Below are 72,089 nucleotides of genomic sequence, written 5' to 3' on the forward strand. Positions count from 1 at the left end.
ACTGAATGTAGCATAGCCAGAGTGGGCTCTATAGTATAACTGAATGTAGCATAGCCAGAGTGGGTTCTATAGTGTAACTGAATGTAGCATAGCCAGAGTGGGTTCTATAGTGTAACTGAATGTAGCATAGCCAGAGTGGGTTCTATAGTGTAACTGAATGTAGCATAGCCAGAGTGGGCTCTATAGTGTAACTGAATGTAGCATAGCCAGAGTGGGCTCTATAGTGTAACTGAATGTAGCATAGCCAGAGTGGGCTCTATAGTGTAACTGAATGTAGCATAGCCAGAGTGGGCTCTATAGTATAACTGAATGTAGCATAGCCAGAGTGGGTTCTATAGTATAACTGAATGTAGCATAGCCAGAGTGGGTTCTATAGTATAACTGAATGTAGCATAGCCAGAGTGGGTTCTATAGTATAACTGAATGTAGCATAGCCAGAGTGGGTTCTATAGTATAACTGAATGTAGCATAGCCAGAGTGGGCTCTATAGTGTAACTGAATTTAACACAGCCAGAGTGGGTTCTATAGTGTAACTGAATGTAACATAGCCAGAGTGGGTTCTATAGTGTAACTGAATGTAGCATAGCCAGAGTGGGCTCTATAGTGTAACTGAATTTAACACAGCCAGAGTGGGTTCTATAGTGTAACTGAATGTAACATAGCCAGAGTGGGCTCTATAGTATAACTGAATTTAAAACAGCCAGAGTGGGTTCTATAGTGTAACTGAATGTAACATAGCCAGAGTGGGTTCTATAGTGTAACTGAATGTAACATAGCCAGAGTGGGCTCTATAGTATAACTGAATTTAAAACAGCCAGAGTGGGTTCTATAGTGTAACTGAATGTAACATAGCCAGAGTGGGCTCTATAGTATAACTGAATTTAAAACAGCCAGAGTGGGTTCTATAGTGTAACTGAATGTAACATAGCCAGAGTGGGCTCTATAGTATAACTGAATTTAAAACAGCCAGAGTGGGCTCTATAGTATAACTGAATGTAACATAGCCAGAGTGGGCTCTATAGTGTAACTGAATGTAACATAGCCAGAGTGGGCTCTATAGTGTAACTGAATGTAACATAGCCAGAGTGGGTTCTATAGTATAACTGAATGTAGCATAGCCAGAGTGGGTTCTATAGTATAACTGAATGTAGCATAGCCAGAGTGGGTTCTATAGTATAACTGAATGTAGCATAGCCAGAGTGGGTTCTATAGTATAACTGAATGTAGCATAGCCAGAGTGGGTTCTATAGTATAACTGAATGTAGCATAGCCAGAGTGGGCTCTATAGTGTAACTGAATTTAACACAGCCAGAGTGGGTTCTATAGTGTAACTGAATGTAACATAGCCAGAGTGGGTTCTATAGTGTAACTGAATGTAGCATAGCCAGAGTGGGCTCTATAGTATAACTGAATTTAAAACAGCCAGAGTGGGTTCTATAGTGTAACTGAATGTAACATAGCCAGAGTGGGCTCTATAGTATAACTGAATTTAAAACAGCCAGAGTGGGTTCTATAGTATAACTGAATGTAACATAGCCAGAGTGGGCTCTATAGTGTAACTGAATGTAGCATAGCCAGAGTGGGCTCTATAGTGTAACTGAATGTAACATAGCCAGAGTGGGCTCTATAGTATAACTGAATTTAAAACTGCCAGAGTGGGTTCTATAGTATAACTGAATGTAAGATAGCCAGAGTGGGCTCTATAGTGTAACTGAATGTAACATAGCCAGAGTGGGCTCTATAGTATAACTGAATGTAGCATAGCCAGAGTGGGCTCTATAGTGTAACTGAATGTAACATAGCCAGAGTGGGCTCTATAGTGTAACTGAATGTAACAAAGCCAGAGTGGGCTCTATAGTGTAACTGAATGTAACATAGCCAGAGTGGGCTCTATAGTGTAACTGAATGTAACATAGCCAGAGTGGGCTCTATAGTGTAACTGAATGTAACATAGCCAGAGTGGGTTCTATAGTGTAACTGAATGTAACATAGCCAGAGTGGGCTCTATAGTGTAACTGAATGTAACATAGCCAGAGTGGGCTCTATAGTATAACTGAATGTAGCATAGCCAGAGTGGGTTCTATAGTGTAACTGAATGTAGCATAGCCAGAGTGGGCTCTATAGTATAACTGAATGTAGCATAGCCAGAGTGGGTTCTATAGTGTAACTGAATGTAGCATAGCCAGAGTGGGTTCTATAGTGTAACTGAATGTAGCATAGCCAGAGTGGGTTCTATAGTGTAACTGAATGTAGCATAGCCAGAGTGGGCTCTATAGTGTAACTGAATGTAGCATAGCCAGAGTGGGCTCTATAGTGTAACTGAATGTAGCATAGCCAGAGTGGGCTCTATAGTGTAACTGAATGTAGCATAGCCAGAGTGGGCTCTATAGTATAACTGAATGTAGCATAGCCAGAGTGGGTTCTATAGTATAACTGAATGTAGCATAGCCAGAGTGGGTTCTATAGTATAACTGAATGTAGCATAGCCAGAGTGGGTTCTATAGTATAACTGAATGTAGCATAGCCAGAGTGGGTTCTATAGTATAACTGAATGTAGCATAGCCAGAGTGGGCTCTATAGTGTAACTGAATTTAACACAGCCAGAGTGGGTTCTATAGTGTAACTGAATGTAACATAGCCAGAGTGGGTTCTATAGTGTAACTGAATGTAGCATAGCCAGAGTGGGCTCTATAGTGTAACTGAATTTAACACAGCCAGAGTGGGCTCTATAGTATAACTGAATGTAGCATAGCCAGAGTGTGCTCTATAGTGTAACTGAATGTAACATAGCCAGAGTGGGCTCTATAGTTTAACTGAATGTAACATGTAGCCAGAGTGGGCTCTATAGTATAACTGAATGTAGCATAGCCAGAGTGGGCTCTATAGTGTAACTGAATGTAACATAGCCAGAGTGGGCTCTATAGTATAACTGAATGTAACATAGCCAGAGTGGGCTCTATAGTGTAACTGAATGTAACATAGCCAGAGTGGGCTCTATAGTGTAACTGAATGTAACATAGCCAGAGTGGGCTCTATAGTATAACTGAATGTAGCATAGCCAGAGTGGGCTCTATAGTGTAACTGAATGTAACATAGCCAGAGTGGGCTCTATAGTATAACTGAATTTAAAACAGCCAGAGTGGGTTCTATAGTGTAACTGAATGTAGCATAGCCAGAGTGGGCTCTATAGTATAACTGAATGTAGCATAGCCAGAGTGGGTTCTATAGTGTAACTGAATGTAATATAGTATAACTGAATTTAAAACAGAGTGGGCTCTATAGTATAACTGAATGTAACATAGCCAGAGTGGGCTCTATAGTATAACTGAATTTAAAACAGCCAGAGTGGGTTCTATAGTGTAACTGAATGTAACATAGCCAGAGTGGGTTCTATGGTGTAACTGAATGTAACATAGCCAGAGTGGGCTCTATAGTATAACTGAATTTAAAACAGCCAGAGTGGGTTCTATAGTGTAACTGAATGTAACATAGCCAGAGTGGGCTCTATAGTATAACTGAATTTAAAACAGCCAGAGTGGGTTCTATAGTGTAACTGAATGTAACTGAATGGGCTAAGTATAACTGAATTTAAAACAGCCAGAGTGGGCTCTATAGTATAACTGAATGTAACATAGCCAGAGTGGGCTCTATAGTGTAACTGAATGTAACATAGCCAGAGTGGGCTCTATAGTATAACTGAATAACTGAATGGGTAACATGTAGCCAGAGTGGGTTCTATAGTATAACTGAATGTAGCATAGCCAGAGTGGGTTCTATAGTATAACTGAATGTAGCATAGCCAGAGTGGGTTCTATAGTATAACTGAATGTAGCATAGCCAGAGTGGGTTCTATAGTATAACTGAATGTAGCATAGCCAGAGTGGGTTCTATAGTATAACTGAATGTAGCATAGCCAGAGTGGGCTCTATAGTGTAACTGAATTTAACACAGCCAGAGTGGGTTCTATAGTGTAACTGAATGTAACATAGCCAGAGTGGGTTCTATAGTGTAACTGAATGTAGCATAGCCAGAGTGGGCTCTATAGTATAACTGAATAAAACAGCCAGAGTGGGTTCTATAGTGTAACTGAATGTAACATAGCCAGAGTGGGCTCTATAGTATAACTGAATTTAAAACAGCCAGAGTGGGTTCTATAGTATAACTGAATGTAACATAGCCAGAGTGGGCTCTATAGTGTAACTGAATGTAGCATAGCCAGAGTGGGCTCTATAGTGTAACTGAATGTAACATAGCCAGAGTGGGCTCTATAGTATAACTGAATTTAAAACTGCCAGAGTGGGTTCTATAGTATAACTGAATGTAAGATAGCCAGAGTGGGCTCTATAGTGTAACTGAATGTAACATAGCCAGAGTGGGCTCTATAGTGGGCTCTATAACTGAATGTAACATAGCCAGAGTGGGCTCTATAGTGTAACTGAATGTAACATAGCCAGAGTGGGCTCTATAGTGTAACTGAATGTAACATAGCCAGAGTGGGCTCTATAGTGTAACTGAATGTAACATAGCCAGAGTGGGCTCTATAGTGTAACTGAATGTAACATAGCCAGAGTGGGTTCTATAGTGTAACTGAATGTAACATAGCCAGAGTGGGCTCTATAGTGTAACTGAATGTAACATAGCCAGAGTGGGCTCTATAGTATAACTGAATGTAGCATAGCCAGAGTGGGTTCTATAGTGTAACTGAATGTAGCATAGCCAGAGTGGGCTCTATAGTATAACTGAATGTAGCATAGCCAGAGTGGGTTCTATAGTGTAACTGAATGTAGCATAGCCAGAGTGGGTTCTATAGTGTAACTGAATGTAGCATAGCCAGAGTGGGTTCTATAGTGTAACTGAATGTAGCATAGCCAGAGTGGGCTCTATAGTGTAACTGAATGTAGCATAGCCAGAGTGGGCTCTATAGTGTAACTGAATGTAGCATAGCCAGAGTGGGCTCTATAGTGTAACTGAATGTACCATAGCCAGAGTGGGCTCTATAGTATAACTGAATGTAGCATAGCCAGAGTGGGTTCTATAGTATAACTGAATGTAGCATAGCCAGAGTGGGTTCTATAGTATAACTGAATGTAGCATAGCCAGAGTGGGTTCTATAGTATAACTGAATGTAGCATAGCCAGAGTGGGTTCTATAGTATAACTGAATGTAGCATAGCCAGAGTGGGCTCTATAGTGTAACTGAATTTAACACAGCCAGAGTGGGTTCTATAGTGTAACTGAATGTAACATAGCCAGAGTGGGTTCTATAGTGTAACTGAATGTAGCATAGCCAGAGTGGGCTCTATAGTGTAACTGAATTTAACACAGCCAGAGTGGGCTCTATAGTATAACTGAATGTAGCATAGCCAGAGTGTGCTCTATAGTGTAACTGAATGTAACATAGCCAGAGTGGGCTCTATAGTGTAACTGAATGTAACATAGCCAGAGTGGGCTCTATAGTATAACTGAATGTAGCATAGCCAGAGTGGGCTCTATAGTGTAACTGAATGTAACATAGCCAGAGTGGGCTCTATAGTATAACTGAATGTAACATAGCCAGAGTGGGCTCTATAGTGTAACTGAATGTAACATAGCCAGAGTGGGCTCTATAGTGTAACTGAATGTAACATAGCCAGAGTGGGCTCTATAGTATAACTGAATGTAGCATAGCCAGAGTGGGCTCTATAGTGTAACTGAATGTAACATAGCCAGAGTGGGCTCTATAGTATAACTGAATTTAAAACAGCCAGAGTGGGTTCTATAGTGTAACTGAATGTAGCATAGCCAGAGTGGGCTCTATAGTATAACTGAATGTAGCATAGCCAGAGTGGGTTCTATAGTGTAACTGAATGTAGCATAGCCAGAGTGGGCTCTATAGTATAACTGAATGTAGCATAGCCAGAGTGGGTTCTATAGTGTAACTGAATGTAGCATAGCCAGAGTGGGTTCTATAGTGTAACTGAATGTAGCATAGCCAGAGTGGGTTCTATAGTGTAACTGAATGTAGCATAGCCAGAGTGGGCTCTATAGTGTAACTGAATGTAGCATAGCCAGAGTGGGCTCTATAGTGTAACTGAATGTAGCATAGCCAGAGTGGGCTCTATAGTGTAACTGAATGTAGCATAGCCAGAGTGGGCTCTATAGTATAACTGAATGTAGCATAGCCAGAGTGGGTTCTATAGTATAACTGAATGTAGCATAGCCAGAGTGGGTTCTATAGTATAACTGAATGTAGCATAGCCAGAGTGGGTTCTATAGTATAACTGAATGTAGCATAGCCAGAGTGGGTTCTATAGTATAACTGAATGTAGCATAGCCAGAGTGGGCTCTATAGTGTAACTGAATTTAACACAGCCAGAGTGGGTTCTATAGTGTAACTGAATGTAACATAGCCAGAGTGGGTTCTATAGTGTAACTGAATGTAGCATAGCCAGAGTGGGCTCTATAGTGTAACTGAATTTAACACAGCCAGAGTGGGTTCTATAGTGTAACTGAATGTAACATAGCCAGAGTGGGCTCTATAGTATAACTGAATTTAAAACAGCCAGAGTGGGTTCTATAGTGTAACTGAATGTAACATAGCCAGAGTGGGCTCTATAGTATAACTGAATTTAAAACAGCCAGAGTGGGTTCTATAGTGTAACTGAATGTAACATAGCCAGAGTGGGTTCTATAGTGTAACTGAATGTAACATAGCCAGAGTGGGCTCTATAGTATAACTGAATTTAAAACAGCCAGAGTGGGTTCTATAGTGTAACTGAATGTAACATAGCCAGAGTGGGCTCTATAGTATAACTGAATTTAAAACAGCCAGAGTGGGTTCTATAGTGTAACTGAATGTAACATAGCCAGAGTGGGCTCTATAGTATAACTGAATTTAAAACAGCCAGAGTGGGCTCTATAGTATAACTGAATGTAACATAGCCAGAGTGGGCTCTATAGTGTAACTGAATGTAACATAGCCAGAGTGGGCTCTATAGTGTAACTGAATGTAACATAGCCAGAGTGGGTTCTATAGTATAACTGAATGTAGCATAGCCAGAGTGGGTTCTATAGTATAACTGAATGTAGCATAGCCAGAGTGGGTTCTATAGTATAACTGAATGTAGCATAGCCAGAGTGGGTTCTATAGTATAACTGAATGTAGCATAGCCAGAGTGGGTTCTATAGTATAACTGAATGTAGCATAGCCAGAGTGGGCTCTATAGTGTAACTGAATTTAACACAGCCAGAGTGGGTTCTATAGTGTAACTGAATGTAACATAGCCAGAGTGGGTTCTATAGTGTAACTGAATGTAGCATAGCCAGAGTGGGCTCTATAGTATAACTGAATTTAAAACAGCCAGAGTGGGTTCTATAGTGTAACTGAATGTAACATAGCCAGAGTGGGCTCTATAGTATAACTGAATTTAAAACAGCCAGAGTGGGTTCTATAGTATAACTGAATGTAACATAGCCAGAGTGGGCTCTATAGTGTAACTGAATGTAGCATAGCCAGAGTGGGCTCTATAGTGTAACTGAATGTAACATAGCCAGAGTGGGCTCTATAGTATAACTGAATTTAAAACTGCCAGAGTGGGTTCTATAGTATAACTGAATGTAAGATAGCCAGAGTGGGCTCTATAGTGTAACTGAATGTAACATAGCCAGAGTGGGCTCTATAGTATAACTGAATGTAGCATAGCCAGAGTGGGCTCTATAGTGTAACTGAATGTAACATAGCCAGAGTGGGCTCTATAGTGTAACTGAATGTAACATAGCCAGAGTGGGCTCTATAGTGTAACTGAATGTAACATAGCCAGAGTGGGCTCTATAGTGTAACTGAATGTAACATAGCCAGAGTGGGCTCTATAGTGTAACTGAATGTAACATAGCCAGAGTGGGTTCTATAGTGTAACTGAATGTAACATAGCCAGAGTGGGCTCTATAGTGTAACTGAATGTAACATAGCCAGAGTGGGCTCTATAGTGTAACTGAATGTAACATAGCCAGAGTGGGCTCTATAGTATAACTGAATGTAGCATAGCCAGAGTGGGTTCTATAGTATAACTGAATGTAACATAGCCAGAGTGGGCTCTATAGTGTAACTGAATGTAACATAGCCAGAGTGGGCTCTATAGTATAACTGAATGTAACATAGCCAGAGTGGGCTCTATAGTGTAACTGAATGTAACATAGCCAGAGTGGGCTCTATAGTGTAACTGAATGTAACATAGCCAGAGTGGGCTCTATAGTATAACTGAATGTAGCATAGCCAGAGTGGGCTCTATAGTGTAACTGAATGTAACATAGCCAGAGTGGGCTCTATAGTATAACTGAATTTAAAACAGCCAGAGTGGGTTCTATAGTGTAACTGAATGTAGCATAGCCAGAGTGGGCTCTATAGTATAACTGAATGTAGCATAGCCAGAGTGGGTTCTATAGTGTAACTGAATGTAGCATAGCCAGAGTGGGCTCTATAGTATAACTGAATGTAGCATAGCCAGAGTGGGTTCTATAGTGTAACTGAATGTAGCATAGCCAGAGTGGGTTCTATAGTGTAACTGAATGTAGCATAGCCAGAGTGGGTTCTATAGTGTAACTGAATGTAGCATAGCCAGAGTGGGCTCTATAGTGTAACTGAATGTAGCATAGCCAGAGTGGGCTCTATAGTGTAACTGAATGTAGCATAGCCAGAGTGGGCTCTATAGTGTAACTGAATGTAGCATAGCCAGAGTGGGCTCTATAGTATAACTGAATGTAGCATAGCCAGAGTGGGTTCTATAGTATAACTGAATGTAGCATAGCCAGAGTGGGTTCTATAGTATAACTGAATGTAGCATAGCCAGAGTGGGTTCTATAGTGTAACTGAATGTAGCATAGCCAGAGTGGGTTCTATAGTGTAACTGAATGTAGCATAGCCAGAGTGGGTTCTATAGTGTAACTGAATGTAGCATAGCCAGAGTGGGTTCTATAGTGTAACTGAATGTAGCATAGCCAGAGTGGGCTCTATAGTGTAACTGAATGTAGCATAGCCAGAGTGGGTTCTATAGTGTAACTGAATGTAGCATAGCCAGAGTGGGTTCTATAGTGTAACTGAATGTAGCATAGCCAGAGTGGGCTCTATAGTGTAACTGAATGTAGCATAGCCAGAGTGGGCTCTATAGTATAACTGAATGTAGCATAGCCAGAGTGGGTTCTATAGTGTAACTGAATGTAGCATAGCCAGAGTGGGCTCTATAGTATAACTGAATGTAGCATAGCCAGAGTGGGCTCTATAGTATAACTGAATGTAGCATAGCCAGAGTGGGTTCTATAGTATAACTGAATGTAGCATAGCCAGAGTGGGCTCTATAGTATAACTGAATGTAGCATAGCCAGAGTGGGCTCTATAGTATAACTGAATGTAGCATAGCCAGAGTGGGTTCTATAGTATAACTGAATGTAGCATAGCCAGAGTGGGCTCTATAGTATAACTGAATGTAGCATAGCCAGAGTGGGCTCTATAGTATAACTGAATGTAGCATAGCCAGAGTGGGTTCTATAGTATAACTGAATGTAGCATAGCCAGAGTGGGCTCTATAGTATAACTGAATGTAGCATAGCCAGAGTGGGTTCTATAGTGTAACTGAATGTAGCATAGCCAGAGTGGGTTCTATAGTGTAACTGAATGTAGCATAGCCAGAGTGGGCTCTATAGTATAACTGAATTTAAAACAGCCAGAGTGGGTTCTATAGTGTAACTGAATGTAGCATAGCCAGAGTGGGTTCTATAGTGTAACTGAATGTAGCATAGCCAGAGTGGGTTCTATAGTGTAACTGAATGTAGCATAGCCAGAGTGGGCTCTATAGTATAACTGAATGTAGCATAGCCAGAGTGGGTTCTATAGTATAACTGAATGTAACATAGCCAGAGTGGGCTCTATAGTGTAACTGAATGTAGCATAGCCAGAGTGGGCTCTATAGTATAACTGAATGTAGCATAGCCAGAGTGGGTTCTATAGTATAACTGAATGTAGCATAGCCAGAGTGGGTTCTATAGTGTAACTGAATGTAGCATAGCCAGAGTGGGTTCTATAGTGTAACTGAATGTAGCATAGCCAGAGTGGGCTCTATAGTATAACTGAATTTAAAACAGCCAGAGTGGGTTCTATAGTGTAACTGAATGTAGCATAGCCAGAGTGGGTTCTATAGTGTAACTGAATGTAGCATAGCCAGAGTGGGTTCTATAGTGTAACTGAATGTAGCATAGCCAGAGTGGGCTCTATAGTATAACTGAATGTAGCATAGCCAGAGTGGGCTCTATAGTATAACTGAATGTAGCATAGCCAGAGTGGGCTCTATAGTGTAACTGAATGTAGCATAGCCAGAGTGGGCTCTATAGTATAACTGAATGTAGCATAGCCAGAGTGGGTTCTATAGTGTAACTGAATGTAGCATAGCCAGAGTGGGCTCTATAGTATAACTGAATGAAGCATAGCCAGAGTGGGCTCTATAGTATAACTGAATGTAGCATAGCCAGAGTGGGTTCTATAGTGTAACTGAATGTAGCATAGCCAGAGTGGGCTCTATAGTGTAACTGAATGTAACATAGCCAGAGTGGGCTCTATAGTATAACTGAATTTAAAACAGCCAGAGTGGGTTCTATAGTGTAACTGAATGTAGCATAGCCAGAGTGGGCTCTATAGTATAACTGAATTTAACATAGCCAGAGTGGGCTCTATAGTGTAACTGAATTTAACACAGCCAGAGTGGGCTCTATAGTGTAACTGAATGTAGCATAGCCAGAGTGATTGTACAGACATTTAGGTAGGTCTATACAGTAGAGGTGAGAGTTGCAAAATACTGTAATCCTACTGCTACACTCTGGGTTTATGGAGTGCTCACAGCTGGAGTGTTTTGTGTGTGTTAGAGCTGGACTGTTGTGTGTGTGTGTGTATGTGTTAGCACTGGACTGCATTGGGTTGTGTGTGTGTGTCTGCATTTGTGTTTGTGTCAGTGGTGGATTGCAGTGTGGTGTGTGTGTGTATGAGTGTGTCGGTGCTGGACTGCATTGTGTTGTGTAACGTGATCCTGAGCGCCAGGCGGGCTGAACTGACCTCCAGCTCTGGGGTTCTGCAACAGAGTGTTCACAGTGTTTGCCTGTGGAACTGTGACAGTGGGATACAAACACACAGTGTGCAGAATGCCGGCAGAAATGAATGACTTTGTCAGCTGTGTGCCGGTCGTTAACCAGGCCGTTTTACATTGATCCTGTTCTGGCCCAAAACTACATCCCCACATCCCTACATTCACTCCTCTATACTCCTTCCATCCCTTCAATCCTACCCTGGCTCAGAACAGAGTAAATCCCCCTAGACTCCTCGCTACCACTTTCTGGGCCTATAGTCTTACTAGCACTGATGACAGTGCCCTCCAGGAAACAAAAAAACACTGGAAATACGTGGATGACGTGAATCTGGATCAGACGTAGACACCTCAACTACCCTGTACCCACCAACAGACCCTAAATGGTCTTGGCATCTGGGTAGAGGAGCACAGAATGAAACTAAACCCAAAGAAAAAAAGAAAACAAAGTTCTGCATGTCACCCACAGTAAGAATCCACCCAACCTACTGACACTCTCCATTGACCAGAACACCCTTGAAGTCTGTGACACGGTAAGAATCCTTGGTGTCCTAGACCCAGAACTGGTTTCCATCTACAAAGGTGTCCCGTACTTCAATATGCAGCCCCGGTCTGGCGCAGTTCTGTGACCAAAAACCAGGCTGAAAGGCTGGAACGCACACAGAAACAGGCCTGTAAGATCATCCTTGCCAGAGGTACTCAGGCTACCCAGATTTACATCTGAAACTAAATCCAAGTAGTGTTTTATTGCCCTCTGTATGTCGATATGAGATGTTATTTTTGTAAAATGTTGGTGATAACCCTGAAGGATTCTGCCTACGGGACGAGCAGAGGATTGAATTCTGATTCAGATGGGACTTGTTTGAAATTGCTTAGCTTGTTCATAATGCCTGGAGAAAAAATGTGAAATTGACTGTTTATGAAGTGTGGCTAGATAGTAGTTGTACTTGCCATGGTTATTGTATGCGTGTAATTTGTAACATTTTATTTTGTAGTGTCTTGTAAGCCCATGTGGGCTGAACACCGGTAGGCGTATGACACTTCAACCAAATCAACCAATACCTTATTTGAGCAGCCTCCTAAACAAAAACGGATTTTCAATTTTCGCTTAGAGATATTTTGCACTTGACATTTATTGTATTTATTTAACATTTATGTTTTTTTTTTATTGTAACAGAAAAGTAATTCAGTGTTTTTAATGACAACTTGTAATAATGCTTGTAATAATGCTGAAAGACCAATAAACGAATAAACTACCCTTCAATCCTCTCCCTCCTCTCAGGTGTCTCCCCCCGGCAGGAAGCAGCGCTGTTTGTTCCTGGATAGTGTCCATTTACCATTTAGATGACTGTGTAGGGATGTATACAGTATATGCATAATGTCTATAGGGCAGAGAATAGTCAGCCTCAGAGATCTTGCAGAGAACCTGCTGAGTAAGACCGGGGCTGGTGGAACGGAAGAGTCCCAAATATACATTTGACTGCAAAAATATACATCATCAATATTGACGTTGACAGCTTTCAATATTACCCAGAGTGCTGCTGACAAGGCTTTCCAGGATGAGACCGGAAATAAGGAAGTAAACACTGAAAAATAGAGCTAAAGTTTTTGTCTTGAAAATGGGCAACACTTTATTTGAATAGTCCATCTGTAGATGCTCTATAGACTATCTACAAGCTATCAGTAACATTTCAACTAACTATCTATTAAACCCTTATCCTAACCCTAAACTTAACTCTAACCATTTCCCTATTCTTAACCATTTCCCTAACCTTCATTCTAAACCTAACCCTAACCATAAACTTAGCAAGCAGTTGCTTATCAACATATAGTTTATTGATAGAATGACCATCTGAAGAGCATCTACAGATGGACTATCCGGACCATCCAAATAAAGTGTGACCTGAAAAGGTTTTGAAAGATGCTCTCAGAGCTGTGTCTGTAGGTGAGAGGACACACAGAGTGGCACAGAATCCGTGACTTGTCTTGTATAAAGGTTGAGTGGCAGCTTTGTGACAGGGGTGTTTGACCTGTGTGTGTTGTAAGGGCTTTTGATAGTTCCTGTGGCTCCCCCACAACACTCTAAACATCTCTCTCTCCACACTGTGATACTGTCAGCCTTGTGAGGCTTTTTATGACTTAACCCCTGCATTCCCCTCCTCTATTTTCCTCTTTTTCCCTCTCTTGCCCATCACATGCTCTTTCACCTCCCCTCTCACTCCCTCCCTGTCTCATTTATCTCCTTCTCTCACTCCCTCCCTGTTTCCCCTTTTCTCCCTCACTCCCTCCCTGTCTCATTTATCTCCTTCTCTCACTCCCTCCCTGTTTCCCCTTTTCTCCCTCTCTCCCTCCCTGTCTCCCCTTTTCTCCCTCTCGCCCCTTTTCTCTCTGTCTCCCCTTTTCTCCCTCTCTCCCTCCCTGTCTCCCCTTTTCTCCCTCTCTCCCCTTTTCTCCCTGTCTCCCCTTTTCTCCCTCTCTCCCTCCCTGTCTCCCCTTTTCTCCCTGTCTCCCCTTTTCTCCCTCTCTCCCTCCCTGTCTCCCCTTTTCTCCCTCTCTCCCCTTTTCTCCCTCTCTCCCCTTTTCTCCCTCTCTCCCTCCCTGTCTCCCCTTTTCTCCCTCTCTCCCTCCCTGTCTCCCCTTTTCTCCCTGTCTCCCCTTTTCTCCCTCTCTCCCTCCCTGTCTCCCCTTTTCTCCCTCTTTCCCTTTTTCTCCCTGTCTCCCCTTTTCTCCCTCTCTCCCTCCCTGTCTCCCCTTTTCTCCCTCTCTCCCCTTTTCTCCCTCTCTCCCCTTTTCTCCCTCTCTCCCTCCCTGTCTCCCCTTTTCTCCCTCTCTCCCCTTTTCTCCCTCTCTCCCCTTTTCTCCCTCTCTCCCTCCCTGTCTCCCCTTTTCTCCCTCTCTCCCCTTTTCTCCCTCTCTCCCCTTTTCTCCCTCTCTCCCTCCGTGTCTCCCCTTTTCTCCCTGTCTCCCCTTTTCTCCCTGTCTCCCCTTTTCTCCCCTTTTCTCCCTCTCTCCCCTTTTCTCCCTCTCTCCCCTTTTCTCCCTCTCTCCCTCCCTGTCTCCCCTTTTCTCCCTCTCTCCCTCCCTGTCTCCCCTTTTCTACCTCTCTCCCTCCCTGTCTCCCCTTTTCTCCCTCTCTCCCCTTTTCTCCCTCTCTCCCTCCCTGTCTCCCCTTTTCTCCCTCTCTCCCCTTTTCTCCCTGTCTCCCCTTTTCTCCCTCTCTCCCTTCCTGTCTCCCCTTTTCTCCCTCTCTCCCCTTTTCTCCCTGTCTCCCCTTTTCTCCCTCTCTCCCTCCCTGTCTCCCCTTTTCTCCCTCCCTCCCCCTTTCTCCCTGTCTCCCCTTTTCTCCCTCTCTCCCCTTTTCTCCCTCTCTCCCTCCCTGTATCCCCTTTTCTCCCTCTCTCCCTCCCTCTCTCCCCTTTTCTCCCTGTCTCCCCTTTTCTCCCTCTCTCCCTCCCTGTCTCCCCTTTTCTCCCTCTCTCCCTCCCTGTCTCCCCTTTTCTCCCTCTCTCCCTCCCTGTCTCCCATTTTCTCCCTCTCTCCCTTCCTGTCTCCCCTTTTCTCCCTCTCTCCCCTTTTCTCCGTCTCCCCTTTTCTCCCTCTCTCCCTCCCTGTCTCCCCTTTTCTCCCTCTCTCCCTCCCTGTCTCCCCTTTTCTCCCTCTCTCCCCTTTTCTCCCTGTCTCCCCTTTTCTCCCTCTCTCCCTCCCTGTCTCCCCTTTTCTCCCTCTCTCCCCTTTTCTCCCCCTCTCCCCTTTTCTCCCTCTCTCCCTCCCTGTCTCCCCTTTTCTCCCTCTCTCCCCTTTTCTCCCTCTCTCCCTCCCTGTGTCCCCTTTTCTCCCTCTCTCCCTCCATGTGTCCCCTTTTCTCCCTCTCTCTCTCCCTGTGTCCCCTTTTCTCCCTCTCTCTCTCCCTGTCTCCCCTTTTCTCCCTCTCTCCCCTTTTCTCCCTCTCTCCCTCCCTGTGTCCCCTTTTCTCCCTCTCTCCCTCCCTGTCTCCCCTTTTCTCCCTCTCTCCCCTTTTCTCCCCCTCTCCCCTTTTCTCCCTCTCTCCCTCCCTGTCTCCCCTTTTCTCCCTCTCTCCCCTTTTCTCCCTCTCTCCCTCCCTGTGTCCCCTTTTCTCCCTCTCTCCCTCCCTGTGTCCCCTTTTCTCCCTCTCTCCCTCCCTGTGTCCCCTTTTCTCCCTCTCTCCCTCCCTGTGTCCCCTTTTCTCCCTCTCTCTCTCCCTTCCTGTCTCCCCTTTTCTCCCTCTCTCCCCTTTTCTCCCTCTCTCCCCTTTTCTCCCTCTCTCCCTCCCTGTCTCCCCTTTTCTCCCTCCCTCCCCCTTTCTCCCTGTCTCCCCTTTTCTCCCTCTCTCCCCTTTTCTCCCTCTCTCCCTCCCTGTATCCCCTTTTCTCCCTCTCTCCCTCCCTCTCTCCCCTTTTCTCCCTGTCTCCCCTTTTCTCCCTCTCTCCCTCCCTGTCTCCCCTTTTCTCCCTCTCTCCCTCCCTGTCTCCCCTTTTCTCCCTCTCTCCCTCCCTGTCTCCCATTTTCTCCCTCTCTCCCTTCCTGTCTCCCCTTTTCTCCCTCTCTCCCCTTTTCTCCGTCTCCCCTTTTCTCCCTCTCTCCCTCCCTGTCTCCCCTTTTATCCCTCTCTCCCTCCCTGTCTCCCCTTTTCTCCCTCTCTCCCCTTTTCTCCCTGTCTCCCCTTTTCTCCCTCTCTCCCTCCCTGTCTCCCCTTTTCTCCCTCTCTCCCCTTTTCTCCCCCTCTCCCCTTTTCTCCCTCTCTCCCTCCCTGTCTCCCCTTTTCTCCCTCTCTCCCCTTTTCTCCCTCTCTCCCTCCCTGTGTCCCCTTTTCTCCCTCTCTCCCTCCCTGTGTCCCCTTTTCTCCCCCTCTCCCCTTTTCTCCCTCTCTCCCTCCCTGTCTCCCCTTTTCTCCCTCTCTCCCCTTTTCTCCCTCTCTCCCTCCCTGTGTCCCCTTTTCTCCCTCTCTCCCTCCCTGTGTCCCCTTTTCTCCCTCTCTCCCCTTTTCTCCATCTCTCCCTCCCTGTGTCCCCTTTTCTCCCTCTCTCCCCTTTTCTCCCTGTCTCCCTCCCTGTGTCCCCTTTTCTCCCTCTCTCCCCTTTTCTCCCTCTCTCCCTCCCTGTGTCCCCTTTTCTCCCTCTCTCTCTCCCTGTGTCCCCTTTTCTCCCTCTCTCTCTCCCTGTGTCCCCTTTTCTCCCTCTCTCTCTCCCTGTGTCCCCTTTTCTCCCTCTCTCTCTCCCTGTGTCCCCTTTTCTCCCCCTCTCCCCTTTTCTCCCTGTCTCCCTCCCTGTGTCCCCTTTTCTCCCTCTCTCCCCTTTTCTCCCTCTCTCCCTCCCTGTGTCCCCTTTTCTCCCTCTCTCTCTCCCTGTGTCCCCTTTTCGCCCTCTCTCCCTCCCTGTGTCCCCTTTTCTCCCTCTCTCTCTCCCTGTGTCCCCTTTTCTCCCTCTCTCTCTCCCTCACTCCCTCTGTCTTTCCTCTCCCTCATTTTTTCTCTTTCTTGCACACACTCTCCCCTTTTCTTCCCTTCTCTCTTTTTCTATCTGTCTCTCTCTCCCATTCTCCTTCTCTCTCTCTCTCCCTCTATCAAGGCTCTGCTCATAGACTCATATGGAACAGTGCCTGAGGGAGAGCAAATGAGAGATTCAGCCTGATGATGCCACTTAGCTATTAACTATCTGCAGCAAACATGTATCCCCCATCCTGAACAGAACCCTCCCCTGCCTCCCTCTACCATTCATGTCCAGCCCCCTCCTGCTCTCTTTCTCTCTGTTTCCCATCCTCCCTCCCTCCCATCTCTCCCCCTCTTTCTGTGTCTGTGTCTCTCACGCTCTCCCTCACACACACACTCTCGGCTTGCAGAGAATGAGAGGATAAACGTACAGACAGGAAGGACTGACCCAAGAGCGTTAGAGAGAGAGAGAGCCAGAGAGAGAGAGAGAGAGAACAAGAGAGCAAGAGAGAGAGGGACTATCCAGCACTCAGTCATTACGCTTCCAGGGATAGCAGAGAGAGAGACTACAGAGCCATACTACTACAATATCTGTGTCCTATAATTTTGGAACTTTTTCACTTTAATTTGTTAACTTTTTTTCACAACCTTATGTTTTTGATCTAACAATATATTGTTCATTTTCATTCTGAAGCAGAGGACTTGGCTGTTACTTCTTCTTGTGTTCTCTGGGATATTTTTAATGGTACTCTGCCCTCTGGTCTCCAGTGATCAGCACACTGTGGACCAGGGACCTCTCTGCCCCTGACAAGGCATCGTGGAGAGGCTGCTTGGCTGCTTGTCGTCAGGGCCGGGTTGCTGCTGCTTCTTCTTTGCAGGGAATGCAAAGGGACGCTCCTGAAAGGCCTACGGAGGGGACTCAAGGTGAAGGAAGGGAAGGGAAGGAAGGAGCTGTGGCCCCACAGAACTGAGAGAACTGCCCCCCCTCCCCAACCATCCCACTGCAGCATGGATCTCCCCCCATTCAGAGGTAGGTACAAACAGCCCCCCCCCCCGTACCAACCCATCTCTATTTTATGAGGAAAAACACTAAAAGCGGATATCCAAAGAGCTTTACACTTTTACTAGACTCTCACATGTATTCTTTATATTCAACTTAACCGTGTGTAGAAGTGGTCTGCTTTCTGTAGGTCCTTCTCTGGCCTTACTGTTTAAAGCTTTATGCCACTGGGATAGTGGTGTGTCTACCTGGGAGAGTGGTGTGGTGTGTCTACCTGGGAGAGTGGTGTGGTGTGTCTACCTGGGAGAGTGGTGTGGTGTGTCTACCTGGGAGAGTGGTGTGGTGTGTCTACCTGGGAGAGTGCTGTGGTGTGTCTACCTGGGAGAGTGGTGTGGTGTGTCTACCTGGGAGAGTGGTGTGGTGTGTCTACCTGGGAGAGTGGTGTGGTGTGTCTACCTGGGAGAGTGGTGTGGTGTGTCTACCTGGGAGAGTGCTGTGTGGGGAGAGTGGTGTGGTGTGTCTACCTGGGAGAGTGATGTGGTGTGTCTACCTGGGAGAGTGGTGTGGTCTACCTGGGAGAGTGATGTCTACCTGGGAGAGTGCTGGGAGAGTGCTGTGTGTCTACCTGGGAGAGTGCTGTGGTGTGTCTACCTGGGAGAGTGGTGTGGTGTGGTGTGTCTACCTGGGAGAGTGGTGTGGTGTGTCTACCTGGGAGAGTGGTGTGGTGTGTCTACCTGGGAGAGTGCTGTGGTGTGTCTACCTGGGAGAGTGGTGTGGTGTGTCTACATGGGAGAGTGGTGTGGTGTGTCTACCTGGGAGAGTGGTGTGGTGTGTCTACCTGGGAGAGTGGTGTGGTGTGTCTACCTGGGAGAGTGGTGTGGTGTGTCTACCTGGGAGAGTGCTGTGGTGTGTCTACCTGGGAGAGTGGTGTGGTGTGTCAACCTGGGAGAGTGTGGTGTGTCTACCTGGGAGAGTGGTGTGGTATGGTGTGTAACTGGTTTGATGTGGTTTGGTGTGTTATGGTGTGTAACTGGTTTGATGTGGTGTGGTGTGGTATGGTGTGTAGCTGGTTTGATGTGATGTGGTATGGTGTGTAACTGGTTTGATGTGGTTTGGTGAGTAACTGGTTTGGTGTGGTGTGTGTACTGTAACTGGGATAGTTTGGTGTGGTGAGTCTAACTGGGGGAGAGGTGTGGTATTGTTTGGTATGGTGTATAACCGGTTTGCATAACTGGAAGAGTGGTGTGATGTTGTGTGGTATGTTGTGATGTGTGTATTGTAACTGGGATAGTTTTGTGTGGTAAGAGTAACTGATTTGGTATGGTGTGGTGTGAGTAAATGGTTTGGTGAGGTGTGAGTAAATGGTTTGGTGTGGTGTGAGTAAATGGTTTGGTGCGGTGTGAGTAAATGGTTTGGTGTGGTGTGAGTAAATGGTTTGGTGTGGTGTGAGTAAATGGTTTGGTGCGGTTTTGAGTAAATGATTTGGTGTGGTGTGAGTAAATGGTTTGGTGTGGTGTGAGTAAATGGTTTGGTGAGGTTTTGAGTAAATGGATTGGTGTGGTTTTGAGTAAATGGTTTGGTGCGGTGTGAGTAAATGGTTTGGTGCGGTGTGAGTAAATGGTTTGGTGCAGTGTGAGTGAATGGTTTGGTGCGGTTTTGAGTAAATGGTTTGGTGCGGTTTTGAGTAAATGGTTTGGTGTGGTGTGAGTAAATGGTTTGGTGTGGTGTGAGTAAATGGTTTGTTGCGGTGTGAGTAAATGGTTTGTTATGGTGTGAGTAAACGGTTTGGTGTGGTGTTAGTAGATGGTTTGGTGTGGTGTGAGTAAATGGTTTGGTGTGGTGTGAGTAAATGGTTTGGTGTGGTGTGAGTAAATGGTTTGGTGTGGCGTGAGTAAATGGTTTGGTGCGGTGCACTATGGTGTGTGTACTGTAACTGGGATAGTTTGGTGTGGTGTGTGTAAGTGGGATGGGGACATGTGGGGTTATCATTGATTGTTTTCAAGGTCGGATACTATATGTCAATACCCATATCCGCTGGGCACGACTGGAGGGGTGGATGGGTGAACGAGTGATGGAGGGATGGAGGGATAGAGGGATGGAGGGATGGAAGAGGGATGGAAGGATGGAAGGATGGAGGGATGGAGAGATGGAAGGATGGAGGGATGGAAGGATGGAGGGATGAAGGGATGGAAGGATGGAGGGAAGAAGGGATAGAGGGATGGAGGGATGGTGGGATGGAGAGATGGGGGGATAGAGGGATAGACGGATGGGATGAGTGTAGTGAAGAGAGTTTTTTTTCTAACACTAGGCAAGAGGAGCTAATGCACATCAACCACAAACGGTCGGATGGGAAACCTCACTGTCCTTTACTGTTTGAAAGAGTGCTCTCCTGGAATGTATTATTTATTTATTTATTTGTTAAATATATAAAATGTCTCTATGTTCCAAGGTTTGCTGTTGGAAAAGAGAGGTGGATGTAAGCTAAATACATGCATATTAGATTAGAGTCGTCATAATTTGAAGAATCTGTTACAAATTGAATGCGCTCGATTTTTGTGTGTGTACAGTTGATCAAGTTGATAAAAGCATATTTTTTTCCAGTGGTTTTGTATTAGAGAAGTTAACGAAGTTCCACAAGTGTGTGTAAGTGAGAGCGAGAGAGAGAGAGGAGGTTGCATGGCGTAACTGGTACAGCTGTTTGGGACCATTGGCCCATTGTGGAAAGGTGAAATAACTCACTGTGCCAGACAGGGTGCCGTGAGGGGTGACTTCTCTTTCTCACCCCTACTTACACAAGATGGTGGGTTACACACACACACATGCACGCATGTCAACACATGCACGCACACACTGTGATGCCTCAACTTTATCACTAACTACTTCCAGTCTCCTCCCTCTTTCCAATTGTTTTTCCTGTTCACTTTCTCCTGCTTTATCTTTATTCATGTCTCTCCCTCTCTCTCTTTATCTCTCTCTTTATCTCTCTCTTTATCTCTCTCTCTCTCTCTCTCTCTCTCTCTCTCTCTCTCTCTCTCTCTCTCTCTCTCTCTCTCTCTCTCTCTCTCTCTCTCTCTCTTTATCTCTCTCTCTCTCTCCCTCTTTATATCCCTCTCCCTCTCTCTCTTTATCTCTCTCTCTCTCTCCCTCTTTATCCCTCTCTCCCTCTCTCTCTTTATCTCTCTCTCTCTCTCTCTCTCTCTCTCTCTCTCTCTCTCTCTCTCTCTCTCTCTCTCTCTCTCTTTATCCCTCTCTCTCTCTCTTTATCTCTCTCTCTCTCCCTCTTTATCCCTCTCTCCCTCTCTCTCTTTATCTCTCTCTCTCTCCCTCTTTATCCCTCTCTCCCTCTCTCTCTTTATCTCTCTCTCTCTCTCCCTCTTTATCCCTCTCTCCCTCTCTCTCTTTATCTCTCTCTCTCTCCCTCTTTATCCCTCTCTCCCTCTCTCTCTTTATCTCTCTCTCTCTCTCTCCCTCTTTATCCCTCTCTCCCTCTCTCTCTTTATCTCTCTCTCTCTCCCTATTTATCCCTCTCTCCCTCTCTCTCTTTATCTCTCTCTCTCTCTCCCTCTTTATCCCTCTCTGCCTCTCTCTTTTTATCTCTCCCTCTCTCCCTCTCTCTCTTTATCTCTCTCTCCCTCTTTATCCCTCTCTCTCTCTCTCTCCCTCTCTCTCTCTCTCTCTCTCTCTCTCTCTCTCTCTCTCTCTCTCTCTCTCTCTCTCTCTCTCTCTCTCTCTCTCTCTCTCTCTCTCTCTCCTGCCTGGACTTGCTGGTCTGCAGTGTCTATTTCAGTCCTTCCTGGGGGTCGGATTCGACACATCCGGAATCTCATACAGTTTATTGTCATTCAATCCTGCTGCGCTCCCGGAGGGGCTAGAGGGTGGCCCATGGGTCCCATTGACAACTCACACACAAGGGAACCAGCCAGTCACACACACACACACTCAAACTCACACTCACACACACACACACACACACACACACACACACACACACACACACACACACACACACACACACACACACACACACACACACACACACACACACACACACACACACACACACACACACACACACACACACACACACACACACACACACACACACACACACACACACACACACACACACACACACACACACACACACACACACACACACAGAGAGAGGGAGAGGGAGAGGGAGAGGGAGAGAGCAGCCAGGGCCCCAATTCATATGTTAGGGTAGGTTGTTTTAGTGGGTGCCAGCCCCAAACTTAGGCCTCAACTGCCAATATGCAAATCTGGAAAGGAGGAAAGAGAGAGCAGGAGTAAGGGAAAGGGAGAAGGGGAGAGAGAGGGTGTGTGTGGGTGTGAGAGAGTGAGAGCGAGAGAGAGAGATGCTCCCTGCAGGAAACTGTGTCCTGGATGCTGAGAGGAGGAGTAGAGAAGAGAGGTTGAGAGGAGAGGGCTAGGGGAGGGCCAGGGGTAGAGGAGGAGGAAGGCTAGGGGAGGGCCAGGGGTAGAGGAGGAGGAAGGCTAGGGGAGGGCCAGGGGTATAGAAGGAGGAAGGCTAGGGGAGGGCCAGGGGTATAGAGGGAGGAAGGCTAGGGGAGGGCCAGGGGTATAGAGGGAAGAAGGCTAGGGGAGGGCCAGGGGTAGAGGAGGAGGGCTAGAGGAGGGCCAGGGGTATAGAAGGAGGAAGGCTAGGGGAGGGCCAGGGGTATAGAGGGAGGAGGGCTAGGGGAGGGCCAGAGGTATAGAGGGAGGAAGGCTAGGAGAGGGCCAGGGGTAGAGGAGGAGGAAGGCTAGGGGAGGGCCAGGGGTATAGAGGGAGGAGGGCTAGGGGAGGGCCAGGGGTAGAGGAGGAGGGCTAGTGGAGACAGGGGTAGAGGAGGAGGGCTAGGGTTAAAGAGTGAGGAGGGCTGGGGGAGGTCCAGGGTTATAGAAGGAGGAGGGCTAGGGGAGGGCCAGGGTTATAGAAGGAGGAAGGCTAGTGGAGACAGGGGTAGAGGAGGAGGGCTAGGGTTAAAGAGTGAGGAGGGCTAGTGGAGGGCCAGGGTTATAGAAGGAGGAGGGCTAGGGGAGGGCCAGGGTTATAGAAGGAGGAGGGCTAGGGGAGGGCCAGGGGTAGAGGAGGAGGGCTAGGGGAGGGCCAGGGGTAGAGGAGGAGGGCTAGTGGAGACAGGGGTAGAGGAGGAGGGCTAGTGGAGACAGGGGTAGAGGAGGAGGGCTAGGGTTAAAGAGTGAGGAGGGCTGGGGGAGGTCCAGGGTTATAGAAGGAGGAGGGCTAGTGGAGGGCCAGGGTTATAGAAGGAGGAGGGCTAGGGGAGGGCCAGGGTTATAGAAGGAGGAGGCTAGGGGAGGGCCAGGGTTATAGAAGGAGGAGGGCTAGGGGAGGGCCAGGGGTAGAGGAGGAGGGCTAGTGGAGACAGGGGTAGAGGAGGAGGGCTAGGGGAGGGCCAGGGGTAGAGGAGGAGGGCTAGTGGAGACCCAGGGGTAGGGGAGGAGGGCTAGGGGAGGGCCAGGGGTAGAGGAGGAGGGCTAATGGAGACAGCGGTAGAGGAGGAGGGCTAGTGGAGACCCAGGGGTAGAGGAGGAGGGCTAGTGGAGACAGGGGTAGAGGAGGAGGGCTAGTGGAGACCCAGGGGTAGAGGAGGAGGGCTAGTGGAGACAGGGGTAGAGGAGGAGGGCTAGGGGAGGGCCAGGGGTAGAGGAGGAGGGCTAGTGGAGACCCAGGGGTAGAGGAGAAGGGCTAGGGGAGGGGGTAGAGGAGGAGGAGGGCTAGGGGAGGGCCAGGGGTAGAGGAGGAGGAGGGCTAGGGGAGGGCCAGGATTAGAGGAGGGCCAGGGTTATAGAGGGAGGAAGGCTATACTCCTAATAAAAAAGGGTCTGTCTAAAACCTTAAAGGGTTATTTGGCTGTGACCATAGAAGAACCCTTTGAGGAACCCTTTTTGGCTGCAGGTAGCCTAACAGTTACAGTGGGGAAAAAAAGTATTTAGTCAACCACCAATTGTGCAAGTTCTCCCACTTAAAAAGATGAGAGATGCCTGTAATTTTCATCATAGGTACACTTCAACTATGGCAGACAAAAGGAGAAGGAAAAAAATCCAGAAAATCACATTGTAGAATTTTTTATGAATTTATTTGCAAATTATGGTGGAAAATAAGTATTTGGTCAATAACAAAAGTTTATCTCAATACTTTGTTATATACCCTTTGTTGGTAATGACAGAGGTTAAACGTTTTCTGTAAGTCTTCACCCCCACCTCAGAGCGGTTCCTTCTCAGATAGAACCCTTTTGGTTCCAGGTAGAACTCACTCTGTAGAAAAGGTTTTACATGGAACCCAAAAGAGTTTTACCTGGAACCAAAGAGGGTTCTCCAATGTTTGTGTGTCTGTGTGGGGGTAGTATTTGATATGCAGTAAATGAACATTAGGCCATGACTGTCCTAATTTTCCAACACATCTGTTTCCCGCTTCCTATTCATTTTTATTTCAACCCCCCTCCCCCTCCCCCACCCCTCCCCTCCCCTCCCCATCACCCTTTCTTTCTGTTTTGCACTCCAGTTGTGGGCTTGGATTTCATCCGCCTCCCTCTCTAACTCTGAGCTAAGAGGAGCAAGGTCCTATGTAGTGATTGTGTAGTGATTGTTATGAATAATATTCACTGTGTAGCTCTCTCCTGCTGCAGATAGGATTACTGTGCCAGAGAGGGCAGCGTGCAGGGGAGCAGGAGAGAGAGACCCAGGCCAGAGCTGCAGGGCTCACTCACTGCTGATACCCCCCCAGCGCACTGCCCTGTCTTCAAGTTACCTCTGACGGCAGGCTAGCCCAGTAAACACCAGCCCTGAGCTCTCTCGCCTCCCCTCTATTTCCTCCCCTCTCTCCACTTCTCTCTTTCTCACTTGTTTTCTTTCTCACTATTTCTCTCTTCCATTTGTCCTCTCCCCCTCTCTTACCTTCATCCTCTTTCTCCCTCACTCTGTTGCCTTGCTCTGTCCTTCACTCTATCCTCTCTCTAATCTTCTAACTCTTTCAATCTCCTTGTCTTTTTTACTGTCCTTTGGCTCTCTCTCTCTCTCTCTCTCTCTCTCTCTCTCTCTCTCTCTCTCTCTCTCTCTCTCTCTCTCTCTCTCTCTCATTCTCTCTTCCCTCTCTCTCTCTATCGGTGTATTCCACGGCCCATGTATCAATGTGCCTCCTACCCAGAACTGAAAAGCGCTCAGGTCTTGATTTCCTTCTCCTATTTTTTTTCTTTATCTGAGGCCCTAAAAGGTGTGTGAATGACAGTGAGGAGGAGGTGAAGGGATGAACAGATGAGTGGAAAAGCTGTTGATATGAGGGAATGATGCTGGAGTGAGCAATGGGTCCCGGTGGGTTTGCATCAAACACAGAGGATAAAAGCAGAAGCAGACACATAAAACAGACTTCCCAGAGCCAGGCAGATACAGCAGGGAGGAATAACTCAGAACAGCCGAGGAGAGAAGAGGAGAGGAGAGGAGACATGTCTCGGCTGGACATTGTATTGAAGAAACAGATCTGGTCTACCTGAAGGACCAGCAAACATGTATCTTTCCTCATGCTACTGTATCCATGCTTTCTCACCATGTGCTGACAACATGTGCCATATCCCCCAGCCCTGTACCCCCAGTCTTGTACCCCAGCCCTGTACCCCCAGTCTTTTACCCCAGCCCCAGCCCTGTACCCCCAGTCTTTTACCCCAGCCCCAGCCCTGTACCCCCAGTCTTGTACCCCAGCCCTGTACCCCCAGTCTTGTACCCCAGCCCTGTACCCCCAGTCTTGTACCTCAGCCCTGTACCCCCAGTCTTGTACCCCAGCCAGGTACCCCCAGTCTTGTACCTCAGCCCTGTACCCCCAGTCTTGTACCCCAGTCCTGTACCCCCAGTCTTGTACCTCAGCCCTGTACCCCCAGTCTTGTACCCCAGCCCTGTACCCCCAGTCTTGTACCTCAGCCCTGTACCCCCAGTCTTGTACCCCAGCCAGGTACCCCGAGTCTTGTACCTCAGCCCTGTACCCCCAGTCTTGTACCCCAGCCCTGTACCCCCAGTCTTGTACCTCAGCCCTGTACCCCCAGTCTTGTACCCCAGCCCTGTACCCCCAGTCTTGTACCTCAGCACTGTACCCCCAGTCTTGTACCCCAGCCCTGTACCCCTAGTCTTGTACCTCAGCCCTGTACCCCCAGTCTTGTACCACAACCCTGTACCCCCAGTCTTGTACCCCAGCACTGTACCCCCAAGTCTTGTACCCCAGCCAAGCCCTGTATCCCCAGTCTTGTACCCCAAGGCTTGTACCCCAGCCAAGCCCTGTATCCCCAGGTTTGTACCTCAACCCTGTACCCCCAGCCCTGTACCCCCAGCCCTGTACCCCCAAGTCTTGTACACCAGCCCCAGCCCTGTACCCCCAGCCCTGTACCCCCAAGTCTTGTACCCCAGCCAAGCCCTGTACCCCCAGTCTTGTACCTCAGCCCTGTACCCCCAGTCTTGTACCCCAGCCAGGTACCCCGAGTCTTGTACCTCAGCCCTGTACCCCCAGTCTTGTACCCCAGCCCTGTACCCCCAGTCTTGTACCCCAGCCCTGTACCCCCAGTCTTGTACCTCAGCACTGTACCCCCAGTCTTGTACCCCAGCCCTGTACCCCTAGTCTTGTACCTCAGCCCTGTACCCCCAGTCTTGTACCCCAGCCCTGTACCCCCAGTCTTGTACCCCAGCACTGTACCCCCAAGTCTTGTACCCCAGCCAAGCCCTGTATCCCCAGTCTTGTACCCCAAGGCTTGTACCCCAGCCAAGCCCTGTATCCCCAGGTTTGTACCTTAACCCTGTACCCCCAGCCCTGTACCCCCAGCCCTGTACCCCCAAGTCTTGTACACCAGCCCCAGCCCTGTACCCCCAGCCCTGTACCCCCAAGTATTGTACCCCAGCCAAGCCCTGTATCCCCAGTCTTGTACCTCCAGGCTTGTACCCCAGCCAGCCCTGTACCCCCAGTCTTGTACCTCAGCCCTGTACCCCCAGTCTTGTACCCCAGCACTGTACCCCCAGTCTTGTACCCCAGCCCTGTACCCCCAGTCTTGTACCTCAGCCATGTACCCCCAGTCTTGTACCCCAGCCCTGTACCCCCAGTCTTGTACCCCAGCCCTGTACCCCCAAGTCTTGTACCCCAGCCAAGCCCTGTATCCCCAGTCTTGTACCCCCAGGCTTGTACCTTAGCCCTGTACCCCCAGTCTTGTACCTCAGCCATGTACCCCCAGTCTTGTACCCCAGCCCTGTACCCCCAGTCTTGTACCCCAGCCCTGTACCCCCAGTCTCGTACCTCAGCTCTGTACCCCCAGTCTTGTACCCCAACCCTGCCCCAGCACTGTACCCTGGAGATAATGGGGGATAGGAGTAGGGCAGGAGCAGCTGGTGGCTAGGTGTAGGGTGGGGTGGAAACCTGTGGGTAGGTGGAGGGGGAGAGGGGAGGATTATGGGTAGTGGGAGTTGACTTCCCAAACATGGTTACCAAGGCAATAGCTCCCTCAAGGACAGACAGGGCTTCCGACCCCTTGAGTGGGGGAAAGAACAGCCAGTAATTCTAATGCTGCTGTAAATGTAACATGTAAACGTTGACTAAGTAGGAATGAGTCAACAGTATCCACTCTGCACAGCTGTCATTCTTAGAAAGCATATCTGAGGACTATTTGCTTTCTAGATCTAGATAAGTTATTTTGTTGATTAATGTTGATTATAGTGCAATGAAGAAATCAATGTATGTTTATTCATACAGTACACCACAGAAATCAACAGACAGACAGCTCCTTAAGAGAAATCAGAGCAGATGAAGTTCTGTATCCAAGAGGAAATCAAGCAGAATATCTGTTAGTTCATCAGGGCTCGTCAGTCTAGAGTTACAACAGGGATGCCCACCCTCTTCCGGGGCTACCCATCTGCAGGGTTTGGTTCCAGCCCTACTATAATACATCTGATGGTAGCCCGTTAGCTCCTCAGGACCCTAAATAGCCCTAAAGTCAGGTGAACTAGAGCAGGGTTGGAGCAAAAGCCTGCACTCTATCCTCTGACCTGGTGTACGGGATCTGTGATGAGAACAAGAACAGTTTACATGGTTTTGCAGAGATGGACGACAGTCCATCTCTGGCTCAGTGGTGAAGGGCTTGGCCACACATTTATACCCTAAGCCCTACCCTGGCCGACTCTACAGGATGAGCTTATGGAAAAAGCAGAGCAGCAGGCTTTTCTTAACAATTAAATGGTCTGATGGGTGTGTAGTGGATGGTCTGATGGGTGTGTAGTGGATGGTCTGATGGGTGTGTAGTGGATGGTCTGATGGGTGTGTAGTGGATGGTCTGATGGGTGTGTAGTGGATGGTCTGATGGGTGTGTAGTGGATGGTCTGATGGGTGTGTAGTGGATGGTCTGATGGGTGTGTAGTGGATGGTCTGATGGGTGTGTAGTGGATGGTCTGATGGGTGTGTAGTGGATGGTCTGATGGGTGTGTAGTGGATGGTCTGATGGGTGTGTAGTGGATTGTCTGATGGGTGTGTAGTGGATGGTCTGATAGCTGTGTAGTGGATGGTCTGATGGGTGTGTAGTGGATGGTCTGATGGGTGTGTAGTGGATGGTCTGATGGGTGTGTAGTGGATGGTCTGATGGGTGTGTAGTGGATTGGCTGATGGGTGTGTAGTGGATGGTCTGATGGGTGTGTAGTGGATGGTCTGATGGGTGTGTAGTGGATTGGCTGATGGGTGTGTAGTGGATGGTCTGATGGGTGTGTAGTGGATTGGCTGATGGGTGTGTAGTGGATGGTCTGATGGGTGTGTAGTGGATGGTCTGATGGGTGTGTAGTGGATTGGCTGATGGGTGTGTAGTGGATGGTCTGATGGGTGTGTAGTGGATGGTCTGATGGGTGTGTAGTGGATGGTCTGATGGGTGTGTAGTGGATTGGCTGATGGGTGTGTAGTGGATGGTCTGATAGCTGTGTAGTGGATGGTCTGATAGCTGTGTAGTGGATGGTCTGATGGGTGTGTAGTGGATGGTCTGATGGGTGTGTAGTGGATGGTCTGATGGGTGTGTAGTGGATGGTCTGATGGGTGTGTAGTGGATGGTCTGATGGGTGTGTAGTGGATGGTCTGATGGGTGTGTAGTGGATGGTCTGATGGGTGTGTAGTGGATTGTCTGATGGGTGTGTAGTGGATGGTCTGATAGCTGTGTAGTGGATGGTCTGATGGGTGTGTAGTGGATGGTCTGATGGGTGTGGATAGTGGATGGTCTGATGGGTGTGTAGTGGATGGTCTGATGGGTGTGTAGTGGATTGGGGTGTGTAGTGGATGGTCTGATGGGTGTGTAGTGGATGGTCTGATGGGTGTGTAGTGGATGGTCTGATGGGTGTGTAGTGGATTGGCTGATGGGTGTGTAGTGGATGGTCTGATGGGTGTGTGGTCTGAGTGGATTGGTCTGATGGGTGTGGATGGTCTGAGTGGATGGTCTGATGGGTGTGTAGTGGATGGTCTGATGGGTGTGTAGTGGATGGTCTGATGGGTGTGTAGTGGATGGTCTGATGGGTGTGTAGTGGATGGTCTGATGGGTGTGTAGTGGATGGTCTGATGGGTGTGTAGTGGATGGTCTGATGGGTGTGGATAGTGGATGGATGGTCTGATGGGTGTGTAGTGGATGGTCTGATGGGTGTGTAGTGGATGGTCTGATGGGTGTGATAGTGGATGGTCTGATGGGTGTGTAGTGGATGGTCTGATGGGTGTGTAGTGGATTGGTCTGATGGGTGTGTAGTGGATGGTCTGATGGGTGTGTAGTGGATTGGATGGTCTGATGGGTGTGTAGTGGATGGTCTGATGGGTGTGTAGTGGATGGTCTGATGGGTGTGTAGTGGATGGTCTGATAGCTGTGTAGTGGATGGTCTGATGGGTGTGTAGTGGATGGTCTGATGGGTGTGTAGTGGATGGTCTGATAGCTGTGTAGTGGATGGTCTGATGGGTGTGTAGTGGATGGTCTGATGGGTGTGTAGTGGATGGTCTGATGGGTGTGTAGTGGATGGTCTGATGGGTGTGTAGTGGATGGTCTAATAGCTGTGTAGTGGATGGTCTGATGGGTGTGTAGTGGATGGTCTGATGGGTGTGTAGTGGATGGTTTGATGGGTGTGTAGTGGATGGTCTGATGGGTGTGTAGTGGATGGTCTGATGGGTGTGTAGTGGATGGTCTGATGGGTGTGTAGTGGATGGTCTGATGGGTGTGTAGTGGATGGTCTGATGGGTGTGTAGTAGATGGTCTGATGGGTGTGTAGTGGAATGGTCTGATGGGTGTGTAGTGGATGGTCTGATAGCTGTGTAGTGGATGGTCTGATGGGTGTGTAGTGGATGGTCTGATAGCTGTGTAGTGGATGGTCTGATATCTGTGTTGTGGATGGTCTGATATCTGTGTAGTGGATGGTCTGATATCTGTGTAGTGGATGGTCTGATATCTGTGTAGTGGATGGTCTGATATCTGTGTAGTGGATGGTCTGATATCTGTGTAGTGGATGGGTGCCACTCTATTTTATGTGATTACTCTCCAGGAACTGACTTTCCTTCTCGGTCTAATTAAAAAATATATTTCTGACCTGGGATGCCTTATCTTCACTTTATGGCTGCTGACTGGGGCGGCAATGTGTGTGTGTTTGTGGGAGTGTGTAGATGTATGTGTGCGTGTGTGTAGCTCTGCACTTTTGTGTGCATCTGTCTCAGTCTCTGTAAATGTGTGTCTTTCTCAGTGTGTCAAAAGGTGTGTATGTGTGATCTGTGTGTTTTTATAGTGTGTCTGTGTGAGGTTGGATGGTATCAGAGCATCCGCCTGCCTGCAGCTCCCCGGAAGGCTGCCTGCCGGGGGCAGACACTCTGCAAGCTCTAATTGCTGTTCCTGACTATGGATTTCCGTTCTTGGCTACGTCTGCTGTCCCTCTGTCCATCCCTCCATCCGTCCCTCCATTCGTCTGCCTGATGCTCCAATCTTTCTCCTCCATCTAATCTTCTCATTTGGCTGTCTGTTTAAAATGCTTCTCCATTTGGCCTGATTACCCCCCCTCTTTATCTCTAACTCTCTCTCTCTCTCTCTCTCTCTCTCTCTCTCTCTCTCTCTCTCTCTCTCTCTCTCTCTCTCTCTCTCTCTCTCTCTCTCTCTCTCTCTCCTCCTCTAATCTCTCTCTTTCTCCCTCCCCCTCTCTCTCTCTCTCTCTCTCTCTCTCTCTCTCTCTCTCTCTCTCTCTCTCTCTCTCTCTCTCTCTCCCCTCTCATTCTCTCTATCTCTATCTCTATCTCCCTCCCCCAACTCTCTCTCTCTATCTCTATCTCTATCTCCCTCTCTCTCTCTCTCTCTCTCTCTCTCTCTCTCTCTCTCTCTCTCTCTCTCTCTCTCTCTCTCTCTCTCTCTCTCTCTCCCTCACCCACTCATTCTCTCTATCTCTATCTCTATCTCTGTCTCTGTCTCTGTCTCTGTCTCTGTCTCTGTCTCTGTCTCTGTCTCTGTCTCTGTTGAACACATACCAGAAGATCCTGCTGAATCTGTTGTCCTTAGATGTAGTAGTTATAACAGATATTTCAGGGGTTATTTTTGAAGGTGCAACATCTTCACTAAAACTCACATACTGTATTATTAGAATTGAATAGGGAAAAACGTTATCAACGCAGAAATGTTCCCTACTACAGTATGTCACTGTAATGAAACAAGCGGACATGTTTGTGTGTCAGTTCCAGGATACTCATGTTTTCCATCTACATTCCAACATCCACGTTGTTCCTGTTTGTGGAGGATAAGGCTGAAACAAAACAAAAGGACCATGACAACCTAGGACCTCATCGACACCCCTAGCAACTAGCACACTGCAATGTTTTCCCACAATCCATTGCTGTTTGTCTGTGTGTCAACCTCTTCGGCCGGGCAGACGGGCGAATCTGATGCCAATCTTCTCCAGCAGCTGTGTGTGTGTGTGTGTGTGTGTGTGTGTGTGTGTGTGTGTGTGTGTGTGTGTGTGTGCGTGCGTGCGTGCGTGCGTGCGTGCGTGCGTGTGTGTGTGCGTACGCGCCAGAGAGCTGTGTAAGTGAACAGATGCTAAATTACAGGCCAGGCTAATGGCTTTGTCCATTTGGTCCTGGCTGGCTAATAATAGTTATACGCTCAGCACTGGAGAATCTCAATGGTCATGATGGTGTGGATAATCATTTGGATGTGGATACTGGGACTATTTATGTCCAGTTTATATAACTCCTTCACATTGCTCAGGGCAGGTTTACCTGGTTTACCTGACTGCAGTATAGGTACATTGTATTGTATGTCCACCACCAAACAAGGGAGGGGAAATATTGAGGTTGGCTGTTAGAAAGTAGCTCATGTTGATCTCCAGCTTCCCAGATGTGTTGTGGGTGGTAAAGAGAAGGTTATAAAGAGTAATGAGCTGGTTCATGTGTTGTCTTTAAGGGGTAAAGAAGTCTATGTTTTTTTCATTTGTTGTGAGATAAAATGTAAACATTTTCTAAAATGCCCCTCTTCTTCTATTCCAGGTCTTTCTGATGTGCCGTGAGAGGTGTAAGCCCCCCGCCCCAGTCTCGACCCCCTCCCTGGTGCTCCTTCTCCCAGGACCAGGATGGACCCTCTCCCGGGTCATGGCCCTCCACCAGTCAGGATGGACGTTGATGGGCTGGACCTCCAGCAGGTGCCTGTCCTCTCCCTGGACCAGATCCGCTCCATCCGCGCCAACAACGACTACGTGGAGCGCCCCGTGACCCTGGACCATGCCTCCCAGTCCGGCTTCTTCTACGCCCACGATGACCGCTACCCCATCACCCACGGATACCCTCCTCAAGGTTACTCTCATGGTTACCCTCAGGGATACCCTCTCCCCCGGAGCCAGAGCCAGCAGCAACACGCCCACCTTGCCCATCTGAGTCGCTCCAGTACTACCAGTTCAGCCATGTCCCGGATCAGCGCTGCCTCCGACCAGAGACTCCTGGTGGGCTTGACGCCCTCCCACTCTGGCCTGGCCTCGGTGGTGCGCTCCCAGCCTAAAGGAGAACTCAAGCCTGAGGCTTCTCTGGGTAAAGGCCTGGTGGAGGGAGAGGACCTGGGCTTGCACCTGTTTATCTGTGAGCTCTGTGGGAGGTGTAAGTGTCAGGAGTGCTGCGCTCCGCGAAGCCTGCCGTCCTGCTGGGCCTGTGGGCAGCGCTGCCTTTGCTCTGCTGAGAGTGCTGTGGAGTATGGCACCTGTCTGTGCTGCGTTAAGGGCCTGTTCTACCACTGCTCCACTCAGGATGACGAGGACAACTGTGCTGACCGGCCCTGCGCCTGCACATCCGCCCACGCCTGCAGCCGCTGGGGCACCATGGGCCTTCTGGCGCTGTGCCTGCCCTGTCTCTGCTGCTACCCACCTGCCAGGCTGTGCCTCGCCCTGTGCCAGCGGGCCCACGACCGAGCCACCCGCCCCGGCTGCCGCTGCAGCAACACCAACACTGTGTGCCGTAAGATCTCCACCTCCAACCCCAACCCTGGGCACACCCCCTTCTGCAGCAAGTCCCTGGAAAAACCTGTATGACAGGGCTGCAGCGGGAGTCAGCCATCGCCTAGACAACGCAGTCTCAGTGACAACATTACCATGACAACAAACACTGTTGCCATGACAACGCCATCACCCCCTCCTACCGTGACCTTTCACCTTACGTACCTTCCATACTTCTCCTCCTGCCTGAGGAGAAATGACCAAAAGCTTTACTGTACTTCACTGTAACTGTACATGTGGAGACTTGAGCCGAAACCTGAAAACCGCCTGGTGCTTTTTGCTGAACTGACTGCCAATCTTAACCTTACTGTGTTACTGTGTGGGCACACTGCCTCTACCTTCCTCTTACTTTGTGGGCCAGTATAGCGTACATACTGTGGCTCTGCTCGGTGGGATGGACTGGGGTTCCTCACTGTGCTGTGTGATGGACTGGGGTTCCTCACTGTGCTGTGTGATGGACTGGGGTTCCTCACTGTGCTGTGTGATGGACTGGGGTTCCTCACTGTGCTATGTGATGGACTGGGGTTCCTCACTGTGCTATGTGATGGACTGGGGTTCCTCACTGTGCTGTGTGATGACTGGGGTTCCTCACTGTGCTATGTGATGGACTGGGGTTCCTCACTGTGCTGTGTGATGGACTGGGGTTCCTCACTGTGCTGTGTGATGGACTGGGGTTCCTCACTGTGCTGTGTGATGGACTGGGGTTCCTCACTGTGCTGTGTGATGGACTGGGGTTCCTCACTGTGCTATGTGATGGACTGGGGTTCCTCACTTGCTATGTGATGGACTGGGGTTCACTGTGCTGTGTGACTGTGTGCTGTGATGGACTGGGGATCCTCACTGTGCTGTGTGATGGACTGGGGATCCTCACTGTGCTGTGTGTGATGGGGTTCCTCACTGGGGATCCTCACTGTGATGGACTGTGATGTGATGGACTGGGGATCCTCACTGTGCTATGTGATGGACTGGGGTCCTCACTGTGCTATGTGATGGACTGGGGATCCTCACTGTGTTGTGTGATGGACTGGGGATCCTCACTGTGCTATGTGATGGACTGGGGTTCCTCACTGTGCTGTGTGATGGACTGGGGTTCCTCACTGTGCTATGTGATGGACTGTGTGATGGACTGGGGATCCTCACTGTGCTATGTGATGGACTGGGGTTCCTCACTGTGCTGTGTGATGGACTGGGGATCCTCACTGTGCTGTGTGATGGACTGGGGATCCTCACTGTGTTGTGTGATGGACTGGGGATCCTCACTGTGCTATGTGATGGACTGGGGTTCCTCACTGTGCTTTGTGATGGACTGGGGATCCTCACTGTGCTGTGTGATGGACTGGGGATCCTCACTGTGCTGTGTGATGGACTGGGGTTCCTCACTGTGCTGTGTGATGGACTGGGGTTCCTCACTGTGCTGTGTGATGGACTGGGGATCCTCACTGTGCTGTGTGATGGACTGGGGATCCTCACTGTGCTGTGTGATGGACTGGGGTTCCTCACTGTGCTGTGTGATGGACTGGGGTCCTCACTGTGCTGTGTGATGGACTGGGGATCCTCACTGTGCTGTGTGATGGACTGGGGTTCCTCACTGTGCTGTGTGATGGACTGGGGTTCCTCACTGTGCTGTGTGATGGACTGGGGATCCTCACTGTGCTGTGTGATGGACTGGGGTTCCTCACTGTGCTGTGTGATGGACTGGGGTTCCTCACTGTGCTGTGTGATGGACTGGGGTTCCTCACTGTGCTATGTGATGGACTGGGGTTCCTCACTGTGCTGTGTGATGGACTGGGGTTCCTCACTGTGCTGTGTGATGGACTGGGGTTCCTCACTGTGCTGTGTGATGGACTGGGGTTCCTCACTGTGCTGTGTGATGGACTGGGGTTCCTCACTGTGCTGTGTGATGGACTGGGGTTCCTCACTGTGCTGTGTGATGGACTGGGGTTCCTCACTGTGCTGTGTGATGGACTGGGGTTCCTCACTGTGCTGTGTGATGGACTGGGGTTCCTCACTGTGCTGTGTGATGGACTGGGGTTCCTCACTGTGCTGTGTGATGGACTGGGGTTCCTCACTGTGCTGTGTGATGGACTGGGGTTCCTCACTGTGCTGTGTGATGGACTGGGGTTCCTCACTGTGCTGTGTGATGGACTGGGGTTCCTCACTGTGCTGTGTGATGGACTGGGGTTCCTCACTGTGCTGTGTGATGGACTGGGGTTCCTCACTGTGCTGTGTGATGGACTGGGGTTCCTCACTGTGCTGTGTGATGGACTGGGGTTCCTCACTGTGCTGTGTGATGGACTGGGGTTCCTCACTGTGCTGTGTGATGGACTGGGGTTCCTCACTGTGCTGTGTGATGGACTGGGGTTCCTCACTGTGCTGTGTGATGGACTGGGGTTCCTCACTGTGCTGTGTGATGGACTGGGGTTCCTCACTGTGCTGTGTGATGGACTGGGGTTCCTCACTGTGCTGTGTGATGGACTGGGGTTCCTCACTGTGCTGTGTGATGGACTGGGGTTTGCTCTGTTAGACTTGACCTATTTATTATTTATTGGACTTCCTCCTCAGTGAGGTAGAGAGAGAGACAGAGAGAGCGGACCATGTGTGACTCTGAGTACAGTGAGTAAGCTACTAGAACAAATCCCAACACAGCCATTAATAAAAGGAGTCTCTGGCAAATGTATATTCCAGGCATGAGATAGACAGAGACTGGGTGGTCTACAGGGAGTCTACAGGGTGTGCCTCCTTCCATCCCCTCCCTCCCTGTCGCTCTGAAGAGGCATCCTGGAGCCAACCAACTGAATGGACATACAAGATGTGTCATTGAGCAGCCATGGCTGACATTTTGTGTGAGGCTGATGTAAAGACCCTTTCCTAATGGTGGAACAAAACTCTGAAATTGAAAAATGTATTACTGTTTGACACACCAAAAACGGACCATAATGCACCAGGTGAATCTAAAGTGATTAAGCACATTTGATATTGAAGGAACTATGAGATATAGAGGTGGATCGTCTGTAGTGTTCCCCAGCTGTCTGTCATATGAACGGGGGGGGGGGCTCTGTTATGACCAGGTAGTGTGTGTCTGCATGTGTGTCTGTGTATACGTGTGTGTGTGCATGCATGCGCATGTTTGTGTATGTACACTAATGGTTACGTGTAAGTGTGTATGTGGGTCCGTGTATGTTGGTGTGTGTTCTTGCCTGTGTATGTACAGTATATATGTATGTGTGTGTGTGTGTGTGTGTGTGTGTGTGTGTGTGTGTGTGTGTGTGTGTGTGTGTGTGTGTGTGTGTGTGTGTGTGTGTGTGTGTGTGTGTGTGTGTGTGTGTGTGTGTGTGTGTGTGTGTGTGCACATGTCCCCTTCCTGTTTGCTATCAGCAGAAGTCTCCTATTTTATTTTTAGCACAGCTGCTTCAGAGGACCCAGAGTCTGGTCAGGTTTCTTCTCCACGGCAGGCTGACGCCAGCCTTCCCCGACCCCTCACCGCCTTCATCTCCCCCGCCTCACCCCTCCTTACCCGCTGCCTTTAGTCTACCCATCCCCCAGCCTCCCTCAGTAACCCTCCCCAAGCCTCCCCTGACCCATTCTTTCCTCCCCCTTCCTCTATTCCCCCGTCCATCTTGACTGCTGCTGTCCACGTGCAGAGGGACCAAAGAGACAGAGCTTCTCCACAGTCGAAAATACAGAGGGACTTCACAGGAGTGAGGACAGGAAGCCAGATAAGAAATATCACTTTCTTTACAGATCCTTCCTCCATCCTTACCACTTCGTCCACAACACGAGGCATTTCGCAACGACAGACAGTATATACTTTGACAGGGCTTTTCGCTTCTTGACAGATTCCTCTGGCCAGTTTGATAAACCCCAGGCAGGCCCACCCACCGACCCCTAGTCACATACCCACCCACCGACCCCTAGTCACATACCCACCCACCGACCCCTAGTCACATACCCACCCACCGACCCCTAGTCATATACCCACCCACCGACCCCTAGTCACATACCCACCCACCGACCCCTAGTCACATACCCACCCACCGACCCCTAGTCACATACCCACCCACCGACCCCTAGTCACATACCCACCCATCGACCCCTAGTCACATACCCACCCACCGACCCCTAGTCACATACCCACCCACCGACCCCTAGTCACATACCCACCCACTTAATGAACTAACAGGTTCCAGTCCTCCTCCTCTGAGTTGATCAGGAGGCAATTAGCTTCTAATGGGGAAAGAGGGAGGGATGGAGGGAGGTGTGTGTGGAAGGTGAAACGGAGGAAAAGAGAGAGTGCGAGAGATCTGTGGAAGTGGAGGAAGGAGAAAAGGAAGGGACAGAGGAGATTGGGGACAGGGGGCTGGAGGATAGGAAGACTGATGTTAACCTGTGGGAGTGAGGTCATAACAAAGCAACATGGGGAGGTGAATAACAGGTGGGGAGGGATGGAGGGATAAAGGGATAGGGAGGGACTGAGTCTGGGAGGTCTGGTTGTCTTATGCACTGATATCCAAAACCGGGATGTGAAAAGTAACACACCATGTCAAGCATGTCTGTCTGTGTGTGTGTGTGTGTGTGTGTGTGTGTGTGTGTGTGTGTGTGTGTGTGTGTGTGTGTGTGTGTGTGTGTGTGTGTGTGTGTGTGTGTGTGTGTGTGTGTGTGTGTGTGTGTGTGTGTGTGTGTGTGTGTGTGTGTGTGTGTGTGTGTGTGTGTGTGTGTGTGTGTGTGTGCTTTACTGTATGTAATGTGTGTCTGTGCGTTTATTCACCTACACACATACACACTCATCCGAGTTGTTAAAGTTGCTTTGCTATATTTTTGTATGTACATACTGACTGTTATCCTATATCCTATGTGTGTATGTTTATTCCTTGTTTTGTTCCCTTTTATTATGATCACTGTTTCTATTATTATTTTCTATTATATTGAACATTTACTTTGAGTCACAGACTTGGTCAATACTTCTAACCGTTTTAGAGGTTTTTCACTGTGGAGGAGAAGCTCACTGACCATCGGCCAAACCTGTCATTTGTACCTCCACTTCACTATCTCCTCTGTGATTCATTTCACACGCACACGTTCAGACACACACAAATACACACTCACGCACACACTTCACGGCCACTGTGCAAGGCCCAGGTTAATGGTCTCTCCTCCACAGTCCAGCCCGTGTAGAGCTCTCCCAGGTGGTCAGATGTTGAGTGGAAGGGCTCATTGTGTAGGTACTGTACTGTACAGTACATGCATTTCTAGAGAATAACAACTAACCCTCCAGGGTGCTGTATGCTGGCTACAGGTTAACCACTAAACTTCCCCATGTCGTATTAGTAAATATTGCTTTGGTACAATTGGCATCTTGTATGTTGTAAAATAATTTAAGGAGAATATATGGACACATAGAAATTTATCAAAATGAATATATTATATATATATTAAATATACATTTCACACATATTTCTTTTCCGTTGCTGATATTACAGATTCGTCACAGTATTTATTTAACGGTTGCGATGAGAGAAAAGTATTTATTTAACGGTGGATGTGGCGAGGATGATGATGACTGTTGTTGGCTTGGTTTGGTTTCTCTTGGAGGGGCGTGGCGGCTGCAGCCCTCATGGCTAAAGATAACCAATAAAAGGTGTTTCCAAACGGCCTGCATTTCGCTGCCTCTTCTTTGGTGTGTGTGTGCATGTGTGCATGTGTGCGTGTGTGCGTGTGTGCGTGTGTGCGTGTGTGTGTGTGTGTGTGTGTGTGTGTGTGTGTGTGTGTGTGTGTGTGTGTGTGTGTGTGTGTGTGTGTGTGTGCGTGTGTGTGTGCGTGCGTGTGTGTGTGTGTTAGGTGCACACACTGTGTTAACCCTTGTAGAATGTCAGGGTAGATGAACAGAGTAGTAATCATATCCATATCCTGTTAGTTCAAAATACTTGAGGCCTTTCCTCAACCGACCAATTTGCCATGCAGAAAAGGAGTGTGTGTGTGTTTTTGTGTGTTTGTGTGTGTGCATGTGCGTGTGTGTGTGTTTGTGTGTGTGCGTGTGTGCGTGTGTGTTATGCAGGTGAATGAGGACCCAAAAGCGACTTAACGAAAACAGAGTCTTTATTCCAGTCTTAGACAAAAGCGATAATCCTGGATATTATCTAGGTGAAAGCAAAAACAGGAAAACTGAAATCCACTCGTCAGTAGAGAGGAATGACTGGAGACGCGACCACAGACTGCAGGTCGCTTCGGGAAGGCACCGGCCGTAGCTGACATTGACACCTGCTCACACGCAGCATCTGAAGAAGGTAAAACATGACAGGGCGGAACAAGGACACAGAACAGCGAACATCATACAAGGATCCGACAAGGACAGAAGCGGAAAACAGAGGGAGAAATAGGGACTCTAATCAGAGGGCAAAATAGGGGACAGGTGTGAAAAGAGTAAATGAGGTAGTTAGGAGAATGAGGAACAGCTGGGAGCAGGAACGGAACGATAGAGAGAGAGAGCGAGAGAGGGAGGGGGAGAGAGAGGAATAGAAAGAGGGAAAGAACCTAATAAGACCAGCAGAGGGAAACAAATAGAAGGGGAAGCACAGAGACAAGACATGATAATCAATGACAAAACATGACAGTGTGTGTGTGTGTGTGTGTGTGTGTGTGTGTGTGTGTGTGTGTGTGTGTGTGTGTGTGTGTGTGCTGTATGGACCAAACTGTATGGTCAAGGGGAGCAGGTCTTTGTCTGTGGTTCTTCACTCCCTCACGTCACTCTGTTGGCCCCATAAATAAGTCATCAAGGCCAGCTCACACTAATGGCTTCTTATAGGAGTGAATACTTGTGTGTGTGTGTTACTATACATGCACCTGAGAAAAACACTTCCTTTCTGCTCATCATGACAAATAGAAATGCATTAAAGCAGACCTTAGTGTCTCCTACCTGCCTCCCTTCCCCTGGAGCCACTCACTCACTCACTCACTCACTCACTCACTCACTCACTCACTCACTCACTCACTCACTCACTCACTCACTCACTCACTCACTCACTCACTCACTCACTCACTCACTCACTCACTCACTCACTCACTCACTCACTCACTCACTCACTCACTCACTCACTCACTCACTCACTCACTCATGCATATCATGAAACCAACATGCATATCACACACAATAGACAATTCTCAAATATAAGATCGGCATCATGAAACGTGTACCTTCGTCTGATAACATCCTTCATTCTCTCCTATGGCTGTACTTCCACAACCTTATAGCCTACAACCTCAGACCAGCTTCCCCTGTGATCTGTCATCCTCTCCTCTTCTGCTCTGCCAGTAAGGAGACAAGCTCATGAGTGATGCTACTTCCATCCTTAACCTTTGACCTCTGTGTTAAAGGAGTAGGCGTTAGGGGTCAGGGGCGTTCTGCTCTCTGCCCGACCCCCTACCCCGGCTGCATTGTGCATCTTCTATGTGGCCCTTGTTGTTTCTATACAGGCACTGTCCTGGAAGCCCAGGGAGTCAGTCTCAAAGCCACAGAGGAACAAAAGCACCTGTCTGTCAAATCTCCATACAGCTGTCAGACACAAAGAATGCATTTCTGGAGCCCAAACAGAACATTCACTGCCTCTGTTTGCTTAGAAGACTCAACCAGTGTATGTGTGTGAGTGTGTGTGTGTGTGTGTGTGTGTGTGTGTGTGTGTGTGTGTGTGTGTGTGTGTGTGTGTGTGTGTGTGTGTGTGTGTGTGTGTGTGCGTGCGTGCGTGCGTGCGTGCGTGTGTGCGTGCGTGCGTGCAGTTAGCAGTTAGCAACTATCTAACAGGTTATTAGAGGAGAGCAGGCAGTTGACCATAGCTCAGCCTTATGTGTGTGTTGGAGAGAAACCCTGTCTGTCACTCCTGGACCTGGCATGTGGAGCTTCTAGGAGGGACATTCACACTATCTGTATCGGTTGTGACAACACTTATTTATGTATACAATATTGTTCATAATAAAATAAAAAATGTATACTATTCCTTTAATTGATGTCTGTTCATTCGGGCCTATTCACTTATTGTAAAGTATGTATTGAGTAAAAGTAGTCTATTATTGTTGTATCTTGTTGGTTTTCTGCATTTTTTACTCTCAGACCCGCTCAATTGCACCCAGGGTACAAATAATGTATAGGAAATTGAATTGAATGGAATAACCCTCTAGCTTCCATCCCTACCACCCCAGCCCTCCGATCCGCTGCACGGAACCCCCATGGCAGGCTCCTGAGCCAGGCATCGTGGGCATGTGTGTGTGTCAGCTTCAGGGCTGCAGCCTGGAGCTGTTGACAGGTGGAGGTGTCGTGGAGGGGCAGGCACCATAGACGACCCAGAGGGGGCAGAGAGGAGAGAGGGAGGAGGGGAGAAGAGTGGGAAGACACTTGGAAACAGTCGATTTTGGTAAGGCTACTCTCCTCCACTATAATAGTACTGCCAAGCGAGGAAACCATATCTTTCTCATTCACATCTTCAATCAGGATTGTTCTCATGGCCTTCTTCCCCTCAGTGTCCCTGAGAAGTGCTTCAGACATGGGAGTCATCCAGACACCAGAATCACTGGATCATTTTCTCAAATAGGCAATGAAATGGGGCTGAAGGATGGGCTGAAGGATGGGCTGAAGGATGGGCTGAAGGATGGGCCCCAGTGTAATGGTTGTACTTTTTATTAGGATCCCCATTAGCTAATGCCATAACGCTAGCTAATCTTACTGGGGTCCAACACCAATTAACAAGACATTATAAACAACCACAAATCAAGACTTCACAAACATTCAACAAGTAGATAATACAGACAATGAAAATACCTGACAGGAAACAGTTAACATTCAGTTGATGCTTTCTATTCCTTTCCAGTCATATGGTCTATCCTATTGTTTTCTTGAAGGTGGATTTACTTTTTGCCTGAGAAATATGGATTGGTAAATAGTTCCATTCAGCTATGGCTCTATATAAAACTGTAGATTTAAGGAGATTTGTCCTTAGCTTGGCTTGTCTTAGCTGCCCTGAATTTGCCTGTCTGTTTGGTGGTTATGCATGTTGCTAGTATGTACTGGCCTGAAAAATACTGTGTTTAAAAAAAAAACATGACTGGATAGTAATTGTTTTTCAATGTGAAGCCATGAGAGATTCTGATGCATTTGGATAATATTCATATGGATTTTGAGCTTTTAAAAAATGTATTTCTTTGCTGCAGATGACCATATAACTGGACAGTAGTCTAAGTGTGATAGTGGCTAACCAGACCCTTCAACACAGCACCCCCATTAGCCTGGATATCATGGGAATCAGACAGGACAAGCTTTGCAGACTCTTCTCTCTCTGTGTGTGTGTGTGTTTGGGGGGAGGAAGAGACTTCTCTGCTGTGCCTGGCAGTTGGAGTGGGTGGAATGTGTGTCAGGGAGGGAGGGGGAGGGATGGAGGGAAGAAAGGAGGGAGAAAGGGAGGGGTGATTAAACTGCAGAGAGGTCGCTGCACATCTGCGGATCCCTCCCCCTCTCTTGTGTGTGCGCGGAAGAGATGGGTGATTTTCTAAACTGTTCTCCCTCCCTCCAACTCTCCCTCCTCTGTTCTGTGCCAGTGCTGTGATTAGATCCACAGGAAATATTCTACAGCAGCTCAGATGTTTATCTTATTCATTTCATTCAGTACTTTCTGTAATCAGGAGACACAACCCCTGGAGAGGATTCAGCTTCCCTTTTACACGCTTCTCTCTCTCTCTCCCTCTCTGTGTGTGTGTGTGTGTGTGTAGAATCACAGGGAGAATGTTTTTAGATAAATAACACATACAGAACATAATAGATCATTGCAGCGAGGAGATTCCAGTGTAAAATCAGTGTAATGATCATTATTATAATGACTTGGATGAATAATTATGGTAATTCTCAGAACTTTGGTAGCTGATTTAATGGAAAGGAACGGAGGAGACAGGCTGTGTAGGAATAGAAAAGTCATATTGAGATGGAATGATGAGCAGAGTGAGAAAAGGTGTGGAAAGAAACATATTTGTTTTAACTGGGATGCCAAATGATAGCATTTGAGAAACAGAAGAGAAGTAAATGTGTTTGTGGCAGAGAACTGAGAGGAGAGAGAGAGAGAGAGAGAGAGAGAGACAGTGTGTGTGTGTGTGTGTGTGTGTGTGTGTGTGTGTGTGTGTGTGTGTGTGTGTGTGTGTGTGTGTGTGTGTGTGTGTGTGTGTGTGTGTGTGTGTGTGTGTGTGTGTGTGTGTGTGTGTGTGTGTGTGTGTGTGTGTGTGTGTGTGTGTGAGTGCAGACAGCTGGAGGAGGAGATGATGGGAATGGTATCCCAGAGGTCCGGAGGTGTGTATTCATGGATGCCAAGGGAAGCCAGGCTTCCAAGAAAAATTGAAAAAACGTAAACAATAATCTTTCGTCTCTGTGTTTCATAATTTTCCTTCAATTCGCAAGTGGCTGAATGTACCTCACCGGAGAAGCATCCGAGCGAAGCAGCGCCGCTCTGTCTTAACATGGCATGTGTAGCCAATGTATCTGATGCTGTCTGGCCAAAAAGAGTGTGACATTGTTGCCGCCGCTAGCATCGAATTCGATAGCAAGTGAAGCATTTGGCCTCCCTTGATATTCTTTTCTTTAAGGAATAGCCAATTAGCGTCGAGCTAAACTGAGCTATGAATGGTCCTGGCGCACCCAAAAAAGTATTGGATTTGCCTTCACGCCAATAATGTCAAAAGAAAAACGTAATTGTCCGAAAAAACGCGGATTGTTGCATCTATTTGTGTGTTGTTGTCCTCCGGTGGATAACTAGCTAAAGTTATTCCTTTCCTAAATTAGCCATGGGTTGGAATAGGGATTTGGATTTGTGGTTTTACTTAATACTCTGTAGGCTACTGGCCAATGATTATGACAACGATTCTGATCCAACCATAAATTCCTACATTGTGCACTTGGCCTGAAAGGACGGAAGTTCAATATGTATCTAGATGTAGTAGGCTAATATTAATTAGCTGGTTCATCGTTGCCCAAGAAAGGAAGTTTCAGTGTTTTCATATGCCTCTGAATCATAATGGCAAATAACAGTAATGGGCGTGCAAAACCACTCAAGGTGCAAATATGGTGCAACAATGCACTCTAATACCTAGGCAGGAAGGAACTCTGGCTCTGCTTCATGACCTTAGCTGTTCTATATCTACATTCCGGAGGATGTCTTTAGCTATCTACCCTAGCCTGGCAATTAGCTCATTTCCAGGTGATCATATTCCCACTGTGCAAAGATGTCAGTTCAACCTCTAGTTCTGATTTAACAGCCAGGTCACCTGTGAGACAAGTCAGTATTCCACCTCCTGTGAGACAAAGACCACCTCCATTCCTGTCATTACTGAAAGAGATCATGATACCTCACATCTCAAAATAGGGCTACTTAATGTTAGATCCCTTACTTCAAAGGCAATTATAGTCAATGAACTAATCACTGATCATAATCTTGATGTGATTGGCCTGACTGAAACATGGCTTAAGCCTGATGAATTTACTGTGTTAAATGAGGCCTCACCTCCTGGCTACACTAGTGACCATATCCCCCGTGCATCCCGCAAAGGCGGAGGTGTTGCTAACATTTACGATAGCAAATTTCAATTTACAAAAAAAAAATGATGACGTTTTTGTCTTTTGAGCTTCTAGTCATGAAATCTATGCAGCCTACTCAATCACTTTTTATAGCTACTGTTTACAGTCCTCCTGGGCCATATATAGCGTTTCTCACTGAGTTCCCTGAATTCCTATCGGACCTTGTAGTCATTGCAGATAATATTCTAATCTTTGGTGACATTAATATTCACACGGAAAAGTCCACAGACCCACTCCAAAAGGCTTTCGGAGCCATCATCGACTCAGTGGGTTTTGTCCAACATGTCTCTGGACCCACTCACTGTCACAGTCATACGCTGGACCTAGTTTTGTCTCATGGAATAAATGTTGTGGATCTTAATGTTTTTCCTCATAATCCTGGACTATCGGACCACCATTTTATTACGTTTGCAATTGCAACAAATAATCTGCTCAGACCCCAACCAAGGAACATCAAAAGTCGTGCTATAAATTCACAGACAACACAAAGATTCATTGATGCCCTTCCAGACTCCCTCTGCCTACCCAAGGACGCCAGAGGACAAAAATCCGTTAACCACCTAACTGAGGATCTCAATTTAACCTTGTGCAATACCCTAGATGCAGTTGCACCCCTAAAAACTAAAAAAAATGTCTCATAAGAAACTAGCTCCCTGGTACACAGAAAATACCCGAGCTCTGAAGCAAGCTTCCAGAAAATTGGAACGGAAATGGCGCCACACCAAACTGGAAGTCTTCCGACTAGCTTGGAAGGACGGTACCGTGCAGTACCGAAGAGCCCTTACTGCTGCTCGATCATCCTATTTTTCTAACTTAATTGAGGAACAATCCGAAATTCCTTTTTGATACTGTGGCAAAGCTAACTAAAAAGCAGCATTCCCCAAGAGAGGATGATTTTCACTTTAGCAGTGATAAATTCATGAACTTCTTTGAGAAAAAGATTATGATTATTAGAAAGCAAATTACGGACTCCTCTTTAAACCTGCGTATTCCTCCAAACCTCAGTTGTCCTGAGTCTGCACAACTCTGCCAGGACCTAGGATCAAGAGAGACGCTCAAGTGTTTTAATACTATATCTCTTGACACAATGATGAAAATAATCATGTCCTCTAAACCTTCAAGCTGTATACTGGACCCTATTCCAACTAAACTACTGAAAGAGCTGCTTTGTGTGCTTGGCCCTCCTATGTTGAACATAATAAACGGTTCTCTATCCACTGGATGTGTACCAAACTCACTAAAAGTGGCAGTAATAAAGCCTCTCTTGAAAAAGCCAAACCTTGACCCAGAAAATATAAAAAACTATCGGCCTATATCGAATCTTCCATTCCTCTCAAAAATGTTAGAGAAGGCTGTTGCGCAGCAACTCACTGCCTTCCTGAAGACAAACAATGTATACGAAATGCTTCAGTCTGGTTTTAGACCCCATCATAGCACTGAGACGGCACTTGTGAAGGTGGTAAATGACATTTTAATGGCATCGGACCGAGGCTCTCCATCTGTCCTCATGCTCCTAGACCTTAGTGCTGCTTTTGATACCATCGATCACCACATTCTTTTGGAGAGATTGGAAACCCAAATTGGTCTACACGGACATGTTCTGGCCTGGTTTAGATCTTATCTGTTGGAAAGATATCAGTTTGTCTCTGTGAATGGTTTGTCCTCTGACAAATCAACTGTAAATTTCGGTGTTCCTCAAGGTTCTGTTTTAGGACCACTATTGTTTTCACTATATATTTTACCTCTTGGGGATGTTATTCATAATGTAAACTTTCACTGCTATGCGGATGACACACAGCTGTACATTTCAATGAAACATGGTGAAGCCCCAAAATTGCCCTCGCTAGAAGCATGTGTTTCAGACATAAGGAAGTGGATGGCTGCAAACTTTCTACTATTAAACTCGGACAAAACAGAGATGCTTGTTCTAGGTCCCAAGAAACAAAGAGATCTTCTGTTGAATCTGACAATTAATCTTAATGGTTGTACAGTCGTCTCAAATAAAACTGTGAAGGACCTCGGCGTTACTCTGGACCCTGATCTCTCTTTTGAAGAACATATCAAGACCATTTCTAGGACAGCTTTTTTCCATCTACGTAACATTGCAAAAATCAGAAACTTTCTGTCCAAAAATGATGCAGAAAAATTAATCCATGCTTTTGTCACTTCTAGGTTAGACTACTGCAATGCTCTATTTTCCGGCTACCCGGATAAAGCACTAAATAAACTTCAGTTAGTGCTAAATACGGCTGCTAGAATCCTGACTAGAACCAAAAAATTTGATCATATTACTCCAGTGCTAGCCTCTCTACACTGGCTTCCTGTCAAAGCAAGGGCTGATTTCAAGGTTTTACTGCTAACCTACAAAGCATTACATGGGCTTGCTCCTACCTACCTCTCTGATTTGGTCCTGCCGTACATACCTACATGTACGCTACGGTCACAAGATGGAGGCCTCCTAATTGTCCCTAGAATTTCTAAGCAAACAGCTGGAGGCAGGGCTTTCTCCTATAGAGCTCCATTTTTATGGAATGGTCTGCCTACCCATGTCAGAGACGCAAACTCGGTCTCAACCTTTAAGTCTTTACTGAAGACTCATCTCTTCAGTGGGTCATATGATTGAGTGTAGTCTGGCCCAGGAGTAGGAAGGTGAACGGAAAGGCTCTGGAGCAACGAACCGCCCTTGCTGTCTCTGCCTGGCCGGTTCCCCTCTTTCCACTGGGATTCTCTGCCTCTAACCCTGTTACGGGGGCTGAGTCACTGGCTTGCTGGGGCTCTCTCATGCCGTCCCTGGGGGGTGCGTCACCTGGGTGGGTTGATTCACTGTTGTGGTCAGCCTGTCTGGGTTGGCGCCCCCCCCTTGGGTTGTGCCGTGGCGGAGATCTTTGTGGGCTATACTCGGCCTTGTCTCAGGATGGTAAGTTGGTGGTTGAAGATATCCCTCTAGTGGTGTGGGGGCTGTGCTTTGGCAAAGTGGGTGGGGTTATATCCTTCCTGTTTGGCCCTGTCCGGGGGTGTCCTCGGATGGGGCCACAGTGTCTCCTGACCCCTCCTGTCTCAGCCTCCAGTATTTATGCTGCAGTAGTTTATGTGTCGGGGGCTAGGGTCAGTTTGTTATATCTGGAGTACTTCTCCTGTCCTATTCGGTGTCCTGTGTGAATCTAAGTGTGCGTTCTCTAATTCTCTCCTTCTCTCTTTCTTTCTCTCTCTCGGAGGACCTGAGCCCTAGGACCATGCCCCAGGACTACCTGACATGATGACTCCTTGCTGTCCCCAGTCCACCTGGCCATGCTGCTGCTCCAGTTTCAACTGTTCTGCCGTACTATTATTCAACCATGCTGGTCATTTATGAACATTTGAACATCTTGGCCACGTTCTGTTATAATCTCCACCCGGCACAGCCAGAAGTGGACTGGCCACCCCACATATGCTCTCTCTAATTCTCTCTTTCTTTCTCTCTCTCGGAGGACCTGAGCCCTAGGACCGTGCCCCAGGACTACCTGACATGATGGCTCCTTGCTGTCCCCAGTCCACCTGACTGTGCTGCTGCTCCAGTTTCAACTGTTCTGCCTTATTATTATTCGACCATGCTGGTCATTTATGAACATTTGAACATCTTGGTCATGTTCTGTTATAATCTCTACCCGGCACAGCCAGAAGAGGACTGGCCACCCCACATAGCCTGGTTCCTCTCTAGGTTTCTTCCTAGGTTTTGGCCTTTCTAGGGAGTTTTTCCTAGCCACCGTGCTTTTACACCTGCATTGTTTGCTGTTTGGGGTTTTAGGCTGGGTTTCTGTACAGCACTTTGAGATATCAGCTGATGTACGAAGGGCTATATAAATAAATTTGATTTGATTATTCGACGTTCATCCATGTCTGAGGATGTCAGGAGATGATGTGGAAACTAGCCACAATGGGCAACAATGAGGCTTTTTTTGGCGGGGGGGGTGTTATGGATGGGTGTAAGCATCTGCCTCTGATTCCAAAGGTAAGCATCTGCCTGTGATTAAAAAAGTTTGCAAGATCGAACCAGTGATAGAAAGACCTCTTATTTTTTGTGTTTTAAGTCTGATCGAAATTTAAAGTTTGAGAAACATGGTTGAACGTCTAAATAATTTGTATTTCCCCTTTGATCTTGTCTCATCGCTGCAAATCCCCAACGGGCTCAGGAGAGGCAAAGATGGAGTTATGCATCCTCAGAAACATGACCAGCCTAACCGCAATCCTTAAAACCCGCAATCTTAACCTGGAAGCCAGCCTCACCAATGTGTCGGAGGAAACACCATTCAACTGGCGACCGGGGTCAGCCTGCAGGCACCCAGCCCACCACAAAGAGTTGCCTGGGCACAATGAGCCAAGTAAAGCCCCCCCGGCCAAACCCTCCCCTAACCCAGATGACGCTGGGCCAATTGTGTGCCATCTTATGGGACTCCCGGACACGGCCCGGTTGTGGTACAGCCCAGGAATGAACCCGGATCTATAGTAATGCCTCTCGCACTGCAATGCACAGTAGTGTCTTAGATCGCTGCACCACTCAGGAGGCCCTGAATGTCTAATTCTGACATAAGACTGTCAGAGCTAGTTGTCATTGGATTTAGGTTCAAAGTTGGGTGAAAAAAGGACACAATTCCCTTACGTTGATGACTTTTTACAAATCCAATTACTTTCCCACATTGATGTTCCATGTTGATTTTTTGGGTTGAAATGACATGGAAACAATGTTAATTCAACCAGTTATTTTTCTCCAGTGGGTTGTCATCGCATCAAAGCAGATAGCTATCAGTTTTAGTTATGAACATAGAACCAAAGCTGCTTTAAACCGTCTACAGTGGCTTGTGAAAGTATTCACCCACCTTGGCATTTATCCTATTTTGTTGCCTTACAACCTGCAATTAAAATAGATTTTTGTGAGGTTTGTATCATTTGATGTACACAACATGCCTACCACTTTGAAGATGCAAAATATATTTATTGTGAAACAAACACGAAATAAGACAGAAAAACAGAAAACTTGAGCGTGCATAACTATTCAACCCTCCAAAGTCAATACTTTGTAGAGCCACCTTTTGCAGACATTACAGCTGCACGTCTCTTGAGGTATGTCTCAAAAGCTTGAAACCTCTAAACACTGGGTTTGTTGCCCAATCTTCAAGACAAAACTGCTCCAGCTCCTTCAAGTTGGATGGGTTCCGCTGGTGTACAGCTATCTTTAAATCATACCGCATATTTTCAATTGGATTGAGGTCTGGGCTTTGACTAGGCCATTCCAAAACATTTAAATGTTTCCCGTTAAACCAGTCAAGTGTTGCTTTAGCAGTATGCTTACGGTCATTGTCCTGCTGGAAGGTGAACCTCCGTCCCAGTCTCAAATCTCTGGAAGACTGAAACAGGTTCCCCTCAAGAACCCGCCATCCATCATTCCTTAAATTCTGACCAGTTTTCCAGTCCCTGCCAATGAAAAACATTCTCACAGCATGATGCTGCCACCACCATGCTTCACTGTGGGGATGGTGTTCTCGGGGTGATGAGAGGAGTTGGTTTGCGCCAGACATAGCGTTTTCCTTGATGGCCAAAAATCTCAATTTTAGTCTCATCTGACCAGAGAAACTTCTTCCATATGTTTGGGGAGTCTCCCACATGCCTTTTGGCGAACACCAAACGTGTTTCCTTTTTTTCTTTATGCAATGGCTTTTTTTCTGGCCACTCTTCCATAAAGCCCAGCTCTGTGGAGTGTACGGTTTAAAGTGGTCCTGTGGACAGATACTCCCATCTCCGCTATGGAGCTTAGCAGCTTCTTCGGGGTTATCTTTAGTCTCTTTGTTGCCTCTCTGATTAATGCCCTCCTTGCCTGGTTCTTGAGGTTTGGTGGGCGGCCCTCTCTTGGCTGGTTTGTTATGGTTCCATATTCTTTCCATTTTTAATAATGGATTTAATGTTGCTCCGTGGGATGTTTAAAGTTTCTGATATTTTTTTATAACCCAACTCTGATCTGTACTTCTCCACAACTTTGTCCCTGACCTGTTTGGAGAGCACCTTCGTCTTCATGTTGCCGCTTGCTTGATTGTGCCCCTTGCTTAGTGGTGTTGCAGACTCTGGGTCCTTTCAGAACAGGTATATATATATACATACTGAGATCATGTGACAGATCATGTGACACTTAGATTGCACATAGGTAGACTTTATTTGACGAATTATGTGACTTCTGAAGGTAATTGGTTTCACCGGATCTTATTTAGGAGCTTCACAGCAAAGGGGGTGAATACATATGTTTTAATTATTATTATTTTTTAAAGTATTTTTTTTCATTTCACTTCACCAATTTGGATTATATTTTGTATGTCCATTACATGAAATCAATTTAAATTACAGGTTGTAATGCAACAAAATAGGAAAAATGCCAAGGGGGATGAATACTTTTGCAAGGCACTGTAGCTGTACCTGGTTGGGTACATCACACAAGATGTTCACATACCTAGCGCAGGGATGAGAGTATCATTGCACCTGTTCATACTGAAGCCTCTTGAAAATCATGCACAATACATTTGCATTCCCTTCCTTTCATGGTGCAGGTGCTTGGCTGCACCATGTTTTACAGTATGTATTTGTCCTTAACTTTATGCACAAGGGGAAAATGGCGCTGGAGGAGATGGCCGCCCTTTTACGGTCTCCTAAACAATTGTGCTATTATGTATTTTTTTCCTGCAATATTTGTAAATTGTTTTGTACATAATGTTTCTGCAACTGTATATTACGGAAGAAAAGAGCTTCTGGATATCAGGACAGCGATCACTCACCTCGATTAGACTAAGATTTCTTCAACAACAACAGCAGCAAGCAGGACTCACACTATATTCTCCAAACACCCCACAGGGCAGACATCCCAATTATTCACAAAAGGAAGCGACACAGAGGACAAAGAGCCGGATGCCTCGTCCGGACCCGCAGAAGACAACTAGGAAAGCTTCCGTTACCGTCAATATTACTCGCCAACGTGCAATTGTTGGACAATAAACTAGACGTGGTAAGATCACAAATATCCTACCAATGTGACATCAAACACTGTAATATCCTATGCTTGACAGAATCGTGGCTGAATGACGACATGGATATTCAGCTAGCGGGATACACGCAGCTCCGGCAGGATAGAACAGCACACTCCGGTAAGACGAGGGGGGGTGGTCTGTGCATATTTGTAAACAACAGCTGGTGCACAAAATCTAAGGAAGTCTCTAGATTTTTCCCACCTGAAGTTGAGTATATTGTGATAAACTGCAGGCCACACTACTTGCCTAGAGAGTTCTCAGCTATACTTTTCGTGGCTGTTTATTTACCACCACAGACAGATGCTGGCACTTAGACCACACTCAGTCAGTTGTATAAGGAAATAAGCAAACAGGAAACCACTCACCCAGAGGCGGCGCTCCTAGTGGCCGGAGACTTTAATGCAGAGAAACTTAACTCAGTTCTACCAAATCTCTATCAACTTGTTAAATGTGTAACCAGAGGGAAAAAAATTCTAGATCACCTGTACTCCACACACAGAGACGCGTACAAAGCTCTCCCTCACCTTCCATTTGGTAAATCCGACCACAACTCTCTCCTCCTGATTCCTGCTTACAAGCAAAAATTAAAGCAGGTAGCACCAGTGACTCGGTCTATAAAAGAAATGGTCAGATGAAGCAGATGCTAAACTACAGTAATGCTTTGCTATCACAGACTGGAACATGTTCCGGGATTCTTCCGATGACATTGAGGAATACACCACATCAGTCACTGGCTTTATCAATAAGTGCATTGAGGACGCCGTCCCCACAGTATGTACAAACCCCAACCAGAAGCCATGGATTACAGGCAACATTCGCACTGAGCTAAAGGGTAGAGCTGCCGCTTTCAAGCTGCAGGACTCTAACCTAGAAGCTTACAAGAAATCCCGCTATGCCCTGCGACGAACCATCAAACAGGCAAAGCGTCAATACAGGGCTAAGATTGAATCATACTACACCGGCTCCGACCCTCGTCGAATGTGGCAGGGCTTGCAAACTATTACAGACTACAAAGGGAAGCACAGCCGCGAGCTGCCCAGTGACACGAGCCTACCAGACGAGCTAAATCACTTCTATGCTCACTTCGAGGCAAGCAATACTGAGGCATACATGAGAGCATCAGCTGTTCCGGATGACTGTGTGATCACGCTCTCCGTTGCCGATGTGAGTAAGACCTTTAAACAGGTAAACATACACAAGGCTGCGGGGCCAGACGGATTACCAGGACTTGTGCTCCGGGCATGTGCTGCCCAACTGGCAGGTGTCTTCACTGACATTTTCAACATGTCCCTGATTGAGTCTGTAATACCAACATGCTTCAAGCAGACCACCATAGTCCCTGTGCCCAGGAACACAAAAGCAACCTGCCAAAATGACTACAGACCTGTAGCACTCACGTCCGTAGCCATGAAGTGCTTTGAAAGGCTGGTAATGGCTCACATCAACACCATTATCCCAGAAACCCTAGACCCACTCCAATTTGCATACCTCCCAAACATATCCACAGATGATGCAATCTCTTTTGCACTCCACACTGCCGTTTCCCACCTGGACAAAAGGAACACCTACGTGAGAATGCTGTTCATTGACTACAGCTCAGTGTTCAACACCATAGTACCCTCAAAGCTCATCACCAAGCTAAGGATCCTTGGACTAAACACCTCCCTCTGCCCCTAGGTGGTGAGGGTAGGTAGCAACACATCTGCCACGCTTTATCCTCAACACTGGAGCTCCCCAGTGGTGCGTGCTCAGTCCCCTCCTGTACTCCCTGTTCACCCACGACTGCATGGCCAGGCACGACTTCAACACCATCATTAAGTTCGCTGACGACACAACAGTGGTAGGCCTGATCACCGACAACGAAGAGACAGCATATAGGGAGGAGGTCAGAGACCTGGCCGGGTGGTGCCAGAATAACGACCTATCCCTCAAAGTAACCAAGACTAAGGAGTTGATTGTGGACTACAGGAAAAGGAGCACCGAGCACGTCCCCATTCTCATCGACGGGGCTGTAGTGGAGCAGGTTGAGCACTTCAAATTCCTTGGTGTCCACATCAACAACAAACTAGATTGGTCCAAACACACCAAGACAGTCGTGAAGAGGGCACGACAAAGCCTATTCCCCTTCAGGAAACTAAAAAGATTTGGCATGAGTCCTGAGATCCTCAAAAGATTCTACAGCTGCAACATCGAAAGCATCCTGACCGGTTGCATCACTGCCTGGTACGGCAATTGCTCAGCCTCTGACCGCAAGGCACTTCAGAGGGTAGTGTGTATGGCCCAGTACATCACTGGGGCAAAGCTGCCTACCATCCAGGACCTCTACACCAGGCGGTGTCAGAGGAAGGCCCTAAAACTTGTCAAAGACCTCAGTCATAGACTGTTCTCTCCACTACCGCATGGCAAGCGGTACCGGAGTGTCAAGTCTAGGACAAAAAAGGCTTCTCAACAGTTTTTACCCCCTAAGACTCCTGAACAGGTAACCAAATGGTTATTTGCATTGTGCCCCCCCCTCCCCCCAACCCCTCTTTTATGCTGCTGCTACTCTCTGTTTATCTTATATGCATAGTCACTTTAACTATACATTCATGTACATACTACCGAAATTTGCCGGACCAACCAGTGTTCCCGCACATTGGCTAACCGGGCGATCTGCATTGTGTCCCATCACCCCCTCTTTTTATGCTTCTGCTACTCTCTGCTCATCATATATGCATAGTCACTTTAACCATACCCACATGTACATACTACCTCAATAAGCCTGACTAACCGGTGTCTGTATAAAGCCTTGCTACTCTTTTTTCAAATGTCTTTTTACTGTTGTTTTATTTCTTTACTTACCTACACACACAAATACTTTTCCCCCCGCACCACTGGTTAGAGCCTGTAAGTAAGCATTTCACTGTAAGATTTCTACCTGTTGTATTCGGTGCACGTGACAAATCAACTTCGATTTGATTTGATTTGAAAACACTGGGATGAGAGGCTCGCAAAATAGCCAACTTTTCATGTTGACAAAGTGGCATGAATCCAAGTTTGGACAAAGTGTAGCCTGTTTGGTTTGCATCCTAAACACGCATCATTCAGTTATAACTGCTAGTGAGGCTCCTTTCTTTCCAGGCCATTGAAATGACTTTACATACCCATCTGGGCACACACTTCAATTCTACATCTATTCCAAGTTGGTTTCATTTAATTGCTGTGGAAACAATGTTGGTTCAACCAGTGTGTGCCCAGTGGGTAATTGAAGGGTTTTGCACACCTGTTACCTATTATTTGCCCTTATAATTTGAAGGTATATTGAAACACTGAAACTGGAAATAAGCTATTGAATGGTCAGTGATCATCACCATCTGAAGCATGTAATTAACTATACTGAACAAAAATATAAACACATCATGTAAAGTGTTGGTCCCATGTTTCATGAGCTAAAATAAAAGATTCCAAAACTTTTCCATACACACAACAAGCTTATTTCTTTCACATTTTGTGCACAAATTGGTTTTCATCCCTGTTAGTGAGCATTTTTCCTTTGCCAAGATAATTCATCCACCTGACAGGTGTGGCATATCAACAAGCTGAATAAACAGCATGATCATTACACAGGTGCACCTTGTGTTGGGACAATACAACTCTAAAATGTGCAGTTTTGTCAAACAACACAATGCCACAGATGTCTCCAGTTTTGAGGGAGCGTGCAATTGGCATGTTGACTGCAGGAATGTCCACCATCTCACGCCTGCTCCCGCTCTTCCTCTCTGGTGCTCGAGGGCGCCAGACTGCCTTCATTACACAACCCTGTCACCATCATTACGTCACCTGTGCTTCATTACCGGTCACCATCATATGCAGCAGCACATCATTGGACTCACCTGGACTCCTTTAATTTGTTGATTGCCTTCCCTATCTCTGTCTGCTTCCCAGTGTGTTCCCTGTGTCAGCATTGTTGTCGTTTCCGTTTCCCCTGTCCAGACGCTGTCCGTATTCTGGTCCTGTGCTGTTTCATGTCCGTTATTCATTAAATGTTCACTCCCTGTACCTGCTTCTCGTCCCCGGCCTCTGTCCTTACACACCAGAGCTGTTGCCAGAGAATGTAATGTTAATTTCTCTACCATAAGCCACCTCCAACGTTGTTTTAGAGAATTTGGCAGGACGTCCACCCGGCCTCAAACCTGCAGACCACGTGTATGGCATTGTGTGCGCAAGTGGTCTGCTGATGTCAACATTATGAACAGAGTGCCCCATGGTGGCGGTGGGGTTATGATATGGGCAGGCATAAGCTACGGAAAACAAACACAATAGCATTTTACCGATGGCATTTTGAATTGACGAGATCCTGAGGCCCATTGTCGTGCCATTAATCTGCCGCCATCACCTCATGTTTCAGCATGGAAATGCACAACCCCATGCCACAAGGATCTGTACACAATTCCTGGAAGCTGGACATGTCCCAGTTCTTCCATGGCCTGCATACTCAGCACACATGCCACTCATTGAGCATGTTTGGGATGCTGAGGATCGACGTGTACGAAAGTGTGTTCCAGTTCCTGACAATATCCAGCAACTTCGCACAGCCATTGAAGAGGAGTGGGACAACATTCCACAGGTCACAATCAACAGCCTGATCAACTCTATGTGAAGGAGATGTGCCACGCTGCATGAGGCAAATGGTGGTCACACCAGATACTGACTGGTTTAATGATCCACGCCCCACCTTTTTTAAAGGTATTTGTGACCAACAGATGCATATCTGTATTGTCAGTCGTGAAATCCATAGATTAGGGCCTCATTAATATATTTCAATTGACTGATTTCCTTTTATGAACTGTAATTCTTTGAACTGTAAATCTTTGAAATTGTTGCATGTTGTGTTTATATTTTTGTTCAGTATAAGTCAAATTATATTTAGGTTGCAACGTTTTATTGGCCAGGTGTGACCGTCATGATAGCCTACATAGGGTTAGATGATTTGATGATGTTGAAATGTTTGAGTTGAAATGGTGCTGGGATAGCGGAGACATCTTCTGTTTTCTTTGCAACTTGCGGTAACTCTCTGTGGTTCTAAATCAATAGTTTAGTCGTTCGACAATGTCGGACACATTAACTTGCTTGACCATACTGTAGGTCATGTAACTTTTTGTTACATGCAACATTTTTTGTGGACTTCAGCAGACAGATGTTGTTATCTGGTTTTGTGATGAAACAAATGTGTGGTTGAATTTATTCTTCCACTGTGAGACTGTTGTCTTCTTGGCCTTAAATATCACGTGAGGTATGAACTAATGGGTTATAGAGCAAACAATTATCACAACACATAGGTTGTAATATGTATTTTTTCCTGGCTTTGCGTCCCCAGTGATTTTACCCACACACCACTACTGCAGAGGTCAGGGGTCAGGGGTCAGCAGAGAGGTTTAGCACACTTCCTGCTGCTGCTGCCTGGATAACAACACCACTCTCCCCCTCTCCCTCTCCCTCCCTGTCTCTTCATCTTCTGCTCCACCATTCACAACTCCCTTCTGTTCTATCACTCATGCCGTTTCTGCATCTTTGCTTTCTGCTGGCCTCTATCCATCATCTCCCTATCTCCTCTATCTCATCTATCCATCATCTCTCTATCTCCTCTATCTCATCTATCCATCATCTCTCTATCTCCTCTATCTCATCTATCCATCATCTCTCTATCTCCTCTATCTCATCTATCCATCATCTCTCTATCTCCTCTATCTCATCTATCTCCTCTATCTCATCTATCCATCATCTCTCTATCTCCTCTATCTCTTGTTGTCATCTATCCATCCTCCTCCTCTATCATCTCACCCCCCCCCTCTCTCTCTCTCTTAATCACACACACACACTTCTCTTCCAGAGATGAACGCACACGCAACCACACACACACGCACGCACGCACGCACGCACGCACACACACACACACACACACACACACACACACACACACACACACACACACACACACACACACACACACACACACACACACACACACACACACACACACACACACACACACACACACCTTTTCTTTATGCAGATCAGTGTACAGTACAGTACTCCTCTCTCCTCTCTCCAGTACAGTACCCTCTCTCCATAATGCACTACCACCTGTCTCTGCCCTCAGTCAATCAATGAGCTGCATCGAGGTCCATCCTGCTCTTTCCATAGATCTGTCCTGTTGATCCATGCTGCCTGGCCTGGCAGGCCTCTCCACAGTGGACCTGCCACAGGGAGCGCACAGAGATCCTGGCCCCAGCCCAGTGCTGTATTGAGTGGGTGCTGCCTTAGTGTGCAGTCCCACACTGTATCGAGTGGGTACCTTAGTAACATTTTACCGGGACCAGCTCTACAGTATATTGTATTAACTTGGTGCCATAATGAAATGCTTCATGGTGAGATGCCCCGCCCTACAGTATGCTACAGGGAGATATATCTAACACAAAGTATATTGAGTAGGCACCATAGTCACAGCCCCAGCCCCAGCAGTGAGTGTACTGAGTGTGTGCCCAGATGGGCTCCGTGAGTCCGGCAGAAAGGCCACACAGACTATGTGGATGATATCCTGTGGATCATATCTGAGGGTGTAAATCTGGACTGCTGTTAAAGGTTGTTAGTGTATTGGTGTGTCATGTTTGTATGTGTGTGTGTGTGTGTGTGTGTGTGTGTGTGTGTGTGTGTGTGTGTGTGTGTGTGTGTGTGTGTGTGTGTGTGTGTGTGTGTGTGTGTGTGTGTGTGTGTGTGTGTGTGTGTGTGTGTGTGTGTGTGTGTGTGTGTGTGTGTGTGTGTGTGTGTCTCTTGAACAGCGAGAGGAAGTTTTTGTGTGTATGACTCCTCACAGATGTTCTTGATTGTGTCTCTCCAATATCCTCCCTGACTAAGACCAAAAACATGTTCTCTGTCGTCGGGGCCTGTGGAGGCCTGGGGTGGCTGGGGGAACAGGGAACAGACCCAGGCGGGGCCTGTGGAGGCCTGGGGTGGCTGGAGGAACAGGGAACAGACCCAGCCAGGTCACCCGCGATACAAATTGGGATTAGACGTCCACCCATGTTTGAGGACGTCAGCAGATTTTTTTTTTTTTAAACAGCCAGTAGTGGCAACAGTGAGCTCTTGTTACCTTCAAGTAGGTTTCAGGTTTGCTAATGGATGGATGTAAGCAACTGCCTATGGTGCAGAAGGTTGCATGTTTGAATCGTGATATAAAGTTGTTGTTTTAAGCCTATCCCAAACTTTAACCCTTACCGTAACCATTCGGAGTTAATGCCTAAACTTAACCTTAAACACTTTGAAATTTGACGTTTGGAACATGGATGGATGTCTAATTCTGACATGAGACTGTGAGATCTCGTTGAGCAGACCTGTGTTTAACTAATATTTGTTTTCTTTCACATACTTTATCTATTTGATCAAGCTTTCCTGGTGCAATGGAACCAATGGAATAATCCCAAAAATGCAAACCCTGCCCATCTGCCCACTCTGGGCAGCCTCAATCAAACGCTTTAAGTCATTTTAAAGAAAACAACTACTATTCGAACCCAGGTCTGATAGGGTAGGGAGAGGGAGAGGGAGAGCTAGCTGGGGGAGGGATGATTCTCACAGTGATGGAGCTGATCTTAGGTCTTGTCCTCTGAGGGTCCCTGCAAGTATTTCTGAACCAGTTTGTTTTGCTTAGTACCTGGCCTGCTGCCATCTCCCTGGGACCTGGCCTCTATCTGTAGTGGTAACCTATCTGGAGGCCGGAGACGTTATGGGAGACCCAGATGTTCATGTTGTTCAGTGGAACTGTGTTCTGTTCTTCCACAATTAGGCTGTACTCTGCTCTGCTCTGTGTGTGTGTGTGTGTGTGTGTGTGTGTGTGTGTGTGTGTGTGTGTGTGTGTGTGTGTGTGTGTGTGTGTGTGTGTGTGTGTGTGTGTGTGTGTGTGTGTGTGTGTGTGTGTGTGTGTGTGTGTGTGTGGGTGTTTTTGTGAGAATGTGTGGGTGTGTTTTGGTGATTTAATCCTGTGAGGCTGGAAACAGGAAATTTTTGTACATTTATGAGAATGTGTGTGTGCTGGTTTGTTTGTGTGATCTCTAATCCTGTTCCCGTCCTTTTCCCCTGATTAGTTTGTAGGCTGGAAACAGGAAATTCTGCTGGGCCTTTCTACAAAAAGAGTGCCTTTCCAGTTGTTTCCCCTCTACAAGTCTAGAGGAATTCTGTTATTCCGTTTTGGACTTTAATAAACTCTGTAACATTTTAAGTAGAAATGGTGCACCAATATTGCCTTTTAAAAGCTTGTTATATTAAATGAAGTGCCCTTTATTAACATAGACCAAATTGAGAATTCAATACATCTGTCTTTCTACCCCTGAGCAAGGTAGTTAACACTCTGTTGTCTGGGTGCTGTGGATGTTGATTTAGGCAGCCCCCTGCACCTCTCTGATTCAGAGGAGTTGGGTTAAATGTGGTTGAAGGCATTCAGTTGTACAACTGACTAGGTATCCCCCTTTCCCTTGTCCAGAGATAGACAAGCTTCCTTTCAAATGCTCCATCTACGCTGGACCGGTTCGGGTGCCATGCAGTGCTTTGATTGACACTCAATAACATTCCTTTCAGCGTCCATTCCCATCTTCCCAGTCACCTTGAATGTCTTTTTGATTTTCCGCATACAGGGACCTTTGAAATATTTTGATCCTTTTTTAATATCAAATTGAATTGATGGTTTCAAATAAAGTATTTAAAAATCAGTGCATGTGTGCGCGTGACTGGGATTTAGTCACCAGCACCCCAGACTGTTACTTATCAGAAAACTCAGTCAGCATCCTTTATTCTGTGAATGGGAGAGACAGGAGATGGATAAGAGATGGATATTGGTGAGTGAAAACATTTTCTCGGTTCCATTGACAGATGGATTCCGCTATAAGCTGTCAGATTGGCCCGTTTATCTGAATGGACCCAGTCATCTCTGGGAGAAGGGAAGGAGGCAGAAAGGTCCGGTAGAGATACAATAGAAGTTGAGATAACACAGGGAGGCGGATCAAATTACTGAATGACTGACTGATGTCTTAGATGATGTCCACCAAGCAGCATGACATCTCTGATGCCTTATCCCGTCTGTTTAGTTCTTCTGTGGCTTCTCTCCCGAGGGGATTCTTCCTCTGTTGTCGGGTTAACAGTCTGGGGAATTGAAAGACAGGTTAAGCAAGCACTCACGCACACTCGTCTCTCCTAGTAACCTCTTTTCGTTCCTGTTTCCACTCGTCTGGCTGTTCTTCAGTGGGCTCACTCTCTCTGGTCATCCCGGTGTTCGAGGCACTCTTGCGTCTCCAGCGCTTTTGGTGGCTCAGGAGCGTGACACGCGCCGTCTCTCTCCGCGCAGACTAAGTCGGGTAACTCTCCTCCTGCCGGTCGTCTCAGACCGCTCCCCATTCCTTCTCGACCATGGTCTCACATTGCCTTAGACTTCATTACCGGTCTGCTTTGTCTCTCTGACGGTCCTCTAAGGCGGCACATTTCATTCCCCTCGCTAAACTTCCTTCCGCTCTCATTATTGAGAATGTATTCAGAATTCATCCCCGTCTTTCAGACAGAGGCCCGCAATTCCACGTCACAGTTTTGGAGGGAGTTCTCTTTGATTGGTGCGTCCGTCTCTCCCCAGTCTAACTCTCAGACGATTGGTCTACTCCTTTCTTTCTCTTGGGCATAGACACTCACTTGTCTGTAATGTTTGATTGGTGCAAGCATCCCCAGTCTAGAGTCAAGCAGAGAGGGCCAATCAGACGATTGGTCGCATACTACGCAGCCTTTCTTTCCAGAGACTCTCTGACCAACCAGAGGAAGGGTTAGAGTAAATAATTTAGTCATTTCTCCTTTACTATAATCCCATGGTCCTCTCCCAGGTCTCAATCCTGTCTCAACCTCTCCTCTCCTCAATTTCTCTGTTCTATGCTCAGTTCAGTGGCCCAGTTATGGCAAGTGGTAAGAAAGGAAAATGGAAGTCATGTCTTGTCCCTGTGCTCCCCAAATGTGTCGTAAGCTGTTCCTATTCCCCTAATCATCATTTAGCACTCATCCTTTTCCCCTGATTAGAGTCCCTATTTATTCCTTTGTGATCCGTTCCTGGTGGTTCTCATAAAATGTGTATCACCCTGTCCTGTGTGTTTTGTGCCTTCATCAGATGCTGTATAATGTCTCAGTGTGTGTGTATGCAGTCTGCATGTTTCTATCTAGAGGAATCTATGTGTTTGTGGGTTTTTCCTCTTTTACCTGTTTGTGTAATGGTGTGTGTGTGTGTTGTTTATTAAATGCTTGAGAAGCCAGTGTCTTTCTACCCCTGAGCAAGGTAGTTAACTCTAACCCATGAGAATCTGTTGCTGTGACTAGGTATCCCCCTTTCCCTTGTCCAGCCTAAATGCAGTGGAGAATGTCATGTCCTGACCCACAGATTTAAAAATCAGTGCATGGTCATGTAGACCAACATAGTCTTAACAAGATGGACATAGCAGTCAACCAGCTCAAAATCCCAGTCATTAAAGTACTGATGTCTTAGATGATGTACCATTGAGCTCCCTCCTCCTCTCCCTCCTCCTCTCGCTCCCTCCTCTCCCTCCCTCCTCTCTCCTCTCCCTCCTCCTCCCTCCCTCCCTCCGCTCCCGCTCCCTCCCTCCCTCCCTCTCTCGCTCCCTCCTCGCTCTCTCGCTCCCTCCTCTCCCTCCCTCCCTCTCATAGACACTCCTGTAATGTTTGAGACTCCTTAGAGTAAATAATTTAGTCATTTCTCCTTTACTATAATCCCATGGTCCTCTCCTCTCCTCCACTCAACCTCTCCTCTCCTCAATTTCTCTGTTCTATGCTCAGTTCAGTGGCCCAGTTATGGCAAGTGGTAAGAAAGGAAAATGGAAGAGGAAATGTGGTAATTTGTGCACTCATGTGAGTGTATGGGTGCTCATAAAATGGTATGTGTGTGTTTTCGTACTGTATAATGGTGTGTGTGTATGCCATCTCCTCTTGAAGCCAGTGCGTAACTCTCCCATCCTCCCTCCATGTCCTGACCCACAGAGAGGTCATGTAGACCAACATAGTCTTAACAAGATGGACCTCCCAGCTCCCCAGTCCCTCCCTCCCTCCCTCCCTCCCTCCCTCCCTCCCTCCCTCCTCCCTCCCTCTCCCCTCCCTCCCTCCCTCCCTCCCTCCCTCCCTCCCCCCTCCCTCCCTCCCTCCCTCCCTCCCTCCCTCCCTCCCTCCCTCCCTCCCTCCCTCCCTCTCCTCCCTCTCCTCTCCTCTCCTCTCCTCTCCTCCCTCCTCTCCCTCTCCCTCCCTCCCTCCCTCCCTCCCTCCCTCCCTCCCTCTCCTCCTCCCTCCCTCCCTCCCTCCCTCCCTCCCTCCCTCCCTCCCTCCCTCCCTACCTCCCTCCCTCCCCCTCCCTCCCTCCCTCCCTTCCCCTGTCCTGTCCTGTCCTCTCCTTTCCTCTTTTCTCTCCATACAGGAAAACAGTCCTCTGTGCCAGCCAGGGAAGAGCGTCAGCATCGAAAGGCTGGTGAGAGGAACACTGAAAGAACATGTTTGATGTCAGTGGTGGTGGTGGCGTATTTTGGGAAGTGTGGGGAACAAAAGGCCTGGGTATATTTAGCGTCCCGTCAGGAAGCAGGATAAGAGGGAGGCCGACTTTCCCACAGTCCAGGCCGGAAAAGCCAGGACACGGGGTCTGACAGCTGCTCCGCAGAGGGCCCGGGGTTGCCTGTTTGGGGACCGCTGAGGCCCCAGAGGAAGGAAAGATCATGCTGCACTCCCCCTCCTCCTCCCTTCCCTCTCTTTTCTCTCTCCTTGTTCTTTTCCAGAGAAGATGCAGAGAAGATTTATTTCATGCATGTGCGAGAACAGAAACACACACACACACACACACACACACACACACACACACACACACACACACACACACACACACACACACACACACACACACACACACACACACACACACACACACACACACACACACACACACACACACACACACACACACACACACACACACACACACACACACACACTCAGACCCCTAACAGACCAGCTGAAGAGTTTTCTTCCAAGACTGCATCCTTGAGAGAGCGGAGGAGGACTGTGGGAATCATTGCTGTCTGTCCCACACTGATTATTCTTTGGACATGGAGGGTGTATGTTAACAAATATACATGTAAACCATTCTGGATAAATACAGTATCATCTGACCATTGTCCACAGTCTCTGTTGGTTCAAGGAATTAATATTACAGGTGTTTCCTTATTTGCTCTCCTCTTACTATCTGCACTGATCTTAAAACACAGGAAGGGTGAAATAAATGTGCTGGATGCCTTCTCTCTTCACCTGTCCAGGTCTTGGGGAGAGGAAATTAGGAGAGTCAAATTAAGACTGTTGACATGCAGCCTTGATCAGGAAGTGAAGTTGCTTTCTGTTGCTCTCAGCTCATGTACGGGACAGTTTTTAGTGGGATATGTCTCCCCCTGGTGGGGTTGAGAACTGCCCAGACTCAGTTTTCATCATAATCCTGGACTTCAGAATGGGAATAAATAAGGTGACATTTTAAATTAGTTATACTTTCCCTCCAAAGGTGAAAGGTTAAGAACATTGTTGATCATGATAATAGGCTTCAGTCAGGGTTGTGTCTGGATTGAGTACACCTGGCCAAAAGTTGCATGTTCTGTAGAATCTGTAGAATTTTAGCTAACCCTAACCCTTTTCCTAACCTCAACCTGATTATCCTAACCTGCTACGTTAATTCTCATAACCTGCTGCGTTAGTTCTCCTAACTTGCTACATAAAGTCACTTCTGTCCATAGCTGTTGGACATATTGAATTTGGTCATAAACGAAAGCGAGGCTAGCGTGTGAAAAATCTGGAAGTCAAGTTGACAATTCAAACAACGGCAGTCAGATGGACGAGAAACTTGTGAAATGTTCCACCGATAACTTTGATAACTATTGATAAATGGACAGATGAAGCACACGGGTGCTGAAAGCCTATTGACATCATTTTAAAATCATCAACAACATCCATCAATAATTTTACCACTGTGATAAACATGGATTCAGGTGTTATCAAACAACATCCATCAATAATTTTACCACTGTGATAAACACAAGATAAGACAGAGCAACAGAGTGAATACCACCATTCACCACAGATCTGACCCATCCATAATTTTACCACTGTGATAAACATGGATTCAGGTGTTAGATAAGACAGAGCAACAGAGTGAATACCACCATTCACCACAGATCTGACCCATCCATAATGTTGGCCTGCCATAGAGCTAGATAGAGGACTTTTGCTGTGGATGGTTGGGGCCAGAACATAATTACAAATAATTAGTAGACTGTAAATTGACCTCATGAACCCCAAACAGATATAATACTTGCCTAAAACATATACGATCACCTGTCTCTATTATGCGTGGGAATACTTGGGAAAAGATCTGTCTTTTATGTACAACAATGAAAATGCAAACATGATTATTTCCTTGCTAAATATCAATAAAACCACCCGCGGGCCTGCCACTAGTTGTGGAACCCTGCATTATCGCGTCTGTGACAGCATGGGGAGCGCCAATGAGGCAAAAACCCATAGGAATCCCCACGCAGTTGACCATGCCCCACGAGCTGCCTATGCGAAAAGTGCCTTTTGGCCACTAGAGGCCTCTATAATTCTCTATGAGGCCTACTGATAGAAGCTCCAGTTTACAGAATGGTCAGGAGTCTATCATTGTAGGCCAGCATTTACAAAATAGTTTCCCCCCCTAGTACTACACTGCTGATTCAAATAATCTAAGCTTGATAATGAGTTGATTATTTTAATCGGCTGTGTAGTGCTAGGGCAAAGAACAAAATGTGCACCTCTTGGGGTCTCCGGGACAGAGTTTGGGAAATGTAGTTGTAGGCACTAGAGCACCTTGACAGAAAGGGCAACATTGTCGATTATTGTCGGAACTGATCAACACATGCATTGGCTTTTTTTCTTAGTTTAGAATTAGGGCTAGTATAAATATTAAGGTTAATGATGAATTCGTCATTATAAATCGCATCACTGCCTCTGGCCAGAGTTGATGGTGACTGGCCTTGAGTGGGTATAATACTTCAGACGAACACAGGGTGGCAGTGTTGCAGCACTTTTACCTCATCAACAAGCAGCTCAGCAAGCAGTAGTAGGCTGTTGGCCCTTTTAATGAATAAGTTGCCACTTTATAGAGACGTAGAATCATTAGTGGTAAAGTAAAATCATTTATATATATATATATAGTCTCCTATTTGGCTGCATTTACACACAGGCAGATCTTTTTTTCACTTATTGGTCTTTTGACCAATTAGCTCAGCTTTGAAAAAGATCTGACATGAAAAGATCTGATGTGATTGGTCAAAGAACAACTAGCGGAAAACATGTCAGAATTGGGCTCCATGTGTAAACGCAGCCTTGGAGTGTTAGCTTAGCATGAGGCTATCATTGATTCACAAACAAATTTGTCATGTTTAAAAAAAAATCTGTCTATTTGTACCTTTAGAACATATAATGTACACTACATGACCAAATGTATGTGGACACTTGCTTGTCGAACATCTCATTCCAAAATTGTGGGCATTAATATGGAGTTGGTCCCCCCTTTGCTGCTATAACAGCCTCCACTCTCCTGGGAAGGCTTCCCACTAGATGTTGGAACATTGCTGCGGAGACTTGCTTCCATTCAACCACAAGAGCATTAGTGGGGTCGGGCACTGATGTTGGGTAATTAGGCATGGCTTGCAGTCGGCGTTCCAATTCATCCCAAAGGAGTTCGATGGGGTTGAGGTCAGGGCTCTGTGCAGGCCAGTCAAGTTCTTCCACACCGATCTCGACAAACCATTTCTGTATGGACCTTGCTTTGTGCATGGGGGCATTGTCATGTGCTGATTTTGCTTCCATAGGCAGTTTAGAAGTCGATCGTGAGTGTTGCTACACGCTTCCGCACTCGACAGTTCTGTGAGCTCGTGTGGCCTACCACTTCACGGCTGAGCTGTTGTTGCTACTAGACGTTTCCACTTCACAATAACAGCACTTACAGTTAACTGGGGCAACTCTAGCAGGGCAGAAATTTGACGAACTGACTTGTTGGAAGGGTGGCATCCTTTGATGTTGCCATGTTGAAAGTCACGGAGCTCTTCAGTAAGGCCATTCTACAGCCACTGTTTGTTTGAGTTTGAGTTTATTTTATTTTGACAGGGACAGTGCACATTAATCAACGTTTCAGTAAAAGTGACGGTTTTAGCCAGCCGGCTAATTTTCAACCGCAGTCCCTGGGCAGGTTATTAAAAACAATTACAATATGGACAATCATTGAGCAGTGAGCACACGCAGAGCAACATAGGACAAGCAAGACATAGCATACAGACAGAGCAACATAGGACAAGCAAGACGTAGCATACAGACAGAGCAACATAGGACACGCAGGACGTAGCATACAGACAGAGCAACATAGGACAAGCAAGGACGTAGCATACAGACAGAGCAACATAGGACAAGGACAGCAGACAGAGCAACATAGGACAAGCAAGACGTAGCATACAGACAGAGCAACATAGGACACGCAGGACGTAGCATACAGACAGAGCAACATAGGACAAGCAAGACGTAGCATACAAACAGTGCAACATAGAACAAAAAGCAGCAAGACAAAATTCATAACAATAACAAAGTGTTTCCACACCTCACAAGCTACAGACAACAAACAACATGGAAAGCGGCAATACACAGCTAGGGATTATGATCACACATCTGATTGACCTTTAGCCATGTATTCATACATTTTGTGAAAGTGTGATATGTGTGGCAGTTGTGTGTGTCTGATGGCAGTGCATTCCAGACATGGGAAGCTCTCACAGAGAAAGCGGATTTACTAAAGGTGCTTTTCCTTAAGGGAACTATACAGTCATCTCTCATGGCAGACCTTGTCGCATCTTGAATACAAGACATGCGTTGGTGTATTGCACAAGATTTTCCCAACTCAGGAGCTCATGCTTTCTGAGGATGTAACAGTGATGATGGCTATTGGGCTTCCTATCAAGCACTTTGAAGGCTGTTTGTAGACAGACTGAATAGGTTTTAATGTTGTACAGCAAACTTGGGCCCAACTTGTCAAGCAGTATGTTAAGTTGGGGAGTATCATAGATTTGAAGTACAGTTTTCCTACCTCTGTAGTCAAACAATTTTGTATAAATCGGAAATTAGCTAGGTTGAATTTGGTTATCTGAATGACCTTTTTCACATGCTTTTTAAAAGAGAGGTTGGAATCAAGTATGAGGCCACCTGGAGCTTCTCCCCTGACACATAGACATCTGGCTCAGTAGCATCTGTTGCCCTCTTTGTGAAGAACATGCAAACAGTTTTTTTCACATTGAGATGCAAACACGAGTCACTGAGCCACTTTGTAACCTGGACCATTACAGTAGTGAGTTCTTTTGCAGCTTATTGTTTGCTCTTTGCATGTACATATTTCACTGTATCATCTGCATACATTTGAACTTCAGACCCAGTACAGACAGAAGGCAGATTAATGTGCAGGCTGAACAGGAGGGGCCCCAGTATTGACCCTTGGGGCACGCCCACATCATAGCTAAGAGTGGGCGACAGCTCATTGCTCACTCTGACACACTGAGTTCTGCCTTCAAGGTATGATTTCATCCATCTCAAGGCATCGGGGGAAAAGTTGAACTTGGACAATTTTGTGATGAGAATCTCATGGTTAACAGTATCAAAAGCATTCCGTAGGTCCAGAAACACAGCCCCAACAATGCCCCCTTTGTCCATCTTGGACTTCACATTTTCCAGAAGAAAGCAGTTGTCTATGGAGATTGGCTGTGTTCCTGATTTTATGCACCTGTCAGCAACGAGTGTGACTGAAATAGCCTAATCCACTAATTTGAAGGGGTGTCCACATGCTTTTGTATATATAGTGGTAAGAAAAAGTATGTGAACCCTTTGAAAATACTTGGATTTCTGCATAAATTGGTCATAAAATTTGATCTGATCTTCATCTAGTTCACAACAATAGACAAACACAGTCTGCTTAAACTAATAAAACACAAACAACTATACGTTTTCATGTCTTTACTGAATACACTGTGTAAACATTCACAGTGCAGGGTGGAAAAAGTATGTGAACCCTTGGATTTAATAACTGGTTGACCCTCCTTTGGCAGCAATAACCTCAACTAAACGTTTTCTGTAGTGGCGGATCAGACCTGCACAACCGTCAGGAGGAATTTTGGACCATTCATCTTTAGTTTCAGTTCAGCAATATTCTTGGGATGTCTGATGTGAACTGCTCTCTTGAGATCATACCACAGCATCTCAATCAGGTTGAGGACAAGACTAACTGGGCCACTCCAGAAGGTGTATTTTCTTCTGTTGAAGCCATTCTGTTTTTGATGTACTTCTGTGTTTTGGGTCGTTGTCCTGTTGCGTCACCCAACTTCTGTTGAGCTTCAATTGGCGGACGGATAGCTTAACATTCTCCTGCAAAATGTCGTGAAAAACTTGGGAATTCATTTTTCCGTTGATGACAGCAAGCTGTTCATGGCCTGAGGAACCAAAGCAGCCCCAATCCATGATGCTCCCTCCACCATACTTTACAGTTGGGATGAGGTTGATGTTGGTGTGCTGTGCCTTTTTTTTCTCCACACATAGTGTTGTGTGTTCCTTCCAAACAACTCAACTGTAGTTTCATCTGTCCACAGAATATTTTGCCACTACTGGAAATCCAGGTGCACTTTTGCAAACTTCAGACGTGCAGCAATGTTTTTTTTGGACACGTGAACCCCTTTCTTCTTCCGTGGTGCCCTCCCATGAACACTATTCTTGTTTAGTGTTTTACGTATCGTAGACTTGTCAATAGAAATGTTAGCATGTTCCAGAGATTTCTGTAAGTCTTTAGCTGACACTAGGATTCTTCTTAACCTCATTGAGCATTCTGCGCTGTGCTCTTGCAGTCATCTTTGCAGGATGGCCACTCCTAGGGAGAGTAGCAACAGTGCTGAACTTTCTCCATTTATAGACAATTTGTGGACTGACTTTTAGAAACACTTTTGTAATGCTTTCCTGTTTTATGCAAGTCAACAATTCTTAATCTTAGGTCTTCAGAGATCTCTTTTGTTTGAGGCATGGTTTACATCAGGCAATGATTCTTGTGAACAGAAAACTCAAATCTTGTGTGTTTTTTATAGGGAAAGGCAGCTCTAACCAACATCTCCAATCTCGTCTCATTGACTGGACTCCAGGTTAGCTGACTCCTGACTAGCTTTTGGAGAAGTCTTTAGCCTAGGGGTTCATACTTTTTCCAACCTACACAGGGAATGCTTAAATTATGTATTCCATATAGACAAGAAAAATACAATAATTTGTGTGTTATTAGTTTAAGCACACTATGGTTGTCTATTGTTGTGACTTAGATTAATATCAGATCAATTTTGATGACCAATTTATGCAGAAATACAGGTTAATTCCAAAGGGTTCACATACTTTTTATTGCCACGGTATAGTGTATATATATTCTGTTTATATCTGTATATGCAAAATAAAAATGTTAAAGCTAACAGTATTGATGTAGCAGAATAGTGTTTATTAATGTGAGCATGTCTGTGTATGACATTGTTTCAGAATGTAACTTTTTTTGTGAATGTGAAATTCTCAATGAGTAAGTTATGTGTGTGACCTATAGTATCAGTGAAGTTGGTGGGGCCCTAAGGGACTGCAGTGTGCTGTCCTACACAGTCCCTGTTCCAGACGCTGCTAGGGTATCGCAGACCGTACCCCCTCCTCAGCTGAAGTCACACTGTGGGAGTGACAGCTAGCCTCCCTCAGTGCCTCTTATTGATCAGGCACAGGCTCTGACAGCAGATGCCCCATCCCAGAGTGTGTGTGTGTGTGTGTGTGTGAGAGAGAGAGAGAGAGAGAGAGAGAGAGAGAGAGAGAGAGAGAGAGAGAGAGAGAGAGAGAGAGAGACTGTGTGTGTAGTTCCACAGAGGGTGCTATCCACCTATTATCCCCAAGAGGACCATAGAGGCAACCAGCGGGTTGATAAGGGGGACTACAGGAACAGGAGAGTTAGGAGACAGGCCCTCTCTGATAGGGTGACCCAGGGCCAGGCCACGGGGTAACTCTCTGTTGGTGATGATTAGACACAGTCAAGGCTAGAGCTCGATGATAGCAGTTTCCTGCGCTATTATTTTATACTGTATTTCTATCACCAAAGCAAGCTTCTGATATTGTGGATAGAGAGCAATCATTCTTATAAGAATGACAGAGAACACACGTAGATGCATGTGCACACACAGCTGAGTACTCTATACCCGTTCTCACTCAATCATCCCTCCTGCCTCTCCTTGTCATATGTAGGCTCCATTAGCTCAGTGAGTCAGTGTGTTGATGGCGAACTGAGCCGCTATGAAGCACAAGACAGCCCCACAGGATTCCTTTGATCTCCTGGTGTTGTGTTGTCAGCATCCACACATCAATTCAGAAGACCTGTGGTGCTGAGTTGGTCAAAGGGGAAATCTGGGATTGCTACATCCATTTTGGATTTGCAATAATGATATATATGTAATTCACCTATTGATTTTTTAAAATAATATAACTTATAAATGTCTCATGAGCTTCGTTCAATTGTTCCCCATCAGAACCCAACACATAAACTTGTTTTACTCCATTGTCTGTAAACAATGTAATTGTTAACAAATACTTTATAGCCTCAAAACATGGTTAAGGTTATCATTTGGATATCATGGATGGTCATTGCTTGTACGTTTGTCTATGAATTTGACAGAGTTGTTATCTTTCTCCAGTTCCATCCCTCTGGCGGAGTGAACAATGAATGGACAGTTCTGAATCCTACTCACTCATACATGTACACGGATCAAGTGCTACCTTCTTGATAACAACCACGCCGTTTTGATCAAGTCATTATTACTATACAAGTTACTATTGTACTGTAATGTATAACATGTGATTTATAAATCAAGTTAGCATTAGTATCATGATCATTGTTATTATGCCTGATGGCCGCGCCAATGTAACATAGCTTTATGGATGTTTCCCGTGGAATCTGAAAATGAAAAACAAGTTGATTTCTGCCTCTGTGGGTCTGGTTCTGCTGGGATTAGAAACTCAGACAGACAGGCATGGTTCTCTTTGATGGATTGGTAACTCAGTCGTGTCCAGCGCCATCAAAGGGCTGTAATCATTACATCAGAGCTGCAACACTTTTGATGACCATCTGACTTCTGCTTTTGGAGACATCCGTCTCACAACCCAGAGGAGCTCTCTAACCCTCTAATTGTGAAGACATACAGTAGAGAGCCCACAAACAG

At 46.8% G+C, this 72,089-nt stretch overlaps 1 protein-coding gene across 1 annotated transcript; it reads left to right on the top strand.

Moving 5' to 3' along the window:
- The first annotated feature begins 16,967 nt into the window (after positions 1–16,967).
- On the top strand, positions 16,968–33,862 carry LOC123999943 (protein sprouty homolog 3-like). Its single transcript, XM_046305989.1, has 2 exons — positions 16,968–17,577; positions 32,081–33,862. Exon 2 carries the CDS (start codon positions 32,164–32,166, stop codon positions 33,106–33,108), a length of 945 nt encoding a protein of 314 aa, XP_046161945.1. The 5' UTR covers positions 16,968–17,577; positions 32,081–32,163; the 3' UTR covers positions 33,109–33,862.
- The last annotated feature ends 38,227 nt before the right edge of the window (positions 33,863–72,089 follow it).

Source organism: Oncorhynchus gorbuscha, linkage group LG16 (genome assembly GCF_021184085.1).
Source record: "Oncorhynchus gorbuscha isolate QuinsamMale2020 ecotype Even-year linkage group LG16, OgorEven_v1.0, whole genome shotgun sequence".
Taxonomy (NCBI): Eukaryota; Metazoa; Chordata; class Actinopteri; order Salmoniformes; family Salmonidae; genus Oncorhynchus; species Oncorhynchus gorbuscha.

Coding starts and splice junctions, on each gene's coding strand:
- LOC123999943 (XM_046305989.1), top strand. CDS start 32,164: ATGGACCCTCTCCCGGGTCATGGCCCTCCACCAGTCAGGATGGACGTT.